This window comes from Heptranchias perlo, chromosome 29 (assembly GCF_035084215.1).
Source record: "Heptranchias perlo isolate sHepPer1 chromosome 29, sHepPer1.hap1, whole genome shotgun sequence".
Taxonomy (NCBI): domain Eukaryota; kingdom Metazoa; phylum Chordata; class Chondrichthyes; order Hexanchiformes; family Hexanchidae; genus Heptranchias; species Heptranchias perlo.
In genome coordinates this window covers 5,476,059-5,527,603 of record NC_090353.1, presented here as the reverse complement: position 1 = coordinate 5,527,603, position 51,545 = coordinate 5,476,059, and the positions used below count along the sequence as shown (strand labels likewise).

At 44.7% G+C, this 51,545-nt stretch overlaps 1 protein-coding gene across 1 annotated transcript; it reads right to left on the bottom strand.

The window, feature by feature from the left end:
• Positions 1–10,058: 10,058 nt before the first annotated feature.
• tmem38a (transmembrane protein 38A) lies at positions 10,059–30,820 on the bottom strand. The gene is made up of 5 exons (XM_067968651.1): positions 30,664–30,820; positions 22,446–22,630; positions 22,008–22,095; positions 20,985–21,102; positions 10,059–11,357 (listed from the first exon to the last, which is right to left on the bottom strand). The coding sequence occupies exons 1-5, from the start codon at positions 30,768–30,770 to the stop codon at positions 11,127–11,129; spliced, it is 729 nt and encodes a 242-aa protein (XP_067824752.1). The 5' UTR covers positions 30,771–30,820; the 3' UTR covers positions 10,059–11,126.
• Positions 30,821–51,545: the final 20,725 nt, after the last annotated feature.

The window sequence follows — 51,545 nt, the reverse complement described above, 5'->3', positions numbered from 1 at the left end:
TTAAAATCCTTTCCCTGCATCAATAAACATAAAATTAAACGTTTCAACGACTTTAAATACCTTGATTGATGGTTTAAATATTGGCCCACCGGCTTTAATTGCCAGCGGGACTCCCGGCTTCCTGAAGCGTGCGTGCACCCAGATGTGTCTGGGTCGTGCGCATTTTTCAGCGGGTTGGAGCTGGGATTCCTTCCCGCTCCGGAAATCTGCGATTTTGTTTGACCCCCCCCCACCCCCACGCAACCGGACTTTGGGGATAAAATCGTGCCCAACATGTCTACCGTGTTGGAGAGCAACCTCAACATGTTCAGGGGGTAGATGTTCAACTCCTGGCGCAGAATGGCTTGAACCAGAATGCTATAAGCACACCACTCACTGTAGTGTTCAAAGTGTCTGACCTTACGCTATTTTGTGAGGTAGGACAATTTAAATAATTTATTGGAGTTCCCAGTCTAGCTTGCACCTACAGACAGGTACTCACCAAAGAGGCAGCTAGAAAGTCTTGAGATATTGCACTCCCTTAAAGAGCTGCAGCACAAATTTAAAGGATTGCAGCCACTTAAAGGTAAAAAAAAACAGAACTTTTGTAAAGGGTCAAAATGTACTTTAAATATTTGTCACCCAAATGGGGAATAAAGAAGTGATGGGCAAAATCAAGGGAGGCATGAGACTGTGTCTGTGGCAAGGAGCAGCACAGCACCCAATCCATGTGATGGCTGATGACAGGATGCTTCATGAGATGGATGAGTGGAGAATTGTCCTGTTTGGCACTTCAAGGCATGCTTCCCAGAGGAGAGCAATGCACCATCCAGGCTCCTTTGTTTAAAAAGGGAGAGATGGATAGACTGAGAAATTACAGGCCAGTCAGTTTAACCTCAGTGGTGGGCAAATTGTTGGAATCAATTCCGAGAGACAGGATAAACCGTCACTTGAAAGGCACGGGTTAATCAAGGACAGTCAGCATGGATTTGTTAAGGGAAGGTCGTGTCTGACTAACTTGATTGAATTTTTTGAGGCGGTAACAAGGAGAGTCGATGAGTCTACATGGATTTTAGCAAGGCTTTTGACAAGGTCCCACATGGCAGACTGGTCAAAAAAGTACAAGCCCATGGGATCCAAGGGAGAGTGGCAAGTTGGATCCAAAATTGGCTCAGTGGCAGGAAGCAAAGGGTAATGGTCGACGGGTGTTTTTGTGACTGGAAGGCTGTTTCCAGTGGAGTTCCGCAGGGCTCAGTACTAGGTCCCTTGCTTTTAATATATTTTAAGGATTTGGACTTAAATGTAGGGGGGCATGATTAAGAAGTTTGCAGATGATACAAAAATTGGCTGTGTGGTTGATAGTGAGGAGGAAAGCTGTATACTGCAGGAAGTTATTAAAAACATAGAAAATAGGAGCCGGAGTAGGCCATTTGGCCCTTCGAGCCTGCTCCGCCATTCAATATGATCATGGCTGATCCTCTTTCTCAATAACATAGTCCCGCTCTCTCCCCATACCCCTTGATGCCTTTTGTGTCTAGTGGACTGGTCTAATGGACTGGTCAGGTGGGCAGAAAAGTGGCAAATGGAATTCAATCCAGAGAAGTGTGAGGTAATGCATTTGGGGAGGGCAAACAAGGCAAGGGAATACACAATAAATGGAAGGATACTGAGAGGTGTAGAGGAAGTGAGGGACCTTGGAGCGCATGTCCACAGATCCCTGAAGGTAGCAGGACAGGTAGATAAGGTGGTTAAGAAGGCATACGGAATACTTTCCTTTATTAGCCGAGGCATGATATTTAAGAGCAGGGAGGTTATGCTAAAACTGTATAAAAGACCAGTTAGGCCACAGCTTAGAATCATTGAGTACTGCATACAGTTCTGGTCACCACATTATAGGAAGGATGTAATTGCACTATAGAGGGTACAGAGGAAATTTACAAGGATGTTGCCAGGACTGGAGAATTTTAGCTATGAGGAAAGATTGGATAGGCTGAGGTTGTTTTCTTTGGATCAGAGGAGGCTGAGGGGTGATTTAATTGAGGTGTACAAAATTATGAGAGGCCTAGATAGAGTGGATGGGAAGGACCTATTTCCCTTAGCAGAGAGGTCAATAACCAGGGGGCATAGATTTAAAGTGTTTGGTAGGAAGATTAGAGGGGAGCTGAGGAAAAATGTTTTCACCCAGAGGGTGGTGGGGGTCTGGAACTCACTGCCTGAAAGGGTGATAGAGGCAGAAACCCTCATCACATTTATAAAGTACCTGGATATGCAGCTGAAGTGCCGTAACCTACAAGGCTATGGACTAAGTGCTGGAAAGTGTTGAATCATAGAGTTAGGCTGGGTGGCTTATTTTCGGCCAGCGCGGACACTTTGGGCCGAATGCCTTCTTCTGTGGCGTAAATTTCCTATGATTCTATGATTCAACACTTTTCCTGCAGGACCTGTGGGAGAAGGTGACACACTAAAAGAAATTTGGCAATGTAAGACTGTTCCTGCAGGACCTGGGGTCTAGGGGAATCAAGGGATATGGGGATCGGGCAGGGAAGTGGAGTTGAGGTTGAAGATCAGCCATGATCTTATTGAATGGCAGAGCAGGCTCGAGGGGCCGCATGGCCTACTCCTGCTCCTATTTCTTATGTTCTTATGTTCTTAAGGCTGCTCAACAGTACCACGTACCAGGTCAGTGGCCCAAGATTCCATGCAACACAATGTTGCCTATGAATCTGCTCGCCATGCCAAGCCCTTAGAGCTCTTTTATTGTACACCCGTAATTCAAGAGGGCGCATGTTAAAGCTGCAACTTAGTTTAAAGCCTTGGCACACTCACATCTGCCAAGGACTTCACACATCATTGTACCACAACCTAGTTGCACTATGTATGGTCATTTACTGATGCCCAGGATGGACTGCAGATTGGGCACTTATCTGTCACCGTGTATGTGCTCCTTTAACGTAGAACACCTCAAGACTACTTCTCTGCTTGTATGACAAAGATGGGAAATAGTACAAAGAACAGGCCAGACTGGAGGAATATTCAGAAATCACAAGCCCTTGACTCGCTTCGAGATCACCCGCGACATCCTTTTGTATAAGAACATGGGAGGGGAGTAGAGGAAATTGAGCTGTAGACCTCCCCAACCCCAGGATTAGTACCACCCTGCTCATCTGTCTTGCCCCTCTTTCTCACACAATCCCATACAGCCATGCATCCAGCCACACAAACATCTCAAACTATAGCAGTGCAAGATCTGTTTGAAGGTGTCCCTTGGAGTCAGAACTTTAACTTCCGTTCATTTTCCGTGATTGTAGGCCCGGTGGAGCAACCTGCTAGAACTGCCAGTGGCCCAGAACAAAACATCACCATCCATCACCCCATGTCCCTCTCACCAATGTTTGCAAGCAGCAGTAGTCACACACACCCCAGAAGATGCTGCTATAGAATCATAGAATAGTACAGCACAGGTGGAGGCCATTTGCCCTCATCATGCCTGTGCTGGCTCTTTGAAAGAGCTATCCAATTAGTCCCACTCCCCTGCTCTTTCCCCATAGCCCTGCAAATTTTTCCTTTTCAAGTATATATCCAATTCCCTTTTGGAAAGTTACTATTGAATCTGCTTCCACTACCCTTTCAGACAGTGCGTTCCAGATCATAACAACTTGCTACGTAAAAGAAATTCTCCACATCTCCCCTCTGGTTCTTTTGCCAATTATCTTAAATCTGTGTCCTCTGGTTACCGACTTCCTGCCAGTGGAAACAGTTTCTCCTTATTTACTCTATAAAAACCCTCCATAATTTTGAACACCTCTATTAAATCTGCCCTTAACCTTTTCCATCTTGAGGAGGCAGCTTCAGGTGAAGCAGAGTACAAAGATAAGGAGGAGCAAATGGTGGCAGAGGAGGAGCAGAGACTTGTTGTTCAGATGGCCACCCGTCTGCCATCAATGCTCCCATTGTACCTTGGAAAATACAGCAGTGCAATGAAATTAGGCAACAGTGTCAGGCTAACTCTGAATTAGCCACATTCCCAAACCTGAGCCACCACAGTGCGGACATTTCATGAACACCATTGGTACAGTGGGTGAACCAACAGGGCATAACAACCAGCAACAGAAGCTTAGAGACTTCAGCACGTAATCTAGGCTGACACTCCCAGTGCAGTACTGAGGGAGTACTGCACTGCTGGCGGTGCCGTCTTTCAGATGAGATGTTAAACTGTTAAACCCTCTCAAGTGGGTGTAAAAGATCCCATGGCACTATTCGAAGAAGAGCAGGAAAGTTCTCTCCGGTGACCTAGGGATTTATCCCTCAATCAACACCACTAAAACAGATTATCTGGTTATTATCACATTGCTGTTTGTGGGACCTTGCTGTACGCCATTTGGCTGCCGCATTTCATACATTACAACAGTGACTACACTTCAAAAGTACTTCATTGGTTGTAAAGTGCTTTGGGATGGCCTGAGGTCATGAAAGGCGTTACATAAATGCAAGTTTTTCTTTCTTAAGCAGAGGTCTGTGAGCTGCATTTGCTTACCTTCTTAGCCAGGAAATGGTACGGAGGAGAGAGCAGCTAAAAAATTAATTGAAGTGGGGAAAAACTTAAAAATATATATGTACATATATGTACTAAGTGGTAAAGCACCAAAGTAGAAGAATGTATCAAGAAGGAAGTGTAAGGTTAAACAGGTGTTCTGGAGATTTGTTGGATTTCTGTGGGGGCAAGAAGAAACACAGCAGCACCTTCCTCAGCAGGTTAAACAGGTAGGTAGCATACATACTAAGGCAAATACGAACAATGACGGACAGGAAAAGACCCTCTGGTCCATCCAGCCTGTCTCACACAATTGTAATACCTTTCACAATATATACACTCCCCACCCCACCCAAAGCTATGTGATCTTCTGGGAGAGGCGAAAAACCAGATAAAAACCCAGGCCAATTTGGGAAAAAAATCTGGGAAATTCCTCTCCGACCCCCCTTTGGCGACTGAAGCTAGTCCATGAGATCATTCTGGACCTGATTATTCTATGCATTACATTACTTTTATCAGAGGCAATCTCCGCCCCAGCCAGAAACAGGTCCAGCTCTCGCTTGAAGGAATTCAGTGAATCGACGTCCACTGCACGAGCCGGCATCCTATTCCAGAGGTCCACTATTCTCTGGGAAAAGAGCCACCTCTCGACATCTAACCTCGATCTAGCCTTATACAACTTAAAATTGTGACCCCTGGTCCTCCCTAACCTGATTAATTGGAACAAACTGTCAACATAAATACAATCTATTCCTTTCATCATCTTATAAACCTCAATCAGATCACCCCTGAGCTGACACTTCTCTAAAGTGTAGAGTCCCAGTTCTTTTAGCCTATCTTGATAACTAAGATGCTTTAAGCTGGGAATTAGTCTAGTTGCCCTCCTCTGCACCCTTTCCAAACCCTCAATATCACCCATCGTATGAGGCGACCAAAACTGGACACAATATTCCAAATGAGGCCTGATCAAGGACTGTCCAAAGATAAAATAGAATGCTTGGAATGGTGCATGGAAGAAGCAGGCTTGTTTCATGAGTTCAATGGCACTTTTCTTGTTTCATGCTTTCTTAGGGTGATACCTAGTAACTTTGTTTATAGGTTAAGGTAGCTTCGTGGTTATGATACTAGATTAGTAACTCAGATGTTATGAGTTCATATCCCCACCATGGCAAGTTGTAAATGTTAAATTCAATAAATCTGGTATTTTGTGGGCTGGCACATGAAAGCTGTCGGATTGTTATTAAAACCTAACTGGTTCACAGCTGTCCTTCAGGGAAGGGAACCTAGTCTGGGCTACATGTGACTCCAGTCCCACACTGCAGCTGATTCTTAATGCCCACAGAGCACCTAGAGATAGGCAATAAATACTGCTTTAACAGTTGCCCACATTCCAAGAATTAAAAAAATACTTCATTAACTCAAAATTGTTTAATCAATATTGATTATTGCATTTGTGAAAAACATAGCAGAAGGGGGCACTAAATATAGTTTAATAAACATAAGGGGCTCGATTTTCAAGCTGAAGTGCAGGTGCATTGGGGGCAGGAGTGCTCTGAAAATCGGGGAAATCCCGAGCAGATGAGGAAACAAGCTCCAACCCGCCGGCTTCCGGGTTCCCCACAGATGCGTCTGTCTGTGCGCCTGCCTCATGAATGTGGAAGTCCCACTGGCAAATAAAGCCGGCGGGTTGATAATTAACACAGTTATTTAGATAGTTTAAGTATTTGAAGTAGTTCATTTCATGGTGATTGAAGCAGAGGACAGATATTCATTTAGCCTCAGTGTGTTTCCCATGCTGTGGGAAACACTCCATGTTTTAGGAAATGTGTTTCAGCCAGCAGCCAGTTGGACATTGAAATGCTTGTTTGACAGATGGAGATAAAAGATGAGTTATTGCAGCAGGGCACTCTGGTCTTTCAAACTTTTGGCTGGGAGATATTTGTGTTTACACTGAAAATTCTTAGTTTCCACTCAGAATTCTTCTGTTGACACATATTTACCAACTTTTTAGACCCCCTCAAACTGACTCCATCAGGATTGGGGGGGAGGGGGGGCGCGCCATGGCTGCATTCACTACTATATCCGAGGACGAGCAACATCACCAGCCTCGCCAGGCACGGTGGCCACTTGGAGCTCCACAACACAGTGCTGCACCACAGGCACCTGCACAAGAGCACAGAGGGCAACAACAGAGAGAGCGATGTCGCAGGAGGCACTACCCTCGCCAGAGGCTCTACAGACCAAGGCTCAGCTTCCTGGACTTCTCTGAGGAGCAGTGCATATGGAGGCTCAGAGTGAGTCGCCAGGTGGTTGCAGACATCTGCAGCCTCCTTCATGCCAAGCTGCTTCCGGCTGGGCCGAGCAGCATCTCATTACCCGTCACTGTCAAAGACACCACTGCCCTCAACTTCTTCGCCTTTTGATCATGCCAGGGTGCCACCGGGGATATCGCCGGGGTGTCTCAGTCGTCTGCACACAAGTGCATAAGATGGCTTGTTTCGCAGGGCCTCGCAATATTTCAACTTCCCCATGGACGACTTCAGCCAGACGGAGAGGGCAGTGGGATTCCACTCTGTGGTTGGCTTCCCAGGGGTGCAGGATGCAATCGATTGCATCCATATAGCAATCAGAGCACCTCCACACGATTCAGGACTGTTCATCAACAGAAAGGGGTATCACTCCATCAACGCTCAGCGTGTTTGACACCGCAAAAGATTCCTTCGTGTATGCGCCAGATTCCCTAGCAGCTGCCACGGTTCCTTCATTCTGAGGGAATCCAACATCCCGGGGCTCTTCAACGCACTGAACACCCTTAAGGGCTGGCTCTTCAGGGATATGGGATACCCCCTGGACACATGGCAAATGACACCTCTGAGGAATCCCATCACTGAGCAACGGTGTTGATACAAAGACAGCCACATCGCCACCAGGTCTACAATTGAGCATGCTATAGGGCTGCACAAGATGCGATTTAAGTGCCTCAATCATTCTGGGGACCGTTTCAATACGCACCAGACAGAGTGGATGCATTATAGTAGTGTGTTGTGTCGTGCACAACATGGCACAACAAAGAGGGGTGCCGCTTGAGGAGGCCTCATCCACATCTGCCATCCACATTAAGGAGGAGGAGGAGGAACCCATGGGCAGAGCAGCGGCTCGTGAGGCCAGGGAGTCACTCATATGTGAATGGTTCTCCTAACATCAGAAAGTGTGAAGCGTCCAATCCTCAGACCACCTGGAAAGAGCAGAGCCAACACCAGCACTGCCCACCGCCCCCCCCCCCCCCGCAACTACACATACACCCACTGTAAAGAGACCCAATGGGTAGCGTCAAGTGTCGCCGTTCATGGTGAAGCTCATGAAAGGGCCCTATCATAAAAGCCAGTCAAAAATGGGCAAGACGTGGCAGTAGTGGTGAGAATGATAACATTTAATGTGAATATAACAAAAACCAAATATAAATGAAAAACATGACAGTCTGTCAGACACCCTTGTGCATACCCTTCATGATCACAAAGCCCTAGCCTTCCTCTTCCTACCGCTTCTACATGGTGCATCCCCTGCGACTGCCCTGACTGCTTAGATGTTTTCGGCCTACGCCCTCTGGGGTTTGGAGCCCATGAGGGCCCCTCCACAGACTGCTCCACCTGTGCAGGGACAGACTTGGCCACCTGGAGAGGAGGCAGCATTGCGGGTACTGGTTGAGAGGGGGGCAATGGGTGAGATGTGGGAGCTCTTTGAGTGGCGTCCCCACTTCCATGTCCCCTTTCGTCATCATCCCTCTTCTGGGCCAGGCCCACATTACTCCTACAACCCTGCTGGAGAACAGTTTGGAAGACATGTGTGATGCCTTGTAAGGCCATTTCTAACGTATCTGTCAGGTTGTTTAAGGCGGCAGAATGTTGTTCACCCTGAGTCAGAACGACAGTTGTGAGGACCTGAATGGACTCATTTGTGATCCGTGCTTGAAGCTCAATGGAGGCTGTCGTTCTCTCCATCGCAGATATTCCCACACTTCCCTGTGCCACCATTCCACTAATGCAGGAGTTGGACTCCTCTATCCTCTGCATTATTGTGGAGAGTGCGCGTGGCACCTGTTCCTCGCAAATGTGCTACTGTCCCTCGATCATTCTCCTTTTAAACGATGGCCCCTGGGGTTCAGCATCTGCGTCCAGCTGAGCAGAGCCTGGAGAGGAGTGCTCCCATGCCACCAGTGTCTGCTCGTGCTCACTTGTGTGTGTTGACTCACCAGGTGCCAACCCAACTAACTGACTATTAGGACCCACCAAGGTGTGAGTATCTGCCCTCAGATGTCGGGAGATCCTCTGAGGAACTGCCCTCTGCCGTGACTGTGGTCGTTGAAGGGCCTGTAAGAGAACAGAAGGCAATTAGAGATGGGCAATAAATGCTGGCCTCGCCAGCGACGCCCACATCCCGTGAACGAATAATAAAAAAAATATTAAGCATCAGCACGGATGTGTCATGTTGCGATGAGCATACTGAGGTGTTCAACATGGCAAGCATTGTTAACATCAATTCATGTTGTATGTGATGAATATTAAAGATGTGTCACCAGACGTTTGTGGGGTGCCAATCTCAGCGTCCCCAACGGACAGGCACTCGAGGGTGTGGCTGATCTCCAACGCCTCCTGCTCCGTGTGTGTGAGGACCACTTTGTTGTGGCCCCCCCTCCAGTCCTCGCCCTCTCACGTGCATTTTGTGTTCTTTTCTCCTAGAAGGGGAGAAAGTACAGATGTGTGAGTGAGTGATGGTAAAGTAGCCAGCTGATGAATGTATTGCTTTGGGTGAGGCTGACCATGAAAAAGATGCATCAGAGGGTGAGTATGAGTCACAGCCATCACATTGGATGAGGATTGGGGTGAGTGGTAGTGGTGGGGTGACTAAAGGGGAGGTGAGGAAGTGCTCAGGAAGTGCAGGTAAATTGAGGATGAGCCTTAAGTGAGTGTGAGGAGTGATGTGATGGAGTAGTCTTGGCAGTGCAGAATGAGTTGCGGGGGGGGGGTGATGCAGGGAAATCAATGAGTGTACTCACTTTTGCTGACCTAGTTAGGTCATTGAAGCACTTCCTACACTGGATCCAGGTGCGGGAGATGTTGCTGCTGCTGGTGGCCTCCTCTACCACCTCGAGCAAGGACTTCTTGGTGGCAGAGACAGGGCACTTCCTTCCGTCCGTCCACGGGGTAAAACACATCCCCCCTCTTCCTCACCCCGGCCAGTAGCTGCAGTGAGGCATCATTAAATCTTGGAGCAGCTTTACCTCTGTGCTGCTCCATTGTGCCTTTTTGGTCTTTGCTGCAGCAAAAGCCTTTGGAGCAATGGCCCTTTAAATAGAGCCACTCCAGCTTGCAGTTGCCCAGTCCGTCCACTGCACAGCCTTCGGACAGCAAACCCGATGCCACGTTAAGGGCCACCAATTAACTCACGATCGCGTGGGAAACGGTAAGATTTTATTAGTCGGGTTACCCGTGCGCCCATTGACTACCCCCACCACTGCCATCCCGCCACCATTTGAAAATTGAGCCCAAAGTGTTTTATCATTAATCTTTATTATATTACACAATTTTCATTTGGAAGACCACAAGTATAACACATTTCCTTACATTGTATTTCTTGGCAACAACAGAATACTTTTCTACATTCACCTCTGAAAAATATGGGAGTGCGTGTGTAAAATATGAGGAGAGTCTTTCATAGAAGGAGAAAGGGTTTTCTCTTAAAAAAAGGCACATTGACCTACTTTTGACCTGAATTTTCCTGATGTGGCATTTCTAGCAAATATCTGTGGTACAAAAACAGCTATTGCACTTTATACCCTAGATGTTAATGGACCAATGCTTAACGCATGCGTATGGCATTCCTCTGTCTGCTATGTTAACGGAGACTTTGACCCATTTACTTCCCGTTGCTTGTTACAGCTTCACTGTCCATACCGGAGTCAATTTCAGTGTCTGCGGTTCCCACTGTGAGACCAGACTGAGAACAGTGCAGGCACTGTAATTAGCAGCAGAGGCCATTCCACTTACCACTAGCTGGTATTTATAGCACTTCCATTTTAGTTTTGTCTGTGCACTCCAAAAGCCATGAGGTAACAATACTGGAAAATAGAATTTATTTTCACTTTTGCAAACAAGTGACAAAGTGAAGCTCTCTCGGATCTAGCACAGTGTTAGTTAGATGTGATTAAGGACGTTTCCCCTTATATATTTCCAACAGTACACCCCTATAATTTTAGAAGAATATCCGGGATTAATGTTTCCGTTTACTTCACATTCTATACCCACATGACCTCTCTGAGAGACACTGACAAATCGTTACCAGTATTAATGCTGTCTGCCTTTTCTAGATGGGACTTGAAACGGGGAACACATTCTTTTTCAGTACCAGGATACACATTCCTGGGAAGGACAGGCTAACTACCATTTGTTCACATTTTTCTTTCCATTTAATGAGACAGACAAGCTCAAACGCAAACCCTAGTAGACTGTATGAGTACAATTATGTCGATTTTCCTCATAGTAACAGTTTCCAGATCACATTAAGTCCCAGAAATTGCACTTTCAGCACGCATTGATAACTGTCTTAGGAGTCGCATTACTTATTCAGTCTTTTTGCACTTCTTCTTCCTTGTCCCTTCATTAAGTTCCTCCTTTGTCTTGGCCATGTATGGAGACAGATTGCAAGGGGGGTAGCTCTGCACATTGTCACGAGAACAGACACGATCATGATCATCGTAGGTACCGCAGGCATTCCCAAAGACAATGGGACAGATAAAGGCTTCAATTGGAGCGAAAGGTGACCCATGGGAGTGTGTTGCTGACATGAATACCTAAAATGGTAGAATGTAAAATATCAACAGCTAGTGAAATCCATTTACTTATAACATTGGTTATTTTGCTGATATTCCCTAGTCACTTGTAATTATACGTAAATTAGGAACAGGAGTAGACCATTTAGCCCCTCGAGCCTGTTCCACCATTCAATAAGATCATGGTTGATCTGTACCTCAACTCCATTTACCTGCCTTTGATCCATATCCCTTGCCTAAGAAAAATCTATCAATTGACCTCCAGCATCCACAGCCTTTTTGTGGAGCGTTTCAGATTTCCACTGCTCTTGGTGTGAAAAAGTGCTTCTTGATTTCACTCCTAAATGGCCTAGCTCTAATTTTAAGATTGTGCCCCTTTGTTCTGGATTCCCACACCAGATTTGTTGTTCTTCTTCTGAAGTGGATGATCTCACACTTGCCCACATTGAACTCCATCTGCTATTGTTTTGCCCATTCACTCAGTCTATCTCTGTCCCTTTCTAACTTCCTGCTCCCATCCACACACCTTACTGTGCCTCTTATCTCAGTGTCATCTGCAGACTTGGATATATAACTCTCTATTCCTTCATCCAAGTCATTAATATATATGGTGAAAACCTAGTACAGTTCCATTTAAATGTCTTTGGATTTTTTTAACTTTTAGCTGACCCTAAGATTTTTTATTATTTCACTGAAATGGAATGGAACCTGTTTTATTTTCAATTTATTTGCAGAATAGCAAGTTGATGGGAGATATTACTTAGTTATATATTATCATTAATATTAGTTTATAAAGTGTTTAAGAGTTCTCTCAGTTTTTAAAGTGAGGGGTCAGCTACTGCTCCATAGGAGGGGTAAGGAACCTGAAGGACTGCATTTCATAAGAATGCTCCCTTACATCGACCATACAAATCTTATGTAGAAACCGCCTCTTATCCAAATTTTATTTAAAAACTTGTCATCTCCCAAACTACCACCATGTCAGACTGTGGGTTATTAAGTAGCAGATTGCACAATCACCAAATTAGTATCTCTGGCATACCAGTGGTATGTATGGAACTACAGTAGCATTATGGATTGTTTCGTCAATCAGTCTAGCAATGGTATGTATCGATATATCTGACGGTCTAGTGATGGGTTTGTAAGTCAGGCAGTCCATTGATTGTATGGGTTGGTATCTCTGGCAGTCGTAATGGTATGGGGGTTGGTATGTCTGCAGTGCAGTGGTGATGTGGACAGATTATCTGGTCGGTATCATATTGCTGTTTGTGGGACCTTGCTGTGTGCAAATTGGCTGCTGCGTTTCCTACATTACAACAGCAACTACACTTCAAAAAGTACTTCATTGGCTGTAATGCACTATCCTGAGTTTGTGAAAGATGCCATATAAATGCAAGTTCTTTCTTTGGTATTTCTGGCAGTCAGTGGTGTGTGGGTTGGTATCACTGACAGTCTAATGTCCCTGGCATTCTAGGTGGTATGTTCCATTGGTGTCTTTGGCTTTGCTTTTGGACTGAATTTTGTGCTGTCCAAAGCCTGAATAATTACTCATTCTAAAAGATATCATTATGTGTGGCCAGGCCCTTTATTCATCCAATTCATCCAGCATGGACTGGGACATCCCCTTGTACGCCTTTGTTCCATATTATTGGTGAGCGTGCACCCACGAGTAATAGTGAAAAAAATCCACTTCATACCCACGCCAGGACAATACATGCTATTGTGCCTAATGCCCACCATTAGTACTAACGTGTATAGTTACTTTAGAGATCAATCAACATCCTGATTCAAAAAATTGAACAGATTGTAAAAGACTCACTCGCCTCCGTACTCATCTCAGTTGGACAAGTGCTGCCTTACAAGTGACAGAAGGTAGAAAATCCAGGGGGAAGGGCAGACCACAGTGAAAGGGTTAAACTGTCTTCCTCTCTTACTGGGGACGTTTTATCACCATGTGCTTATTCTGGTGCACAAAATCTCCAGCACACAACAAATGACAGGAAAAGAATTCTTTTGAACACTGACTTGTGCTTCACCTACTTATTTTTTCTCACCCGAAATGTCATTCCTGTACCATGTGGCCTTGCAGTTATTGCCACGTTCAGAATATAATAACAATTTTGGGTGTCCTCCCCTCCAAATCTGATGTATGGTAACAAATTTTTCACCAGTGCAAAACTATTCTGAGTTTCATCAAAATGCTTTGTGAACAATATAAGTAACAATACAATTTATACCCGTTCGTAATACTGTTACATGTGAAAAGTGCTGTGTGAATATTGCATTGTCTTTATGCATTAGGCAAACCTCATCGGCATATCCTTTAAAGAAATTTATATATTTTCAGTCTTTTTCCGTTCATGTATCATGTATCACTGCCATATTTCCTCTATCAGTTAGAAGAATGCAACAATCTAATAGGCCCAAAGTCTACACAATTGCAAGGGAGGTTTCACTCCTGCGAAGTTGGACTAATCGTCCCAACCTCCTGCTTCTGCATCCGAGAAATGGAGGGCTCTGTTTTTACGTACTGCTCCAGCCAATGTCTTGATAGAGAACAGTTAAAGAATACCAAACAAAGACAAGAGGCTTCGAATAATAATCAAGGTTGGGTTTCAACATTTCAGTCGCTCATGATCCTTTAGGTTGGGAGTCCCACCAGCACATTCAGCCATTCACGTAACAATCCATCTAAATGATTATCAAAAAGTGCTTCAAGACAATGCCTGGCATATCATTCTCCTGAAAATATAGCACTCTACCAAACAAATGAGTTGGAAACATTGGCCTCAATATTGCTCCCCACTTTGGCTGGGCACTGGACAGGCGTAACTTGCACCCACCCAGTCCTCAGAGTGCCAGAATTTATTGGGTTAGGACATTTGCCTATTTGCATCTCGGTGCAACCTTGTGCCAAGAGGTGGAGGTAGGACACAGGTGCAGCTGCGGGACTGACAGACATGTAGCTAAAGGACTGGGCCCCTGGCCTTGGGAACCTACTGGCTGCTGTTGCAAGACGGCAGCCAGAAGTCCTCCAAGATCGAAGATTATAGAATCATAGAAATGTTACAGCACAGAAGAAGGCCATTCGGCCCATTGAGTCCACGCCGGATCAATGCACGAGCAATCCAGCTAGTCCCACTCCACCGCCCTTTCCCTGTAGCCTTGCAATTTTTTTCCTTTCAAGTACTTATCCAGTTCCCTTTTGAAGGCCATGATTGAATCTGCCTCCTCCACCCCCTCGGGCAGTGCATTCCAGATCCTAATCACTCGTTGTGTAAAAAAAGCTTTTCCTCATGTCACCTTTGGTTCTTTTGCCAATCACCTTAAATCTATGTCCTCTGGTCCTTGACCCTTCCACCAATGGGAACAGTTTCTCTCTATCTACTCTGTCTCGACCCTTCATGATTTTGAATACCTCTATCAATCTTCTCACAACTGTCTCTGTTCCAAGGAGAACAACCCCAGCTTCTCCAGTCTATCCACGTAACTAAAGTCCCTCATCCCTGGAATCATTCTAGTAAATCTCCTCTGCATCCTCTCTAAGGCCTTCACATCTTTCCTGATGTGCGGTGCCCAGAACTGGACACAATACTCCAGTTGTGGCCGAACCAATGTTTTATAAAGGTTCATCATGACTTCCACATTTTGTACTCTATGCCTCCATTTATAAAGCCCAGGATCCCGTATGTTTTTTTAGCCATTTTCTCAACCTGCCCTGCCACCTTCAACGATTTGTGCACATTAACCCCCAGATCTCTCTGTTCCTGTACCCCTTTAAGAGTTGTGCCCTCTAGTTTATGTTGCCTCTCCTCATTCTTCCTACCAAAATGTATCACTTCGCATTTTTCTGCGTTAAATTTCATCTGCCACGTGTCCGCCCATGCCACCAGCCTGTCTATATCCTCTTGAAGTCTATCACTATCCTCCTCACTGTTTACTACCCTTCCAAGTTTTGTGTCATCTGCAAATTTTGAAATTTTGCCCTGTACACCCAAGTCCGTCATTAATATATATCAGCACTTACCCCTGGGGAACACCACTGTACACCTCCCTCCAGTCCGAAAAACAACCGTTCACCACCACTCTCAGATTGGCCTCAAGCTTCTCTTCCTTTTCTGTCTGCCCTCCTCAGACCTTCTGATCTGAGGGGGTCCCTGGTACAAGGTTCCATGCCAGCTTATTCTCAAAGCCTCTCAAAATGGGCTCCTTTCCATCTCTCTGAGAAGAAACTGAAACCAGTGGGCCTGGAATGCCCTCTCCAGCCTCGTTTCCATGGCTGCCCTGGCCCGGCATGGAAGTGCAATCCCATGCTCCTCCTCTCTTGGGAGGTGCCAGAAATCCTGGGGCAACATAAAGGGGCAGGGTCCCGGTAAAGCAGATCTCCACTACTTTTTCCTCTCCATAACTTCCTGGGAACTGAACATTCCCCAAGCATGACTGAGATTAATACCGGGGCTCCTCCTTTTTATTGAGGGTAAGCTTTCGTCTTTTTGGCATATTTTCTCCCTTTGCCCAAACCCCATTTACTCCTTGCTGAGCAGACAGGCAACCTGCTCCTAGACCTGCATCAATGCCGCACTTCTTTGTTGGGTAAAACTCCCACTTTTTCCCTCTTTTTTTTGTTATTCCGGCACCATGCATCATTCCCAACTCAGAGAGAAGGCAGAACACCTAACCTACTCCTAAGCTTCTAAACAATGCCACTCTGAAGCTGGGCTTTAGGAGCTAGATATGAAGCAGCAGAATGCAGTGGGGGTGAATTTCCGGGTTCTCCCGCTCATCCGCCACAACTTCGGTAGAAGAACCACGGAAACCAAGGAAAAATGGCACAAACTCTGTTTTTCCAGGGTTTCCGCAGTTCTTCCGCCAAAGTTAGGGCTGACGAGCAGGAGAGCCCTTGTGGCAATCACTCCCAATGACTCTGCCTGTGGTGAATTGCCTGTCGTATCTCTGTGCTTCCCTAAGATCAGAAACACAATAATTGGGGCATTGGGTCCATGAATGTGCATCCTGTCTCTGTGATAGTAACTCCTCAGGTTGAGCCACAAGCCATTCCATGACCTTGATGTCAATGTTGCTGTGTGGCTAGCTGACAGGAGATGTCTCTTGCCACATATGGTAAGGCTGTTTTCAATGATTTCTTCCTCCAAAGCTGAACTCCACTGTGGTGTGTCGCTGACTGCTCAGAGTATCAAAAACCACTGAGAGTCAAAACAAGTGCCCTAATGAGCATGCCTTTCTTGATCCCCCCATTCTCTCCCCAGCTCAGATAGAGAGTCATAGAATCATAGAAAATTTATGGCATAGAAGGAGGCCATTCGGCCCATCGTGTCCGCGCCAGCTGAGAAACGAGCCACCCAGCCTAATCCCACTTTCCCTCATTTGGTCCGTAGCCCTGCAGGTCATGGCTCTTCAGGTGCACATCCAGGTATTTTTAATGAGTTGAGGGTTTCTGCCTCCACCACTCTCTCAGGCAGTGAGTTCCAGACCCCCACCACCCTCTGGGTGAAAAATATTTTCCTCATTTCTGCTCTAACCCTTCTACCAATCACTTTAAATCTATGTCCCCTGGTTATTGACCCCTCCGCTAAGGGAAATAGCTCCTTCCTATTCACTCTATCTAGGCCCCTCATAATTTTGTACACCTCAATCAAATTACCCCTCAGCCTCCTCTGTTCTGAGGAAAACAACCCCAGCATATCCAATCTCCCCTCATAGCTAAAATTCTCCAGTCCTGGCAACATCCTCGTAAATCTCCTCTGCACCCCCTCTAGTGCAATTACATCCTTCCTGTAATGTGGTGACCAGAACTGTGCGCAGTATTCAAGCTGTGGCCTAAACTAGTGTTTTATACAGTTCCAGCATAACATCCTTGCTTTTATATTCTATGCCTCGGCTAATAAAGGAAATTATTCCATGTGCCTTCTTAACCACCTTATCTACCTGTCCTGCTACCTTCAGGGATCTGTGAACATGCACTCCAAGGTCCCTCACTTCCCCTACACCTCTCAGTATTCTCCCATTTATTGTGTATTCCCTTGTCTTGTTTGTTCTCCCCAAATGCATTACCTCACACTTCTCCAGACTGAACTCCATTTGCCACTTTTCTGCCCATCTGACCAGTCCATTGATATCTTCCTGCAGTCTACAGCTTTCCTCCTCACTATCAACCGCACGGCCTATCTTTGTGCCATCCCCAAATTTCTTAATCATACCCCCTATGTTTAAGTCCAAATCGTTAATATATACCAGAAAAAGCAAAGGACCTAGTACCGAGCCCTGCGGCACCCCACTGGCAACAGCCTTCCAGTCGCAAAAACACCCGTCGACTATTACCCTTTGCTTCCTGCCACTGAGCCAATTTTGGATTCAATTTGCCTCATTCCCTTGGATCTCATGGGCCTTTACTTTTTTGATCAATATGCCATGTGGGACCTTGTCAAAAGCCTTGCTAAAATCCATGTAGATTGCATCAATTGCGCTACCCTCATTGATCCTCCTTGTTACTTCCTCGAAAAATTCAATCAAGTTAGTCAGACACGACCTTCCCTTAACAAATCCGTGCTGACTGTCCTTGATTAGTCCATGCCTTTCTAAGTGACAGTTTATCCTGTCCCTCAGAATTGATTCCAATAATTTGCCCACCACCGAGGTTAGGCTGACTGGCCTGTAATTACTCGGTCTATCCTTCGCTCCCTTTTTCAACAACAGTACAACGTTAGCAGAGCTCCAATCCTCCGGTACTACGCCTGTATCCAGTGAAGTTGATTGTTAAAGCCTCCACTATTTCCTCCCTGGCTTCTTTTAACAGCCTGGGATACATTTCATCCGGCCCTGGTGATTTATCCACTTTCAAAGATGCTAGTCCCCTTAATACTTTCTCTCTCACTATGTTTAACCCATCCAATATTTCATACTCCTCCTCCTTAACTTCAATCCCTGCATCATCCCTCTCCTTTGAAGACAGATGCAAAGTATTCATTAAGAACCATACCCACATCTTCCGTCTCCATGCATAGTTTACTTTTTGGTCTCTAATAGGCCCTACTCTTTCCTTAGTTATCCTCTTGTTCTTAATGTATTTATAAAACATCTTTGAGTTTTCTTTGATTTTATCTGCTAATATTTTTTCATGCCCTCTCTTTGCTTTCCTAATTTCCTTTTTAACTTCATCCCTGCACTTTGTATACTCCTCTAAGCTTTCCGTAGTATTGAGGTCCCGGTGTCTATCATAGGCTTTCTTTTTCTGCCTTATCTTACCCTGAATGCTTCTTGACATCCAGGGGGCTCTAGATTTGGCAGCCCCTCCCTTTTTCTTTGTGGGAATATGTTTATCCTGAACCCTTTGAATCACCCCTTTGAATGTCTCTCACTGCTCTGACACTGATTTACCTTCAAGTAGCTGTTTCCAGTTTACTTCTGCTAAATCACTTCTCAGTTTAGTAAAATTGGCCTTTCCCCATTTGAAAACTTTAATTCCTGCTCTGTCTTTGTCCTTTTCCATAACTATGCTAAAACTAACTGTATTATGATCACTATTACCAAAATGCTCTCCCATTGATACTCCTTCCACCTGCCCCTCTTTATTTCCTAGAACTAAATCCAGAACTGCACCCCCTCTCGTTGGGCTTGCTATATACTGGCTAAAAAAAATTCTCCTGTATGCAATTTAAGAATTCTGCGCCCTCTATACCATTCACACTGTTTGTATCCCAATTAATATTAGGGTAGTTGAAATCCCCTACTATTACTGCCCTATTGTTTTTGCATTTCTCAGAAATTTACCTACATATTTGCTCCTCTATCTCCCTCTGACTGTTTGGGGGTTTATAGTACACTCCCAGTAGTGTGACTGCCCCTTTTTTGTTCTTTAGCTCAACCCATAAGGCCTCATTTGATGCTCCTTCTAAAATATCATCCCTCCTCATAACTGTAATTGTTTCCTTAACCAAAATTGCCACCCCCCTCCTTTTTTATTCCCCTCTCTATCGCATCTGAAAACCCTGTAACCAGGGACGTTGTGCTGCCAGTCCTGCCTCTCTTTAAGCCATGTTTCTGTAATAGTTAAGCTATCATACTGCCACGTGTCTATCTGTGCCCTCAGCTCATCCGCCTTATTTCCTATAGTCCTTGCATTGAGGTAAATACATTTAAAGATCCCAAACTCCTCTGTTGTTTATTTTCTAACCTTCGTTCCCTCTGCCTTCCAGACTCACTCACTAATTTTCTGCCTTCCATTTCCAGTTCTGACTTTATCCCATCTGAATCCACACTCAGGTTCTTATCCCCCTGCCAAGCTAGTTTAAACCCTCCCCGACAGCACTAGCAAACCTCCCCGCAAGGATATTGGTCCCGGCCCTGTTGAGATACAACCCATCCAGCTTGTACAGGTCCCACCTCCCCCAGAACCGGTCCCAATGCCCAGGAATCTAAAGCCCTCCCCCTTGCACCACCTTTGAGGCCACGCATTCATCTGCTCTATCCTCCTATTTCTATTCTCACTAGCGTGTGGTACTGGGAGTAATCCGGAGATTACTACTTTTGAGGTCCTGCTTCTTAATCTCGTTACTAACTCCTTAAACTCTGCCTGCAGGACCTCATCCCTCTTTCTACCGATATCGTTGGTCCCGATATGGACCACGACCTCTGGCTGTTCATCCTCTCCCCCCAGAATGTTCTGCAGCCGCTCAGTGACATCCATGACCCTGGCACCAGGGAGGCAACATACCATCCTGGAATCACGCCTGCGGCCACAGAAACCCCTGTCTGTTCCCCAAACTATGGAATCTCCGACCAACCTGTCTCCTCCCCCCCCCACCCCCCCCCCCCCCCCCAGTTCAACTGAGCCATCCATGGTACTCTTGTCTTGGCTCTGGCTGCACTCCCCAGTCGAGGCCCTCTTATATTACTGACAGATATGAAATATGCCCGCAGTGAGGGAAACAGACTACATCAACTTTGACACTCCAATCTCAGCGTTGAGAACCATGTGTGGCTAATTGCATTTCTTATTATTAAATGATTAATAGACACCTTTGTTGGACATGTGAGCTCAATACTCATATTCGCACTGTGTATGCATTACTTGAACCTTTTCAGTGATTTCTTCCTCCTAAGTTAAACTCCACTGTGATGTGTCGCTGACTATTCAGAGTATCAAAAACCACTGAGAGTCAAAGCGAGTGCCCTAATGAGCATGTTAAGAAGACAAGCAGAGTGTGCGAGTGTTTGTTGATCATTGTGTGTCCTTTGCTTCTTTGGTTATTGAATGGCGGTAGATGTTTTTTAAGTAAATGTATACATATGAAGTACATTTTCCTGTATTTTGTGAGTGTATGTAAGGCGTTTTCTACTAAAATTAGTGCATGTGGCTAAAACGGTATCGCTGTTGCCACACCTGTGGCTAGTCAGCAATTTCTACTGGACAACACTGTAATAGAACTGACCCAACTTGTTCTCTACCTAGCAGATTTGAGTAACAGACAACCATGGGACTCAAAACCCTGACTGTGTGATTGGCAAACAACTGGACTCCCAGGGCGCCATGTAATGAGTATAGTATCTGCAGGTAAATGGCACCTCCCTTAACTAATACTGAGGACAGAAACTTATCTTTATTTCTACGAATTGAAAAGATTTATTTACCTTTGTAACAACCATGAAGATGGTGAACAGGAAAACAATGTTGTGTTTGGATATGGGCAGCCAGCGGGCCTGCTGTAGGGTGAAGATAACTGCTCCAACCAGACTAGCTTTTGTTGTGCTGTGAGAGGACATAATAAAATTGTACAGTTAGCTTCACAGCCTGTGCAATATTCCCAATTCTTTTTTAGTCATTTTTTTTGGTGAGCCTTTTATTTGCTCCCAGTATCCTGGGCTCAAGTGGCTGTAAAGGACAGAATAGATTGTCTGCTTTCAGGTTCCGCCAGGAGGTTTGTGACACCAGCTCATCAGTGATGCTCTTCACAATTCTTCCATTCCCCTGTGGAGAGGCATTCGATCTCTGCTCAGTGCCCCCATCCGCCACAGCTGCATGGCCGAGACTGGAGAGCAGGACTGAACCTGCATGTATCACCGTAATCAAAGATTTAATCATTACCTCCCCGCCCCAGAAATACTGGGGGTGAAATTAGTCTTGAGAAACAGCGCAAAACGGGCGATAGCGAATCGGGCAGGGTGTAAAACGGGCGATAGCGAATCGGGCAGGTTGTAAAACGGGCGATAGCGAATCAGGTGGGGTGTAAAACGGGCGATAGCGAATCGGGCAGGTTGTAAAACGGGCGATAGCGAATCAAGCGGGGTGTAAAACGGGCGATAGCGAATCAAGCGGGGTGTAAAACAGGTGATAGCGAATCAGGTGGAGTGCAAAACGGGCGATAGCGAATCAGGTGGAGTGTAAAACGGGCAATAGCGAATCAAGTGGGGTGTAAAACGGGCGATAGCGAATCGGGCGGGGTGTAAAACGGGCAATAGCGAATCAAGTGGGGTGTAAAACGGGCGATAGCGAATCGGGCGGGGTGTAAAACGGGCGATAGCAAATCGGACGGGGTGTAAAACGGGCGATAGCGAATCGGAAGGGGTGTAAAACGAGCTGCCGATTCGCTGTCACCCGTTTGCCTTGCCGCCCAGGTTGAATTTCACCCCCGCTGTGCTGCCATTTTCACTCACAAGGACATGTTGAGAAACTCATTTGTTTCTGGTTTCCAAACTCCACGAATTAGCTGCTCAAAGTTGGAGATCAGTGCAACCCCAGCACCTGTAAGGAACAAAAACAATAATGACCACCACCAATTAATTGTCCAGGTAAGTCTGTTTTTTTGAGTTGACTGTGTAACTGGTTTTCTCACTTTATGGACTGCAATTTCCACACCACAAAATGGTACATTTTTTCAAACCAACACCAATCCCACTTCAAGCTCACCACAAGGAAATAAATTTTGCTGGAGGGGAAGGGAGCTGGAAGGCAGTCTGTGACTCTCGTGCCACTTAGTGAGATGTCCAATTACTCAGGTACAGGAAGGGTGGGCTGGTTAACACAAAGTTAATATTTAGAACTGTTACGCCTAGTTTAACACTTCAAAAATAAAGAGATAAAAGGCTACTTACCTTTGGCCCATCCAACCAAAGCCATGATGATCCATCCATGGTGATAGGCGTGGTGAGCATGGACAACACCCACACTAATTTTGCGGACCCTTACCACCTCTTTCATAGCAGTGAGGACCAACTTCACAGGCATGAAGGCCACACATTTGTAGAAAAGGTTCAGAGGGCAGTAAAAGATGAGGTACCTAAGTTGAAAACATGGGTTCAGTTTGTGTTAGTAATGAATGTTCACGAAGTTTCCATATTAGCAGCTAAAACCCATTGAATTGATGCAGTGTAAAACCAACATTGGTTAGTCTCACCAAATACAAGATTTTATTATGATTTGCTTTGATGATTTTTTCCCCCATAGCACTCTAGAGCAGTAGGACACAGGTTCAAGCTCAGACCTCTGCTGGGCTCTGAAACTCATCAAACGAACAAGGAGATCCTAAACTGAGGGATCTTCAGATGGAGGGAAAAAAATCAAAAGGGTGAGGGAACTTGGATAACAGTCAGACAGCTTCTACCACCTTATTACAAAGCAGCATTGGTAGAAGCCTAGGAGGAGGTCCACCAATTAGGTCCTCCTTATGCCATCCTTTGCCCTTTCTCTCCCAATCTCCTCTCATCCATTGTTTAAGTTCCCTTGGCCCTAACGGTGGTGCATTTTAGCCCTAACTACAAGTCCAAGCTGCAAGTTTAAAGTTACCTGGGCCCATTGCCTATCCCCCAACCATGCCTGTTCTTTGTTTTCATCAGTGAGCACTGGATCTTTGCTCAAATTTGGTTTCCAAATTCCTGGATGTCCCTGCTATCAAGACTACACTACTCCACTGCACTACACTGCAAGACTCAGGTGCTGTAACGTTGACCTGCTATTCACCTGACAAAGGAGGTAAGCTCCGAAAGCTTGTGATTTAAAATAAAACTGTTGGACTATAACCTGGTGTTGTGCAAGTCCTTACAATTGCTATTCAGTTGTTTAAGTTTTACGGTAACTTTGTCTAGCCTACAGCCCATCCCCCAACGCTGCTGTTACCTGCTGAGCTTATGACTGTCCTACTGGTCCGACTGGTTTTTCAGCTTTATTTTACTATAGTGTGATATCTGGCCAGAAATTCACTTTGATGGGCTGTAATCATTTCTCTGTCACTTCTGGATCTTGTAGTGACCTCCAACCTTGCCACCATTTTTCTGCCCTATGTTTGATTCTGCACAGCTCCTGGCTCTTTATTCTCACGGAAATACCTCCAGAAGTGCGTCCTCCAATATTCTACCCTTCAAATAGCTTCTGGACTCACTCACACTCCAAACCTGTCTTCGAACTTGGATATCAGTTCGTCAATGCTCCAAGCTGACTCCACCCTACCTATGTCAACTTTATCCCACCACTGGACCTCTCTGACTTTAACTTTGGACTCCCTCCTATTGTCTCCTCCCTATTCCCTGTTTATTACCAGGACATAGCTATCCCAATTTTGCTATGGAACCATCCCTATGTAACTTGAGTTTCCCTGTGTCCATTGCGTGCACGTTTTGGCTGCTGCTCTGGTCCCGAGCCCATCACTTCCTTGTCTCCTTTTTTCTTCTTTTCTCTTTGCTCCTCTCTTCTCTCTCTCCTGTCGTCATGCCTCCTTTCATTTCTCTCTTCTCGGGTACTCTGCCCCCACCAAATCCTTTTCCCAACCCTTCAGCACTCCTCAACCTTCCTACTCTCCTGCCGCCGTCCCAGGCTTGACTCCCTCTTAGATAAGCCTACAGCTTCCTTCTGTGCCTCTCTTGGAATCCTCCAAAGGGCCCATTGAGGCATTCGCCACTGCCTGCTTGTGAGCAGCAACCCCAACTGCCCCATTGTACTCTCTCACTGACTTTCCCACCCAATGCGCCCGCTGGGGGCTAATCTTGCCAATCTACTTCCCATCCCACTCATCCCTCCCAGCAATGACCCTATGGACTCTGCCACAGGAGTCTCACTGCCCCTCTCCGCATCTCCCTCTAGAACGGCCGTTCACTTGTGAACAAGGCCTTTGCCGTCCATGAACTTGTTGTCAATGATTGCTTTGACATCATGGCCTTGTCGGAAACCTGGCTGACGGGTGATGACACCTTCCTTCTTAATGAAGCCTCCCCGGCTATAACTTCCACCACTTGCCCCGCCCAGACTGCTGCGGTGGCAGTGTGGCCCTTATCACCAAATCACACTTTGGTCTGTTCCCCTACTCCTCTGGCACTTTCTCCTCCTTTGTGCATCTCACCTTGTTCCATCCTTCTCACCTCTCCTTTAAAATCCTCATTCTTTACCGCCTACCCAAGAACCACGCCAAGTTTCTCACCGAGATACCTTCACTGCCTCTGCAGCGAGCGACTTCTCATCCTCGGTGATTTCAACCTTCATCTCAGCTCATCATGCTCTCTCTCCTCTGAGTTCACTTTCCTCCTATCCTCCCTTAATCTCTCCCTCCATATAAACTCCCCTACCCATATTTGCAGCCACCCCCTTCACCTTGCCATCTCACATGGCCTCTCTACTCCCATCGTGTCAATCACGGATAAGGCCACCACTGATCACTTCCTTATATCCCTCTCCAACCTCATCCCCCTTCTCCCACCGAACCCCACTTCTTTCTGTGTTCGCCCCTGGAAAAAACTCCCCCAAATCACTCACAGCGGCACTTTCAAATTCCCAATCGTCGAGCCTTTGGCCCCCCCATTCACCACGACATTTCTGCAGCTATCGATCTGCTCAATCACACCCTCTCTTCCACCTTTGATGCCCTTGTCCCCATTACTCTCTCTCACCCTGGTCGTTCCCTCTGGTATGGCCCTCATCTCCGCTCCCTTAAGTCCAAGGAACACAGACTTGAACATTTATGGCAGACAACTGGTTTAGCTAGGATCATCCTGGATTACAAAGAAAACCTCCAGCATCTCTTCTCCACTATGTCTTCATAAACCCCTTTCCCCTGCCTCCTCCACCCTCACCTCCAACAACAAGTCTGAGGAGCTCATGGACTACTTTGTCACTAAGATTGAGACCATCTGTTCAGCTTCTTCTGCCACTTCCCTCCCTTCCCCAGCCCACCAAACCAAACTTCCCCTAAGATTCCCCTCTGTCCTAGCCCTGAACTCACATCTTTCTCTAGTTTCTCTCCCTATCTCCCCCTCCCCTTCAAATCTGCCGTCATCACCCCCCTCCTCAAAAGTCCCACCTTTGACCCCTCTGTCTTTGCAAACTACCATCACATCTCCAACCTCCTTTCCTCTCCAAAGTCCTTGAACGCGTTGTCGCCTTCCAAATCCATCTTTCCCGCTGCTCCACGTTTGAATCCCTTCAATCAGATTTCCATCCCTGCCATAGCTCCGGCATTACCTCTGGAGTCCCCCAAGGATCTAACCCTGGCCCCCTCCTATTTCTCGTCTACATGATGTCCCTCAGCGACATCATCCGAAAGCACGACGTCAGATTCCACATGTACGCTGACCATACCCAGCTCTACCTCACCACCACCTCCCTTGACCCCTCCACTGTCTCTGATTTGTCACACTGCTTGTCTAATGTCCAGTACTGGATGAGCAACAATTTCCTCCAGTTAAATATTGGGAAGACCGAAGCCATTGTCTTCGGTCCCCACCACAAACTGCGTTCCCTAGCCATCGACTCCATCCCTCTCCCTGGCCACTGTCTGAGGCTGGACCAAACAGTTCGCAAACTTAGCGTCCTATTTGACCATGAGATAAGCTTCCGATCCCATATCCGATCCATCACCAAGACCGCCTAGTTCCACCTCCGTAACATCACCGTTCTTCGCCCCTGCCTCAGCTCATCTGCTGCTGAAACCCTCATTCATGCCTTTGTTACCTCTAGATTTGACTATTCCAATGGTCTCCTGGCATGCCTCCCATTTTCCACCTTCCATAAACTTTAGCTCATCCAAAACTCTGTTGCCCACATCCTAACTCACACCAAGTCCTGTTCACCCATCACCCCTGTGCTCGCTGACCTACATTGGCTCCAAGTCCGGGAACGCCTTGATTTTAAAATTCTCATCCTTGTTTTCAAATCCCTCCATGGCCTTGCCCCTCCCTATCTCCGTAACCTCCTCCAGCCCTACAACCCTCCGAGATCTCTGCACTCCTCCAATTCTTGCCTCTTGCGTATCCCCGATTTTAATCGCTCCACCATTTGCAGCCATGCCTTCAGCTGCCTAGGCTCTAAGCTCTGGAATTCCCTCCCTAAACCTCTCTGCCTCTCGAGCTCTCTCTCCTCCTTTAAGACGCTTCTTAAAACCTACCTCTTTGACCAAGCTTTTGGTCACCTGTCCTAATATCTACTTATGTGGCTTGGTTCAAATTTTGTTTGAAAGTCTCTCCTGTGACGCGCCTTCTGACGCCTCACTACATTAATGGCGCTATATAAATTCAAGTTATTGTTGTTGTCGTCCTGTTGGTTCATGGTGTGCGAGGGGCGGATCTAAAAAGGTGAGCCCATAAAGTGTCAGCCATGGCTCAGTGTTAGCACTCTCGCCTTGGAGTCAGACGGTTGTAGGTTCATAGTCCCTCTTCAGAGACTTGAGCACAAAATCTAGACTGACACTCCAGTGCAGTACTGGGCGAGTGCTGCACTTTCTGAGGTGCCATCTTTTGGATGAGACTTTAAACCGAGGCCCCATCTGCCCTCTCAGGTGGACGTAAAACATCCCACAGCAATATTTTAAAGAAGGGCAGGAGCGTTCTCTCACCTGTCCTGGCCAATATTTATCCCTCAACCAACATCACTGAAAAGGAGATTACCTGGTTATTATCATATTGCTGTTTGTGGGACCTTGCAGTGTGCAATTTTGCTGCCGCATTTCTTACACTATAACAGTGACTACACTTCAAAAGTACTTCATTGGCTGTAAAGTGCCTTGGGACATGCTAAGGTCGTGAAAGGTGCTATATAAATGCAAATTCTTTCTTTTTCAAAAAAGGAGGAAAATATGGACAGCGAATGGCATAATACACTGGAACACGACCTTTTCACTTTTGAGACCTTGGCATAAATGCAGTTTAGAGGAACCATGGTCTCCTTTTTATGATTACTGCTGCCCTGTAAAGTCCCACTTCTTTCTAGTGATGGTCACTATTACTCTATGAAATAAAGTGTATTACCATTAGCAAAAATTCCACCACTAAGAATTTCAATCATTTTGCAATCCATTTTTGTTTTTCTCAAAAACGCTGTTCCCAGGTCTTGGTAAGTCATGACTGTCATTAGCACAAATCTATTGTGTTTCCAATCTGCATCCTTTCGAAATGAAACAAAGTATGGGATACAATGAAAATCCCTTGTGAGACCCATCACTCAAAATATTATACAATTGTTCGCCATAAAGCAGAGAAGGTTATGGGGAGATTTAATAGAGATGTTCAAAATTATGAAGGGTTGTGATAGAGCAGATAGAGAGAAACTGTTTCTACTGGCAGGAGGGTCGGTAACCAGAGGACACAGATTTAAGATTATTGGCATAAGAACCAAGGGGGATATGAGGAGAATTTTTTTTCCGTAGCGAGTTGTTATGATCTGGAATGCACTATTTGAAAGGATGATGGAAGCAGATTCAATTGTAACTTTCAAAAGGGAATTGGATAAATACTTGAAAAGGTAAAATTTGCAGGGCTATGGAGAAAGAGCAGGGGAGTGGGACTAATTGGATAGCTCTTTCCAAGAGCCGACACAGGCACGATGGGCTGAATGGCCTCTTTCTGTGCTGTAAGAGTCTATGATTCTATGAACAAATGGGTTTGAAGTACAATAGTTGAGGTGGGAGGCAGTCTACTGCTGGTCAGTCCTTCCCTGCATACATCAGCATTTTAGTCTAGATAAAGGCTCCATTTACAATAGACTCCATGACAGGTCCTGCAGTTAAATGAGACAGGCTTTACTGTGTGGCCCCAAATTATACAGTGGCTTGGTCATCCTTAGCTAACATGTAACAGATAGTAATTTGTAAATGAGTCTAACTATATGTGTAAGCAGTTATGCTTATGGTCTCAGTGACTCAGTAAGTATATGTACTACGTGGTGAGGTGTGTCAATGAGCAATACAAATCAGGAAAGTCCAGATTCCAATCCCTACTCTTAGTGGCATTGACAATGCAACAATTAGCCTCAGCATTCTGAGTTAGGAAGGAGAAATCAGCCACACCCAAACGTGGTCTGAACATTTTACCTTTACAGGAATTGGCTCACACTGCCCTATATTTACTTGCACAATAGTATAACTGGGGAGGGGGGTGTAACAATAGTACCCCCTTATGACCAATATTTCTGTGTCTTTCATATGTTTACCTCTTCTCTCTGAAGGTGGACCGAAGAAACATTTAGTGAGATGAGGCTTGTTACAATTGTTAAGCTGCTTTATTTGACTGTGAGTGAACATACAGAGTAATGTTGTGATCAGATTCATTTAGTTCCATTGGTGTAACTTGTAATTATGCAATAATGGAAAAATAATGAACATGCTTTCCCATATTACATAGAATTATATAGATTTGGACAGCACAGAAAAAGGCCATTTGGCCCAACTGGTCTATGTTGGTGTTTATGCTCCACACAAGCCTCCTCCAACCTTACTTCATCTCACTCTAGCAACATATCCTTCTATTCCTTTCTCCCTCATCTAGCTTCCCCTTAAATACCCCAGATCAGTTGGTCAGCTTGCTTGACTTAAACAAACTCATTTTTAACTACCCAGCATTGTATCCTTCTCGCAGCCTTTTGCTTGGTCTCACTGCTTCACAGCTTTCTCATTAAAAACTTAACTGCCAGAGCAATAGCCTGTTTCAAAACCCTCTCTCTGCCTATGTCTGTCTCTGTGCTTTATCTTTTGCTGTTCATTTGCAGAGCGCCCGGGACCAGCAACTCTCCAATACAATGGGTGTGAGTTGTTTATCATTTACCAAGATGTGGAGATGCCGGTGATGGACTGGGGTTGACAATTGTAAACAATTTTACAACACCAAGTTATAGTCCAACAATTTTTATTTGAAATCTACAAGCTTTCGGAGGCTTCCTCCTTCCTCAGGTAAATGTAGGACATTTACCTGAGGAAGGAGGAAGCCTCCGAAAGCTTGTAGATTTCAAATAAAAATTGTTGGACTATAACTTGGTGTTGTAAAATTGTTTACAATCATTTACCAAGACAAGCTAACAAATTGCTAGCTCATTGGTATCGTTATTTTCTATTATTGCAGACCCCGCTTTATTTTTTAACTTACATGAATACATTTTGTGTTTTAAAACACAACAACTTTTTCCAAATCCTTTCTGTGGAAAAATGGTCAAAAGATCCCGAAAAGTGATTGGTATTCATCAGAACGTATGAAAAATTATGGACAGGGCAAGACCTACTGGTCTGTTCAGCCTGTTCCATACAGGTGTGATGCCTTATATATCACAATACATACACTCCCCATCCCATCTAGAGCCAACTAACCTCCTGGAAGAGACCAAAAACCAGATAAAAACCCAGGCCAATTAGGTGGGAAAAAATCTGGAAAATTCCTCTCCAACCCCCCCTCAAGCAATCAAAACTAGTCCAGGAGACCACCTTGGCCCTGATTACAAGATACCTACCCCTTGCACAAGGTGATCTCCGCCCGAGCCAGAAACAGGTCCAGCTCTCACTTGAAGGAATTCAGCAAATCAGCATTCACCAAACGAGCCGGCAGCCTGTTCAACAGGTCCTCTATTCTCTGGGAAAAGAAGAACCTCCGAACATCTAACCTACTTCTGCGCTGACATAACTTGTAAGAGTGACTCCTGGTCCTCTCTAACGTTTTCAGTTGAAACAATTGGTCTACAGAAACACATTCTGGTCCTGACATAATCTTATAAACCTCGATCAAATCATCCCTAAGTCTACGCTTCTTTAAAATATAGAGACCCAGCTCTTTCAGCCTATCTGGGTAATTAAGATGCTTTAAACTGGGAATTAATCTTGTGGCCTTCCTCTACACCCTTTCCAAAGCCTCAATATCACCTACCAGGATTCTAACTGAGGCCTAACCAAGGTCTTGTTCAAGGACAAGGTGATATGCTTTGTTTTATAGTGAATTTCCTTGTAGATACACCCTAGCTCTCTTATGGGCTCATCTGACCATCAACTAGGAGCTTATCGCACCCACAGCAATAATAATATCTGATACTTTAACAATGTGAATTCTTTGAATAATAAAATCTAGGTCCACTCACCAAACAGCTGTTGCCAGCAAGATGTGAGAAGTGTTGTTAAAATAATGGAGGGGCGATTCTCCAAGCAGTACATCAGCCATTATATAACTGGCAAAGCAATAAAGCATCGCGCACAACCATGAGGCAATTGGATTACGACGGGACACTTCCACTGATCCTGGAAAAAAAACACACCAATCAGCCATATGTACTTGTCATTTACCCTTTTACAACTGTCATCGAAGGTGAGACTCCTTTCTTTTTTTCTGTCTTGATCCCCCCACACCACACAACATTTGCTGCCAAGAGGGCAGCCAATTCTTCCGATGCCACCTTGAAATTTGCTAACAGATGTGCAAGAGTTAAGAAAGAAGGAAAGAACTTGAGTTTGTACAGTGCCTTACATGACCTCAGGAGGTCCCAAAGAGCATTACAGCCAATGAAGTTCACTTTGAAGTGTAGTCACCGTTGTAATATAGGAAAGGCAGCAGCTAATTTGTGCACAGCAAGCTCCCACAATCAGCAATGTGGTAATAACCATATAATCTGTTTTTAGTGATAATGGTTGAGGGATAAATATTGGCCATACACCAGGGAGAACTCACCTGCTCTTCTTCGAAATGGTCCCATGGAATCTTTTACATCCACCTGAGAGGATAGACATCCCTTGGTTTAACATCATATCTGAAAGACAGCAGCTCCGACAGTGCAGCACTCCCTCAGTACTGCACTGGAGTGTCAGCCTGGATTGTGTGCTCAACTCTCTGGAGTGGGACTTGAACCCACAATCTTCTGACTCAGGTGAGAGTGCAACCACTGAGCCACTGCTAACTACTAGGTATGACTGTCCGTTTCCCATTCCCTCCATTCAGGACCTAAAGTCACAGCTGAGATTGGAAACTCATAAGGGATCCCAAGTGTGAAGCTGTATTTCACTACTTTGGGGCTCCAAAACATTGTGGCAATGCTTCCACATTTATTCCCTTCCCCTACCCCATTTTACACTCAAGTCAGTTCCAAATATCCTTGTTCAGTTTCGGAGCCATAAATTTCCCAGATATCCCCTTCAGTCCCCTATCTGCCCTATCCTCTTCATTCCAGATAGCAGCCAAAACGGTCCTCATGGGTTCCTTTCAGTGAAAGGTAGTGATTTCAAGCCCATCACTTCCCATAGGGCAAGTTCCACCAGATCTCCTGGGGGGAGAGAAGTTCTGAGCGGAAACGTATTCTTTATGTTGGCATCGGTGGGACTCTGGGAGCAGCACACCTGCCATTTCTCATTCCAGGAATAGCATGTTACACATGGGCTAGGAGCTCGTAAAGCTGGGAGACAATAACTTTTAAAAGAATAATTATGTGAGTTTATTTGGCTGTTGGGGTTAAAGGCAGTTGGCAGAGGGATTCACAGTGCACATGAATAACTGATGGGTGATCAGGATAAAATAAAACTGATAAAGCATCAGCGACTCAGATATACAGACTTAGACTAAGCTGTCAGTGAAAGCAGCTTCAAATTTCACTCTGTTCATTTGAGTAGTAATATAATCAATGCAAATATGTAGTTCCCATATCCTGTAGATTTTAATGTGTCTGAAGGGGATTGCGTGTGATACAAACCTTGTCAGTCCGGAAGCTGTGAATCTGATTTAATGTGGCCAAAAGTGAAAGCCTAGTTGTATCACTGTATACTCTGAACCCCTTCTTCTGCTCCCCCATCTTCACCTCCAACACCAATGTAAGGATCCCATGGATTTTCTCATCTCAAAGATTGAAACCATTCACGTGGCTGCCTCTTCCCCCTCTTACTCCCCGTCCTTGTGTTTACCACATTCCTTCTCCTCCCTCACCTCAACCTCTCCTTCAGTCCTCAACATCCCCTCCCAACTTTTTATCACACAACTACGTTTTGTAAGCTCAATGTTTGCTGATATAAGTGTTCCTTCTCTTCAGACTATGTCCTCCCCATCCTTAATGATTGGCATCAGTCATAAAACCCTTTAATCTGATTTCTGAGAGTGACCTGGTTAAAGTCATGAATTATATCTTTTGTAACTGCAACGACAGTGCGATATCCCAACTCATCCCCCTTGACCTCTCCAGTGTTTGACACTTCATCCTTCTCCACCTCTGTGGCCTATGCTGTGGCACTGCCCCGGTTTGTTTCCACTCCTACCTGTTCCAACACACATCTCTTGTAGTGGCTTTTCCTCCTGTTCCATCACGGTCACCTCAGGTGTGCCCCAGGGCTCTATCCTTGATACCTTATTTTCTTCATTTACATGCTACTCCTTGGGCATGAAGTCAACTTTCACATATATGCTGATGGCACCCAGCTCTAACTTCCTGTCTCCAGCCTTGACTCCTGGACCACCACTGCGCTGTCTGACTGATTAGCTGACATTAAGGCCTGGATAAGGAAGAACTTGCTTCAACTTAACATCATGAAAGCTGATGCCTTCCTGTTTGGCTCCTACTTCTTAGCCTCCAACTCCATACCTCTCTCTTTGGCAACTTCCTCAGTTTTAACCCAAAGGTGCACAGCCTCCGTGTCCTGTTTTGCCCTCAGCTTTCAGACCACACATCTTAGACACCACCAACATTGTCTGTTTCTCCTTCTGCAACATTGCCTATCTCCACGCGTTTGTTACCTCAAGAGTCAATTACTCCAACACTCTCTCTTACCAGCCTCCTGAATTCTGACCTTCACAAATTACAACACATCCAATACTCTACCATCTGCATCTTAACCAGCACTAAGTCCTCATTCTGCTCGCCTATCACCCCTGCCCTCACCAATGTTCATTGGCTTTCTATCCTCCAATGCATTGATTTCAAAATCCTTGTCCTCATTTTACAAGTCTCTCCATGGCCATGCCTCTCCAAACTCACCAACCTCCTTTAGACCTCTATTCCTGCATGCACCCTCCACTCTTCCAACTGGTCTATTTGCATCCCCCCCCCCCCCACCAACTGCTCCACCTTAAGCCACAGAGCCTTCAATCATCTTGGCTCGAAACTCCAGAATGTTCGCCTCGCTACCTTTCTCCCCTCCTTCAAAAGCCTCCTTGAAACATATCTCGTTGATCTTGTCTTCAATCACCAGCTCTAACCCTTCTCCTGCCACCACTTGGTGTCCAGTTATTTTCATTTCCGTGAAGTGTTTTTGGGACATTTTAATCTAGACTTTCAGACTCAGCACATTCAGATGTAGTTGGTGGGGTTCCAGTGAAATCTCTGCTGTTGACAGATCGCCCGTCCGAGGTGAGGGGAGTAAAATTGCTGTGGCACTGTGTAGCATGGCCAGCAGTGCCAGCTGAATATATATAATTCTCTTCTATTTCATTGCACTGAGCAATGTGACCCTTAAATAACTTTTAAACCGTCCCTCTCCCGCTGCCTTTGCAATACCGGAAGCAATGGCATTCCTGGTGCTCAGTTTTGCCACGGTGTTAATGACAGGATATATGTTGGATGACACTTCCATATTAAACTATCATTTGCATACACCCACATTCACCATCACTTACTGCGGAGAACCCCAGACGTTGGAGTGGAGGCTGGGAAGCCGGCAGAACTGTCCCAAATAGGGCAGAAAAAAATTAGAGAACCTGGGCCACCATTACATGTCAGCTGTGGCTCAGTGGTAGCACTCTTGCCTCTGAGTCAGAAGGTTGTGGATTCAAGTCCCACTCTATAGACTTGAGCGCATAATCTAGGCTAACACTCCATTGCAGTACTGAGGTAGTGTTGCACTATTTGAGGTGCTGCCCTTCGGGTGAGACAATAAACTGAGGCCCCGTCTGCTCTCTCAGATGGATTTAAAAGATCCCATGGCATTATTTGAAGAAGAGCAGGGGAGGTCTCCCCGGTGTCCTCATTGCTGTTTATGGAACCTTGCTGTGTGCAAATTGCCTGCTGCCTTTCCTACATTATAACAATGACTACACTTCAAAAGTACTTCATTGGCTGTGAAGCACTTTGGAACGTCCTGAGGTTGTGAAAGGAGCTATATAAATGCAAGGCTTTCGATCTTTTCTATTTAAGGGCAAGATGTTGTTGTAATTTTCATTCATGTTATTCTTCCCCTCAAGGTCTTGGCCTGAAATGACCGATGTGCTATGAGGGGAAACATTGTCCAAGTCACCGGTTGCTTCGTGCTCCACTTAATGACTTGACAGGATTATAGCAAATGAGACAGAGCATGTTGTTATTTTCCTCTCAGGTGCCGCATCACACAGTCGCCCAGCTGGCTGTTGCAGGTGGATTTAAGTCATCCAACTTAAGTCTCGTCTGGTTGCATTGGAAGCACTGGCCTAATGGGCTGCCCTGGTCATTTTGTTGCTTTCCAATGAAGGTAAAGATCAGGAGAGACGAACAGAAGAAAGAGAAAATAAAGGTACGAGGGGTAAAGGAAAAGTTAAGTGAAAGCAGCATGGTGTGCTGGGGTACCAAAGTTGAGTGGAGTGCATACTTGGAAAACTAGCAAAAGCTGATCCAGAGCCTCAAAAAAGCTGCCAATTCAAAAACAGCCCTCAATAAAGGCCTGTGACATGTAATTACACTGATGATGTAACATGAGAAGCTGCATTCCAGCACTTGAACAGCTGAAGATTATAGCAAATATTTCAGGGATTGTCACTTCTTGCAGAGAATTTGTAGATTATTGTGGATATGTATTTTTTTTCCATTGTTGGGATTGTGGGTGTCGCTGGCAAGGCCGGCCTTTAATTTACCTTTTTGGCGATGGCCTCCAGCGGTCTTTTAAAGCCGGCATCGGCTGTGTTCAAGGCAGCCCAATTTTGCATATGCAAAGGGCCTAAGGGCAGATTAGAGCCTGTCGTGCCTATGGTGGTGCAAGCAATCACATCCCTCAGATTACTTTTGGGGCAGTTCACGATGGGATTACATGGAAGGAATAGGCTCCATGGGCTAAATGGCTTTTCTGTACTTTATTTTGTTCATTTATCATCTCAGACTGCTCATTCATTAAATACAGCCGGTTTATGCATACAATGCATATCAGGGCACAATGTATACCAATATAGATACACAGTGAATACAAGAACGTAAGTACAGCTTTCACAGTGAATGTCACTGCATGCAACATGTGCACCAATACATGTACAAAATATAAGTACTAGTCACCAGTACACAGAATCTGCACAAGATATAGCAATAGATGGATATTTTTTCACTCAGGGGTGACTAAATAGTGAATCAGTCCAATCAGTGGAATATTATTCATATTTGAACTAGTTGTGGGTAGTTTATATTTAAAAATGATCAGATAATAATGATCTACTGAATAACAAAGACATTATAAAGAGCCAGTAATAAACACTCCCTTTGTAGCATAACTTTTGTACACCTCCCAAAGGCAGCATAGCAAGGGTCCCTCCTGTATTCCATTATGAATAATATTACTTGTGACTCCCACCCAAGTAAATATTTGACTATTGCATGTCTAAATAGAAATGAAAATCAACCCAGTGTTTGGAAACAAGTGTTGTAGCTTCCTGAATGCTCCCGAATGCCCGATAGTCATTACTCTTTAAAGCTGTCTTTAAGAATCCTTCCCAAGGAAAGACTTATAGAAATCTCCCAGAAATGGCTCAAAGAGCTTCACAGACAATGAGGCAGAGATTCGTTAGGCTGGCAAATGCGGCAGCCATTTTCACCCAAAATCCCGCAATCAGTGAGATGACGCACCAATCAATCTGATTTTTTTAAACAAACAAGTGGGTTTAAAACAGTCTTACTGTGAATCGTGCCCCCCCCCCCCCCCCGCCCGGCCTTTCTTCCCTACCAAACTGAATGTAGTTACTTTGCGAGTGTACTGGTCATTTTGTGGAGCTACATTGGCTCTCTAACAGCTGTCAGTAGGAATAATATTACAGCTCCCATTTCGTAATCCTAAAGCAGCAGACAGAGGGCATCTCAGGCCACCTATTCTGTCAGAGAACATGGCCACTGCTGCTAACCCATTTCATAGACCTGTAAGCACATTACATAGGGACACTGTTCATAAAGCCTGTGGTGGGTCAGAAATTCCAGAATATAGATATTCTGTCACTGGATATTATTTCTGTAGCACTTGTGAAATAGTTTGCTAGTGACATCCAGTCGCAATTTATCACAATATTGGAATATAGGATTCATATAAAAGCATGTTGCAAGGTGTGTATGTGGAGACATATTAGAAATGTGTGTTGGGATTGTATTTGGGCTTTCTGATGAAGAGGTATGTTGATGATGTCGTATGACGGAGAATGTTATAATGAACATAGTTACACAGTAGCACCAAGCGCCTTGGGACGTTAAAGGCACTATATAAATGCAAGTTGTTGTAGTAATCAGAGATCTATTGAGATGGAATATCATACAGTGTTACAGTCCTCAATCAAAAAGCGCTACTAAAGGGTGTGGTATATCAGAGTACTATAAGGGGGTTCTCTTATTAGACCATGCCTTCAGTATATCATATCCCTCACTTAACATTCGAACATTTAGTGAATGTTATATTGAAGGGTATTACATAGAATTACATAGAATGTACAGCACAGAAACAGGTCATTCGGCCCAACTGGTCCATGCCGGTGTTTATTCTCCACCCCTCTTCATCTAACCCTATCAGCATATCCTTCTATTCCTTTCTCCCTCATTTCTTTATCCAGCTTCCCCTTAAATGTATCTACGCTATTCGCCTCAACCGCTCCTTGTGGTAGCGAATTCTACATTTTAACCACTCTCTGAGTAAAGAAGTTTAACCTGAATTCAAACCCTTTCATAATTTTAAAGACCTCTATCAGGTCATCCCTCTGCCTTCTCTTTTCTAGAGAAAAGAGCCCCACCCAGCCTGTTCAATTTTTCCTGATAGTAGAACTGAGAGGTTATACCTATCATTCATTTTAGCACCTTCTCCAGCGCCTCCATATCCTTTTTATAATATGGAGACCAGAACTGTGCACAGTACTCTAAGTGTGGTCTAACCAAGGTTGTATACAAGTTTAACATAGCTTCTCTGCTTTTCAATTCTATCCCTCTAGAAATGAACCCCAATGCTTTGTTTGCTTTTCAATGGCCTTGTTAACCTGCATCGCTACTTTTGATGATTTTTGTATCTGTGGCCCTAGATCCCTTTGCTCCTCTATCCCAGTTAGAATCTTATTTTCCAAGGAGTATGTGGCTTCCTTATTCTTCCTACCAAAATGCACCATCTCATAATTATCTATATTGAAATTCATTTGCCAATTATACACCTATTCCGCAAATTTATTAATGTCTTCTTGTATTTTGTCGCAGTCTTCCTCAGTATTAATTATATTGCCCAATTTGATGTCATCTGCAAATTTTGAAATTGTACTTCCAATTCCTGAGTCAAAAATCATTTATGTAAATGATGAACAACAGTGGTCCCAGCACCAATCCCTGTGGAGCACCACTTCCCACCTATTGTCAGTCTGAGTAACTACCCTTAACCCTTACTCTCTGTTTTCCGTTTTGTAGCCAGCTTGCTATCCATTCTGCTACTTATCTCCTGACTCCACATGCTCTGATCTTAGCCATGAGTCTACTATGTGGTACCTTATCAAAGGCCTTTTCAAATTCCAAATAAATTACATATACTAGATTATCCTTATCTACTCTTTCTGTTACTTCTTCAAAGAACTCAATAAGCTTGGTCAAGCATGACCTTCCCTATTGAAATCTGACTATATGCTGACTATTCTTTATTTTATTTTCGGTTTCTACATGTTTTTCTGTTACATCGATTACAATGATTCCATTATCTTTCCTACCACCAACGTTAAGCTAATTGGTCTATAGTTCGACTTGTTCTTTCTCCATTTTTAAATTTCACTGTAGAGGATACAAATAACAAGCCAGAAATAATTGTGAATCAAGAGGTGAAAGGGAGGGAGGAACTTAAAACATTTACAATCACCAGGGAAAGGGTTCTGAAAAAATTATTAGAACTAAAAGCTGACAAGTCCCCAGGTCCTGACAGACTTCATCCTAGGGTCTTAAAAGAAGTAGCCGCAGAGATGGTAGATGCATTAGTATTAATTTTCCAAAATTCCCTAGATTCTGGCAGGGTCCCATCAGATTGGAAAATAGTGAATGTAACTCCTCTATTCAAGAAAGGAGGGAGACAGAAAGCAGGAAACTACAGGCCAGTTAGCTTAACATCTGTCATAGGGAAAATGCTAGAATCTATTATTAAGGAGGCTATAGTAGCGCACTTAGAAAATCTCAATGCAATCAGGCAGAGTCAACACGGCTTTGTGAAAGGGAAATCGTATTTGACAAATTTATTAGAGTTCTTTGATTAAGTAACAAGCAACGTGGATAAAGGGGATCCTGTAGATGTAGTATACTTGGATTTCAAGAAGATATTTGACAAGGTGCCACATCAAAGGCTACTACACAAAATAAGAGCTCATGGTATAGGGGGTAACATATTAGTATGGATAAAGGATTGGTTAGCTCACACGAAGCAGAGAGTAGGCATAAATGGGTCATTTTCAGGTTGGCAAGATGTAACGAGTGGAGTGCCACAGGGATCAGTGCTGGGGCCTCAGATATTTACAATCTTTATCAATGACTTGGATGAAGGGATCGAATGTATGGTTGCTAAATTTGCTGATGACACAAAGGTAGTTAGGAAAGTAAATTGTGAAGAGGACATAAGGAATCGGCAAAGGGATATAGATAGGTTAAGTGAGTGGGCAAAAATTTGGCAGATGGAGTATAATGTGGGGAAATGTGAACTTGTCCACTTTGGCAGGAGGAATAGAAAAGCAGTATATTATTTAAATGGAGAGAGATTGCAGAACTCTGAGGTACAGAGGGATCTGGGTGTCCTGGTACATGAATCACAAAAGTTAGTATGCAGGTACAACAAGTGATTAGGAAGGCAAATGGAATGTTGTCATTTATTGCAAGGGGAATGGAATATAAAAGTAGAGATGTTTTGCTACAGTTGTACAGGGCATTGGTGAGACCACATCTAGAATACTGTGTGCAGTTTTGGTTTTCTTATTTAAGAAAGGACATAATTGCTTTCGAGGCGGTTCAGAGGAGGTTCACTTGACTGATTCCTGGGATGAGGGGGTTATCTTATGAGGAAAGACTGGACAAGTTGGGCCTGTATACATTGGAGTTTAGAAGAATGAGAGGTGATCTTATTGAAACATATAAGATCCTGAGGGGACTTGAAGGGGTAGATGCTGTGAAGATGTTTCCCCTTGTAGGAGAGACTAGAACTAGGGGCCACAGTTTAAAAATAAGGGGTCTCCCATTTAAGACGGAGATGAGGAGAAATTTTTTCTCAGAGGCTCGTGAGTTTGTGGAACTCCCTTCCCCATAGAGCGGAGGAGGCAGGGTCATTGAATATTTTTAAGGCTGAGTTAGATAGATTCCTGATTAACAAGGGAGTCAAAGGTTATAGTAGGTGGACGGGAAAGTAGGGTTGAGGTCACAATCAGATCAGCCATGATCTTATCAAATGGCAGAACAAGCTCGAGGGGCCGAATGGCCTACTCCTGCTCTTAATTCGTATGTTCATATTTACATATGTTCGTATGTAAATCTGGAATCACATTAGCTGTCTGCCAGTCCTCTGGCACTATTCCCTTTTCTAATGAATTCTAGTGCCTCTGCTATCTCTTCCCTAACTTCTTTTAATATACGCGGATGCAATCCATCCGGATTAGAGATTTTATCCTCTCTAAGTTTGACTAGTTTATCAATTATCTCCCCCTTTCTATCTTAAATGTCTTTATATCTTTTTTGATCTCTTCTTCTAATGTCATGCCCACCATGTTAGTCTCCCTGGTAAATATTGAGGCAAAGTAACTATTCAATATTTCTGCCATTTCGTTATCATTGCCTGTGAGTTTATCTTGTGCATCCCTTAGTGGCCCTATCTCTATACTGATTTTGTTTTTGTTATTTATGTGTCTGTAGAATACTTTGCTATTTCTTTTTATATTCCTTGATAATTTAATTTCGAAGTTCCTTAGCCTTCTAATTGTATTTTGACTTATTTCCTAACCTCTTCGTATTACTTTTTGTCATCCTCTCCTTTATTGTCTATGTATTTAGATGTGGAGATGCCGGTGATGGACTGGGGTTGACAATTGTAAACAATTTTACAACACCAAGTTATAGTCCAGCAATTTTATTTTAAATTCACAAGCTTTCGGAGACTTCCTCCTTCCTCAGGTAAATGTTTCAGGAGCTCCTTGAAGCCTACGCATTTATACATATAGAACAATACATGGGTAAGCGTACTCCAAGGCGGCCTTCGAGACACACGACAACGCAAAATCGTCGAGCAGAAATTGATAGCCAAGTTCCGCACCCATGAGGACGGCCTCAACCGGGATCTTGGGTTCATGTCACGCTACACGTTACCCCACCAGCGAACAAATGTTATCTGTTTTTAATATAATGGGTCATTTGCTGGCTCTCTCTGCCTTCCGGATGTTTCTGCCTCTCTCTGTTTTTTTTCTCTGTTTTTTTCCCTGTTTGTTTTTCTGTTGAATGTGTATTCGGGGGTTCTGCAGGTGACACCTCTCTGTCTGAACACGGTGATTGCCTTGGCAACGGGCAGTTGCAGGGGCAGTCTGTAAACACCATGTATTGTTCTATATGTATAAATGCGTAGGCTTCAAGGAGCTCCTGAAACATTTACCTGAGGAAGGAGGAAGTCTCCGAAAGCCTATGTATTTAGAGTATGCCTTTTTCTTTTGTTTCAATTTTACCCTCATCTCTTTATTAATCCATGGTGTTTCATTATTTAAATGACTCCATTCCTGCGACTTGGGGAAGGGTGTCTGCACACCTCTTTGTGGGTGGACAGGAATTCTGCTCCGCTGCACTTACGCAGGATCCCTGGAATTTGAGGGGCTGTGACTTTAAAATGGGGACTGAATTACATCTGCACAGCACCCCCACGTTGCCTGAGGAAGAGGCTTGGTCTTGTCCCTCCATGAGCAACGCCATGGGAGATCAACCAGTTAAGTTAAAGAGGCTGCTGTACTTTAAGCAGGAGCTTCCGACAGAAATAATCTTTGGCAGTAGTTAGGCTTCCAAGTAACCTGGATACTGAAAGAGTGGTTGCAAAATGATAAGATAATCGATAGACATCACAACTTGGGTTCTGGTCTTCCATTATATGCTATAGAAGCTGGAACAATAGACAGCTAAATAGATGATGCCAGTAATAACTAGAATTTAAGGCTAATGTATCATGCTCCATTTTCCCAATGAATTGACCCACACCTGTATAAGCCCTAAGCTCTGGAATTCCATCCCTAAACCTCTCCACCTCTCTCTCCTCCTTTAAGACACTCCTTAAAACTTATCTCTTTAACCAAGCTTTTGCTCACCTTTCCTAATGTCTCTTTTTTTGGCTTAGTGTCAATTTTTTGTGATAATGCTCTTGTGAAACGCCTTGGGACTTTTTTTACTACGTTAAAAACACTACATAAATGCACGTTGTTGTTGTTGTTGTTGTTGCTGCTGCTGCAATGGGCCTACGGCGCAAACAAGGCAGTTTTATAGGCCGCCACTCATGTTAGATAGTTCACCAGGCTGTAATGAATTCCCCTTTAACACAGGAATATTCATTATTATTTGAATATTAAAATTATTTTTTTAAATTATTAAATAGTACATGGAAAACTTAAGTTAGGTATTTCCTTTTGAGCATTGGATCTCCTTCCCAGTCTTGTTAATAAAAAACTCATTTATCATAGATTGATTCTAATGAATCTCAATGTGCTCAAAGCTGAGGAGTTAATCTCCCTGAGCAGCTGCTCTCAGTTTGGTCCAGTACAAAATGACGAGGTTGCAGTTCTTATGTAAGAGATACTGGGATTCTGAAAATATCCTGACACGATCAATTCGCCACCCCTGACCCATCACTCTGTCGCTTGCTAAACTCCTTTACCCAACTTGTTGTCATGTCTGAATGTACAAACCACAAGTAACACACACCTCTGAGGACTAAAAGCTGTGCGTGCAGTGAGGCAGAGTTTGCAATGTAAATGGCTTGTGTCGTCCTCAAAAATATCCAATGAGTAGACTCAGTGATGGAACAAAATAAATATATAGGGATACATTTTTTAAAAAAATTTGATGGTTTGAAATAATGGGGGAATTTTAACCTAACTCAACTGGTGGGAAACCCACCCCAAATAATACTCTCGGTCGACTTCGATGGAGACTAAAATCAGGGTTAGGTTGAAATTGCCCTGAGTCAAAATACAATGACAGTATGTTTGTTGAAAAGAGCTAACCGTGTGCCTGCTCTGTAATTTTTGTGTAAAGCTTTGGATAAAGACAGTCGAGTCGGAAGAAGGCAGCTCAGACTGTGAGCATCTTACAGTTCAAAATGTTTTGTTTTTACAGCATTTAAAAATTCGGTTTAAATGAATATTTTCATTGCTGTATGAATATATACCAGGAAGAGAGGAAGTTACTTTTGTTTAGGAATAGTTTTTATTCCTAGGATGTTGGCAATACTGGCAACAGTATTTATTGTTTAGTTGCCCTCACAAACACATAGGGCTCGATTTTAGCACCCGCGATCGGGTGCGTTCATGGCGGGAGGGCTACGAAAATCGGGGATTCCCGGGGCGGGGCGGGAGCCCGGCTCCAACCCGCCCCATTTCCGGGTTCCCCACTGACGTGCTCACATGCGCGCGCAGCTCCCGCATGTGGGACTCCCCCCGGCAATTAAAGCCGGCGGGATGCCACTTAAAGTAATTGAACAGGTACTTCAGGTTGTTCACAGACCTGATTGACCTGTTATTTTAGCAGGGATGGGATTTTGCAACTGACTGAGACTGTTTCCCGTACTGGGGGAAACACTCCCAGTTCAAATGGACGGGTTGCAGCCATCAGCGTGTGGCAGCTGCAAAGGTCCATTTGACAGGTTGGGGGGGTGGGGGAGACCCTCACTCATTGCAGGAGGCCGCTCTGTCACTTTGGACAAAGTTTGGCCTCCGCCACCCTCCTCCTAATAATAAAATTCACCTACTTGCACACTTACCCCGATGTCCAGACATATGTACCTACCTTGCGGACCCCCTCAGATGTACATCTTCCGGATGGGGGCCGCCGTAGCTGCAGCCATGACCTCCTCGGAGGGCGAACAGCATCACCAGCCTCGCCGGCCACGCCGTCTACCTCTGACACGTGGAGCTCCACAACACAGTGCTGTGACACATCCACCTGTACAGCAGGAGGGAGGGCAACCGCAGAGAAAGATGCGTCGCAGAGGGCACTACCCTCGCCACAGGGTCCACAGACCGAGGCTCAGCTTCCTGGACCACCCTGAGCAGCAGTGCACACGGAGGCTCGGAGTCACTCAACATGTAGTCATGGACATCTGCAGCTTCCTTCATGCCGAGCTGCTCCCGGCTGGCCCGAGCACCATCTTCTTACCTGTCGCTGTCAAAGTCACCACTCCCTCAACAACATCTCCTCCGCATCATTCCAGGGTGCCACCGGGGACATCGCTGGCGTCTCTCAGTCGTCTGCACAAAAGAGCCCTGCAAATACACCTACACCCACTCTGCAGTGACACAATGGGTGGCATCAGTTGTGGGTCTTCACGGTGATCCTCAGGAAAGGGCATTATTGCACAAACCAGACAAGATTCGCAAAGACGTGACAGTAGTGGTGACAATATAATATGTAATGTGAGTTGATCAGAAACTAAATATAAGTAAAAACCATGACAAACTCTCAAACACCCTTGTGCATCCCCTTCATGCTCACGACACGTTTGCCTTATGCTTCCTACTGCACATATGTGATGCATGCCCTGTGGCTGCAGCACAGGTAGTGGCAGGTTGAGTGAGGCTGACTGTGAAAGAGATGCATGAGAGGGTGAGTATGAGATAGAGCCATGAGATTGTATGAGGATTGGGTTGAGTGGTAGTGGTGGGATGAGTACTGGCGAGGTGAGTAAGTGCAGGTAAGATGAGGATAAGCTTTGAGTGGGTGTGAGGGGTGATGTGACAGAGTAGTGTTGGCAGTGCAGAAGGAGATGTGGGGTGGGGGCGGTGATGTGGTAGACGGAGTGTAGGGGAATGAGTAAGTGTACTCACTTTGGCTGACCTACTTAGGTCATTGCAGCGCCTCCTGCACTGTATGCAGGTGCACGATATGTTGGTGGTGCAGGTGACCTCCTCTGCCACCTCGAGCCAGGCCTTCTTGGTGGCAGAGGCAGGCCGCTTCGTCCCGCACGCCGGGAAGATCTCTGTCCTCCCCCTCCTCCTCACCCCATCCAATAAGAGCTGGAGTGAGGCATCATTAAACCTGGAAGCAGCCTTCGCGCTGGGCTGCTCCATGCTGTAATTTTTCCTATTTCTTGCAGCATCAGTCAGTGGAGGACTGCCCCTTTAAACAGAGCTCCTCCAGCTGACAGACCTTACTGTGCATGCGCAGTCCGCCCTCCGCGCAGCTTAGCAGCGGGGAACCCGGAAGAACAGGTAAGTGGATCCAATCAGCCTGCAATTACGCGCGGAGCAGAATGATTTCACCGGGCGCGTGGGTCGACCCTCCGCCGCGAACCCGCCGCCATGGTAATATCGGGCCCATAGTGTAGAACTGGCATCAGATGTAAACCATAGTTGGGTAAGGGCAGCAGGTCCCTCCCTGAGGGACATTAGTGGTCAAATTGGGTTTTTGTGACAATGCAGCAACTTTCGTTGTTATGTTTCTAGTGCCAGCCTACACATTACCAGATATTTTGAAATCATTTTCACAAGTTACCGTGCTGGGACTTGAACTTTAACCCCTGCGTTACCAGTGCAGTACCACAATCACTAGGCTGTCACCTATGGTTGTTCTACTGTAGAGAAGGAGGTGGGAGAGGAGCAAATTTTGATTGGCAGTTGCGTTTGAATTTAGGTTTGGGTTGAGGTTTGGTTTGGATTTGAATTCACACCCATTCTATAAAAAAGATCAGGGTTATTCTTGCATGTAGTTTTCAATTGCTTGACAGAATTTATCCAACAGAGAAAAAGTTTGTCTTATTTTGTTTTCATTAAAAAACAAAGTATAGAATGAGAAAAGGACTGAAAGCCCATTGAGTTTGTTCTTTCCACCGACCATGCACAATGAGCCCTATCACAGGCTTACTTAAGCTTCTGAGGGAGCTAAATAATAATAGGTGAACTTCCAAAAAAAGGCAAAACTGTAATTTCTCCATGACCTCTAAAAATAAGAGCAGGAGCTCCAAGATATAACACTTATTCAGACTCAACCAATGGCCATCCACAGCTGACATACTCATGGCCCCAAAGGGATGAGAATCCCAAGTGTTCCAGAGAGTATTTAGTCATCTAATTCAACCTTCAGTTCTATTCTTGACAAGGTATTCATCCAGCTCTTGGTTGTAAAGAGTTAACATAACTGTAACCATAACTGCTTTTCCATAGGAAAAGGAAAAAGGAAGTTGGTTTTATTATTGGACCAAACAGATGTGTTTTTTTTAATATTACCAGCTTGGAGCCACTGGAATATGGCTAGAAGCTCCACAAGGCACCTCACGCCATTTTAACTGGGGATTTTTTGGCTTCGTGACAGCCGATCGGCCCAAACAAGCGAGGGCCTGATGATAAAGGCAAAGTCACGGTCCAAAGATGTCATTCCGACGCACACATGATTTTGACTGTGGGTCGACTAAGGCCCGCACAATCTCGGAGCCGGCAGCAAGGAGGATCGGGCCAAGAGTGCTCCAGGTAAGTCTTCATTTTTGTGAGGCTACCCCTCCTCACTTACCTTGCCAGGGGGGCCATTTCTTTGGATCCCCCGCAGCGGCGGCCTGCAGCCACATGATTTCCCTCTCCCACCTGCCTCCACGTCATCCCCCCTTCACCCCGACCCCCAACTTTGGCCGGGAGTTAAAATCGCCCAGACCTCATGGGCCAGACGGGTCGCTGCCCATTTCAGCCCCCTGCACCTGTGATTCCTGCCCCAGGTTAAAATCGGGGCAATAATGTGCTGTTCGGAACACTGTATTCCCAGTGCTACCATTGGAACAAAGAAATTACCAATGAATGTGAAGATCGCAATAAGCACACTGCAATGCTTGGGACACACCTGCCTAATGTTTTCACGGCTGCTTCAGCTGCTGTTGCTGGGACTTATTTCCTCATATCCACAGATCTGCTGGGAAAATATTTCTTCTGATCTCTAGTCTTGCTTGCGATGTTAATTTTAAACCTGTACCCTCCGGAGTTCATTGCTCGCAGTCCAAGCTAAAGAGCCTGCTTACGTCTGCACCATCTGTGCCTCTCGGCATTTCAAATACCTGAATTATCACTCCCCACTCCCCAATCACCACAGAAACTTAATTCCTCCAATGATCGTTCTCTAGCTCCGTTCTGGCTGGATGTCTCCCCTTGTAACTTAGAACCCAAAGTCCTGGAATCATCACTGCTGCTATTTCCTGAACCCAGTCCAAATGCAAATTTGCACACAATCCAAACTCATTTTCAACATCAGACTCCCCAATCAGCAAACAAGGAAGACAAGAGACTGGTAGTCAATCAAACCAATCGCTACTTCACAGCTTTTTAGTCACTCCACTGCTTTTTCTAATAATATTGTACTAAAATGCTACTAAGCTTCTTGGACAGCACTTCAGGCAAATTACAGTACTTGATCTGACTTAGAATCATAGAATCTTACAGCACAGAAAGAGGCCATTTGGCCCGTCGTGCCTGTGCCGGCTCTTTGAAAGAGCTATCCAATTAGTTCCACTCCCCTGCTCTTTCCCCATCGCCTTGCAAATTTTTCCTTTTTAAGTATATAACCAATTCCCTTCTCCCTTAAACAAGCTGCTTTTTACCTTTATTTTCTTCTGAGCTTTTCCATGTTTTATTCCGTGTGTTCACATGTGCACAAAGAAAAGTAGGAAGGCAATGACATTCTGATATTTTGGTAGATACTAAGCAAGTATCTACACATTACCTGGAACTGCTGTACCCCCACGTGTCAATTCCAGCATATCTATATGGCCATGAAAACTGCTAGTTTGGTGACATAAGATTGCGGTTCCAGGGAGGTTGCTGTATGTTCTGATTCCATCCTGTTCTGTTTCACCCATAATGTTCCATCTTTAAGATCAATCCATCTGTTAATGGACTATTAACGAAACACTGAGATGGAAGGGACAGAGGAGGGGAGAGTGAACGATAGACATTGACTTGCTCTCTCACATAACAACATCAGAAAGCGTGAAACCAGAATAGCTTGCTCCTTCCACTTCCATGTACAACCTGCTAGTCATCGACTCTACCCAACTGTTATATCTCGAGTGGAAATTCTGCAAAAATATACTCGCCGATCCTTAAAACTCTTAAAATGTCTATCCATCCCACACTTCCACTGTTCAGCCATAGCCAGCTGCCCTCTAAAGACAACAATCCACTCTCTTTCATGCCCCTGCAGGCCAGATACCATTGCGTTCATCGAAGTATTTGATCAGCTTCGTCTATACTTTCCCTATGGCCTTAGGTCCTGTTCTCAACCAAATATTTATCCAGCTCTTTTTTGAAACAATTAACAGACACAGCATTGACTGCTCTCCTGTTCCTTATATCCACTAGATCACAAGATAATAACGGTTGAGGAAGGCCATTTGGCCAATTTTATTCACCTATCTAGAAAGATCCACATGATAATCTGCTTGAACCTCTATCTTCCAGTTCTGCTCCTGTTACTTCTACATCATTTGTACTTCTTAACATTTTGATCTTGTTACAAATTCAGGTCTACTGTAGATCCCTTCTCAGGTTCCGCGGCTTTAGTCACTCAAATAAGTGGTCTGAACGTCTTACTTTTATGGAGTTGACTCACACTGCCCTATATCTACTTGTACAATAGCGAGACCTGGTGGTGTAACAATGGAACCCCCTCGTGGCCTGAACTGGATTTGTGTGTTTTTTGCACAAGTATTTCTGCAATCTGTCTGATAGCGAACCAAGTTATCGGTAGATGAGGCGAAGTTTCGAATTGCTTTATTCCACAGTAGGTGAACTTATAGAGCAACAGTTACAATCAGATTTACTTAGTCCAAGTGATACAACTTATCACCGCATAATAACATGAAAATAATACACACATCACGCAGGCCACTTTGCTTGGCTTTGACAGATTAACTCCTCATCATCCGGCCTTCTTGAGTCTGTCTTTTCTGCAGCTTCTGTTGTAAAAGCTAGACCAGCTAGACCGTGTTTTTTAGGTGCCTGTAACTCTGCTTTAATCCTGACAGTTCACTGTCAGAAATAGATCAATTATCCTCCCAAACAATGGGTGTGAGGTGCTTATCAACAACAGAGACAAGACACTGAATTGCTTATTATTTACAGTCTATGAGAAAACAACATCAAGGCTAGCTCATAGCATCTTAACTACCTACCATCTCAGACCCCTCTTTTTTCACTTGCAGTAAATCACTATGCTTTTAAAACACATTAAAAGTAGTTCTTTTTTGTGGAAATATGGTCAATAAGTTGTGAAATGTGACAGACCTGTATGTACAAATTAATATCCCTGTAAGATATTGATATTCCTTGATATTCCTGTATATATTGGAGGCCATAAATTGTCTCTATGGGGTATTACTTAAAGGAGAAGTTGATTCTACCGAGTTGCTCGAAATCTCTCAATGTTATAACAGGAATTATCTGCTCTCTTGTTGCCATCCCTTAGGGCTAATTTTTCCACGGGGGGTGGAATACTTGTGCAAAAAACACACAAATTCAGTTCAGGCCACGAGGGGGTTCCATTGTTACACCACCAGGTCTCGCTATTGTCCAAGTGGATATAGGGCAGTGTGAGTCAACTCCATAAAAGTAAGACGTTCAGACCACTTATTTGAGTGACTAAAGCCTCGAAACCTGAGAAGGCATCTTCGGCAGTGCAGCACTCCCTCTGTACTGCATGGAGTGTCAGCCTAGATTATGTGCTCAAATCTCTGGAGTGGGGCTTGAATCCATGGCCTTTTGACTCAGAGGCGGGAGTGCTACCACTGAGCCACGGCTGACCTTCATAGTTAAGTACCTAAAGGAACAGTTTATGCTACTGAGTTGCCTGTAATTTCTAAATGCTATAAACAGAATTATCTGTACATTTATTGGTGTCTCTCACTGGGGCTTCCACTGAAATTCTCCCCAGTGTCCTGGCCAATATTTACCCCGCAAACAACATCTCTAAAACAGATTGACTGGTCATTGATCTTATTGCTGTTTGTGGGACCTTGCTGTGCGTAAATTGTCTACTACATTTCCGATATCCTGAGGGCGAGAAAGATGCAATATAAATGCAGCTCCTTTCCTATTTAAAAACACAATTCACCCCCAAAACTTTCCACACTGACTGGGCCTGCATTAGTGTGGTGCCGCACCCAAGCAGCTGCAACCTTCATTAGTTTAGTAATAATTAAAATGTTATGACCTCATCAATTTAGCAACAAGCTTTGATACAGCCTGATATTAGATCACTGTGTTACTCTGCTCACCCCCCAACTGCCTCTGCCCATCCACTTTCAGCCACTATCATGTCCTCCATGAATGATGAGGACCTCTGTGACTGCTTTATGTATTGACCAACAAGGAGACAACTTTAGAGGGCAATTTTTTTTCTCCCTTTCCCACTAAAATAGCACATTTCATCTGATGTAAAGCTCACACAATTGCAGTAATTTCCAAGCACTAAGTTAGGAGATTTTGAAAGCATTGAGTCGTTACGTAGTGGTGGTGCTCTTTTTCAGATTTACATTTGGGTCTGAGAGCCAGTGATCCCATTTGTAGAGAACAGCTGTATAAATATCAATGGAGGCTGGGGCTGAAATTACATGCTGTAGTAGGAATTCAGTGCTGACCCCACAGCTATTTCAGTTTCTTTCAACTGTTCTTTTGACAGTGTTGTACTTTTTAATTCTGTAAGAAGGCTAATACTGACCATGGTTCACACTGTAGAGGTTATGCACCTAACATGGCTGGAACTTGACTTGCATTGTGAGCTATACCAAGAGATATTGTCATTGGAGTCCTTTTGCTGATGTAATGCTGATTTAGCTGGCAAGGAAGTTGTAGTGAGCATTATTTGGGTTGCAGGAGGGTAGGTGCATTTTGGGGCAGGAATCATGGCCTCCACTGGTTAGGAAGACAATGGTAGCTGATTTTGAAGGCCAAAGTCAAGGACAATGTACAAAGATTAAGACATGCAAACATGTGTTGACAGAAGTTAAGAAGGTTGATGAGGCTACAAAAACATGTCAGCCAACTAAATATTTGTTTAGAAATCATTATCTGGAAAAGATTAATAGGGAGGAAAGGCCTACAATGTGTGGGAGCTCTCACTCTCAAAGGCATTGCTAAAACCTCACAATGGCAGAAGAGAAAAAGAACAGACAAGAAATTCAAGAAGAGTGGGAAAGGAAGGGATTGTTAGACCAACATAGGGATATTTCTGAAGAGCCTTACACGTTCAGTATAGCTGTATGTTCTTCCACCCTCTGGGTGATTGGAGGTTCCTGTGAGATATGAAGGAATGCATTCAAAAATGCAAGGGCTGAGGCTTGCTGAAGGTTGGGGTTCAGTCGGCTGGCAGGAGGGAGCATGTAAGAGTCAGTAGGCCTATGGCTTGGATCACGGGGAGAAAAGCAGGTAGTGTGAGTTGACGGGCACAGGTAGTGACTTGCATTAGAGGGTGTGAGGTTATGCCAGTTGGATAATGCTGCTCACTGGGTGTTGGCAGCTGGGGAGTTCCATACCTCAATCAGATATTAATGGGATTGTGCGTGAAGGGAAAGTGTTTTCCTTAAGGAAGACAGGGAAATGGGAAAGGAGACCTGGCTTATGCACACCCAG

Excerpts from the sequence above, each read along its gene's own strand:
- tmem38a (XM_067968651.1), bottom strand. The coding sequence starts at position 30,770 with ATGCTTTATTGCTTTGCCAGTTATATAATGGCTGATGTACTGCTTGGA. Across the intron at positions 22,096-22,445 it reads TTTGGTTGGATGGGCCAAAG|GTGCTGGGGTTGCACTGATC; the intron begins GTAAGTAGCCTT and ends TGTTCCTTACAG. Across the intron at positions 11,358-20,984 it reads TCTTCATGGTTGTTACAAAG|GTATTCATGTCAGCAACACA; the intron begins GTAAATAAATCT and ends CTACCATTTTAG.